At 35.9% G+C, this 72089-nt stretch overlaps 4 protein-coding genes across 5 annotated transcripts; 3 read left to right on the forward strand and 1 right to left on the reverse strand.

Annotated features, from left to right (window-relative positions):
* Positions 1–14058: 14058 nt before the first annotated feature.
* On the reverse strand, positions 14059–25448 carry LOC127851629 (fibroblast growth factor receptor substrate 3-like). 2 transcript variants are annotated; one of them, XR_008035859.1, is made up of 3 exons: positions 25325–25448; positions 16055–17885; positions 14059–15908 (listed from the first exon to the last, which is right to left on the reverse strand). XR_008035859.1 is itself a non-coding variant. In XM_052385453.1 (2 exons), the coding sequence occupies exon 2, from the start codon at positions 17872–17874 to the stop codon at positions 16480–16482; it is 1395 nt and encodes a 464-aa protein (XP_052241413.1). In that variant the 5' UTR covers positions 17875–17885; positions 25325–25448; the 3' UTR covers positions 14059–16479. The 2 variants fall into 2 exon arrangements, 1 of the variants encoding a protein (XP_052241413.1); XM_052385453.1 differs by having other exon boundaries at positions 14059–17885.
* A 5053-nt stretch (positions 25449–30501) lies between these two features.
* On the forward strand, positions 30502–37772 carry LOC127851632 (uncharacterized). Its single transcript, XM_052385456.1, has 10 exons — positions 30502–30667; positions 31397–31519; positions 32949–33140; positions 33306–33400; positions 34146–34262; positions 34771–34803; positions 35475–35586; positions 36813–36855; positions 37159–37310; positions 37650–37772. The coding sequence occupies exons 1-10, from the start codon at positions 30586–30588 to the stop codon at positions 37712–37714; spliced, it is 1014 nt and encodes a 337-aa protein (XP_052241416.1). The 5' UTR covers positions 30502–30585; the 3' UTR covers positions 37715–37772.
* Positions 37773–55703: 17931 nt separating this feature from the next.
* On the forward strand, positions 55704–57158 carry LOC127851630 (toll-like receptor 4). Its single transcript, XM_052385454.1, has one exon. It carries the CDS (start codon positions 55725–55727, stop codon positions 57012–57014), a length of 1290 nt encoding a protein of 429 aa, XP_052241414.1. The 5' UTR covers positions 55704–55724; the 3' UTR covers positions 57015–57158.
* LOC127851631 (toll-like receptor 4) lies at positions 57037–60964 on the forward strand. The gene has a single exon (XM_052385455.1). It carries the CDS (start codon positions 57186–57188, stop codon positions 58332–58334), a length of 1149 nt encoding a protein of 382 aa, XP_052241415.1. The 5' UTR covers positions 57037–57185; the 3' UTR covers positions 58335–60964.
* Positions 60965–72089: the final 11125 nt, after the last annotated feature.

Here is a 72089-nt window from a genome sequence, read left to right on the forward strand (position 1 = left end):
TATTGGCAACTGAAATTTCTGAAAATAGTGTTTTAAGCCGATTTTACACTTTCTTTTATCTTTTATCATCATGCTTGGATATCATGTGTTTATATTGGATATCAATAAACACCTTTGTACAAAATAGCTTGCTCATTTTGTGAATTGTATTTTTGTTTTTACTCAGAGCATTAATTTTGGCAAATTGTTTGAACTTTTGGAAAATATTTATTGATATGTTGTGTTTAACTATGGTTTCAGTCGTTAAAAGAAAAATTATTCATGAAAATAATAATTATTTCCTGGGGACCAATCCTGTAAAAAAGAGTAGAGCACCATAGAGTTGACAAACAAGATTTCTGATTTCTTATTTTCGATTTTAACCCATTTATGTGTAACGTCTAGAAAAAGGCCTTGGCAAACAGCATAGACCCAGATGAGACGATGCGCTGTTTGCTTAAAAAATATTCTAATTATAGAAATAACAAGGGCTGTTTGTAAAACATGCATGCCCCCCATATGGACTGTCAGTTGTAGTGGCTGCCATTGTGCGATTACGTTTTTTGTCACTGTGACCTTGACCTTTGACCTAAAAGTCAATAGGGGTCCTCTGCCAGTCATGATCTATGTACCTATGAAGTTTCATGATCCTAGGCGTAAGCATTCTTGAGTTATCATCCAGAAACCATTCTACTGTTGCGAGTCACTGTGACCTTGACCTTTGATCTAGTGACCTGAAAATCAATAGGGGTTATCTGCCAGTCATGATCAATGTACCTATGAAGTTTCATGATCCTAGGCCTAAGCGTTCTTGAGTCTTCATCCGGAAACCATCTGGTGGACGGACGGACCGACGGACATGTGCAAAACAATATACCCCCTCTTCTTCGAAGGGGGGCATAAATATACTAGACATCCCTAATTTTTTAATAAATTGATCCAACTTATAAGGATGGGAGAGTCCACAAGGCATAAATGGGTTAACTTACTATATACATTACCATACACTGACTCAACCCTTATCTAACTTGCTTGTTTAATGTTAATATTGCCAGGTCCCGAGGCTACAAGAGAAATGGCTATATGGTCATGTATAATCAAAGTGTTGTTTGATTCATTTCAAGTTTCAATTTGCTTGCTCTTATGGAGATTTGAATATTATATTGTTGAATCAAACGGTTTTTGACTAAAAAAAATTTAACTGTACAAAAAGAAATTTGCTCGCCCCTGAAAACCATGCTCTTTAGAGCACTTGAACCATTTTCAAACTAAATCAAAATATTATAGGAACATATGTTCTCAGCATGTTTCATTAAGATTGAAGTAAAATGTGACTTAAAGAGAGTTTACAATGTTTCACTATAGCAATAAAAAGAAATCTGCCACCCACCTCAGGACCTTGCTTTTAAACAAACTGGAACTATTTTCAGACTCACCTTGAAATGATATTTCCAATTAAAACAACAATCAACCCTATTTAAAACACAAATCTTCGATAATCACACCAACACTACCGACCTCATAAGTAAATGTGTGCCATAACAATTTGTATTCCACTCTTATCAGTCTTTAAGTCTTTGATGTGAGTTCCAAGCTGGGGCCTATTTCAGTGAATAAGGGCATTAATGCTCTGCAGCTGGAGCGTGGGCGTCGCGACTGAGGCGAAAGTCCACTGCAGAAGATTTTCTTATTTGAGGGGAACTTCTGTGGACGGCTCTGCTAATCCAGCAGTCCGCAACCCTCGAGCCCGACATACTCTATTCTGCTGAGATTGCTGTCTTCTCCAAGATGCTGCAGTCTTGTCAACCACTGTTTATCGTCCGCTGGCAGTGGTCCCGTCTGAAGAGGAACGGGAACAGCGGGATCACCAAGGTAGAGGAAATACGAGGCGGACCGGAGTGCTCAGGATCAGAAACATCGAAGGGGTGGCCTTATAGGGGAACCCCAGGACAGTGGTACTCAGTACGCTCAAAGCACTGAGGAAACTGTCTCGCGAATGAAGACAACGGCTGATGACAACGAGAGTGGCCATAAAAGCAGAGCTGTGTGCTGCAGTCCCTTGGAGAAGCTGCGTTCAGACATGAATTTGTCTTGAAATTGTCTATCTACCAGTGCACATTTAGGTCTCATTTGCCACCATGCACTGGTCTATTTGGATCTAAATTATATCTTTGGCGAATACCCGGGCAGCTGGGGTAAATTTGACCTACTTTGGCTCTAAATTAATCTTTCTCCCCTGAAAGGTCACAGGGGCAGGTCCAGCCAAAATGACCTCGTGAAGGGGCGTGCCCGGACCTGAAAATAAACTCTGAACAACAACAACAACATAAGCTCCTGTTTCAGAACAATCCAGGCACAGTCAATAGCGAATCTGTTGCTGATAAGCAGGTGGCTGAATGGGTTCAATTGGAGAGATAAGAGTGCATTCCTGACAAGCCATGCAGTCATGATTGGAGGTCAAACACAATTCAAGTTATATACAGTTGTTTCTCCCCTAAGTAATTGTCTTTGAAACTACATTTTTTACTTCATGAAATTTTAAGAATATTTAATAAAGGGTTTTCAGATGGCATAACTTTGTCTGTTACACTTCATCCCCAATCAATCATCATCATAATAATCCTCTTCAGAAAGGAACAAAATTAGTATAAACAAGGGCTGTTTGTAAAAAATGCATGCCCCCATATGGGCTCTCCGTTGTAGTGACAGCCATTGTGTGAATATGTTTTTTGTCACTTTGACCTTGACCTTTGACCTAGTGACCTGAAAATCAATAGGGGTCATCTGCCAGTCATGATCAATGTACCTATGAAGTTTCATGATCCTAGCCATAAGCGTTCTGAGTTATCATCCGGAAACCATTTTACTATTTCGGGTCACCATGACATTGACCTTTGACCTAGTGACCTGAAAATCAAAAGGGGTCGTTTGCGAGTCATGATCAATCTATCAAGTTTCATGATCCTAGGAATAAGCGTTCTTCAGTTATCATCCGGAAACCATTTTACTATTTCGGGTCACCATGAACTTGACCTTTGACCTAGTGACCTCAAAATCAATAGGGGTCATCTGCGAGTCATGATCAATGTACCTATGAAGTTTCATGATCCTTGGCATAAGTGTTCTTGAGTTATCATCCGGAAACCATTTTACTATTTCGGATACCATGACCTTGACCTTTGACCTAGTGACCTCAAAATCAATAGGGTTCATCTGCGAGTCATGATCAATGCACCTATGAAGTTTCATGATCGTAGCCATTAGCGTTCTTGAGTTATCATCTGGAAACCATTTTACTATTTTAGGTCACCGTGACCTTTGATATAGTGACCTGAAAATCAATAGGGGTCAACTGCGAGTCATGATCAATCTACCTATCAAGTTTCATGATCCTAGGCATAAGTGTTCTTGAGTTATCATCAGGAAACCATTTTACTATTTCGGGTCACCGTGACCTTGACCTTTGACCTAGTGACCTAAAAACCAATAGGGGTCATCTGCGAGTCATGATCAATGTACCTATGAAGTTTCATGATCCTAGGCATAAGTGTTCTTGAGTTATCATCCGGAAACCATTTTACTATTTCGGGTCACTGTGACCTTGACCTTTGACCTAGTGACCTGAAAATCAATAGGGGTCATCTGCAAGTCATGATCAACCTACCTATCAAGTTTCATGATCCTAGGCCTAAGCGTTTTTGAGTTATCATCCGGAAACCATTTTACTATTTCCGGTCACCGTGACCTTGACCTTTAACCTAGTGACCTCAAAATCAATAGGGGTCATCTGCGAGTCATGAATAATGTACCTATGAAGTTTCATTATCCTAGGCCCAAGCGTTCTTGAGTTATCATCCAGAAACCACCTGGTGGACGGACCGACAGACCGACCGACATATGCAAAGCAATATACCCACTTTTCTTCGAAAGGGGGCATAAAAATTGGCAATTTAACTGTATATCTTATCGGCAAAATTAATATTCAGATGACTGCATGGAGATCATGAATATCATAATACAGTCAGTCAACCAGTTTAGAATCACCGGCCAAAAAACGTCAATTCTTTTGACAACAATTATTTCTTGCGGGATTTAGTGTCCATGTGAGAAGAAAAATATTTATTATGATAACAGGTGAGGCCAGACGGCATATGCATTTTTTTGTCAAAAAAGCCAATTAAAGTTCACCTTTCAGATAATTATTAAAATTCATTCAACTTACAGAATTAGTACTTCAAAACATTGTCATGGCATTTGTTTTCAATCAGCAAAAAGTTAATTTGAAAATAATAAGGCCTTCTATATTCATTTGCACATTTCAAAACATAACTCATTCAATCAGTTCTGGTTAACTTTTTGCTGCATTTAACACCCCTGTAAGCTATTTACACAAACTTTCTTGTTAAACTTTGTTAATTTATTCCTTTACCTAATGTATACCTTAGACACTTATCATTTTGTTTTTATTGGGGCATTATGGAAAATTAAATACAAATTAATCGGAACTGCTGATTATCCAGAACTGGTTGACAAACTGTATGCATAAATTGCATTCACAGTGTACATTGGAAATTTCTAAGTAGAGTGTAAACAAAGTTACACTTTAAAGCCATTTAAGGAAAACGACCCCATCCTGAGGCAGCCTTGTTTGTCAACAGACGGTTTCCATAAAGATTCTCAGCCTACATATCATAAAAAACAAATGTTGTGACCAAGTTCATGAAGATTTGACTTCAAATATGACTTCTAGAGTGTAAACAAGGTTTTACTGTAGCCATAGAAGGAAAACTGCCCCGCCCCCTGCCGGTGAATGTCTTTTAACAAACCTGAACCATTTTGGAACTTAATGAGATATCATAAGAACAAATGTTCTGAATTTTTTAATGAGTATTGGACAATGAATATGATTTCTAGAGTGTAAACAAGGTTTTACTACAGCCATATAAGGAAAAAACCCCAACACTCTGGCGGTCATGTTAATCAACAGACCAACCATTTTTAAACCCAGCTGAGCTATCATAAGAACAAAATGTTCTTACCAAGTTTCATGTGGTTATAAATGTGACTTCTAGAGTTTTAACAAGGTTTCAATATAGCCATATAAGGAAAACTGCAGCGCCGCCTGGCCGCCATATTTTTCAATAGACCAAACCAATTTTGGAACCCAGCTGAGATATTATTGGGACAAATTATCTGACAACGTTTCATGAAGAATGGACTTTATATGTGACTTCTAGAGTGTTAACAGGGTTCCACTATAGCCATATTAGCAAAACTGCCCCGCCCCCTGGCAGACATGTTTTTCAATGGACCGGAACTATTTTCAAACTCAGCTGAGATATCATTGGGACAAATATTCTGACCAAGTTTCATGAAGATTGGACTATAAATGTTACTTCTAGAGGTTTCTCTATGGCCATATAAGGAAAACTGCCCCGCCCCCTGGCAGACATGTATTTCAACGGACCAGAACCATTTTCGAAGTCAACTGAGATATCATTGGGACAAATATTCTGACCAAGTTTCATGAAGATTGGACTATAAATGTGACTCCTAGAGTGTTAACAATGTTTTGTTATAGCCATATAAGGAAAACTGCCCCGCCCCCTTGCGGCCACGTTTTTTTAAGGACCAGAACCATTTTTGAACTCAGCCAAGCTATCATAAGAAAAAATGTTCTGACCAATTTAAATGAAGATTGGATCATAAATAAGACTTCTAGAGTTTAAACAAGGTTTTAATATAGCAATATAAGGAAAACTGCCCCGCCCCTGGTGGCAATGTTTTTCAACCAAGCGAAACCATTTTCGAACCCAGCTGAGAAAACATTAAGACAAATATTATGACCAAGTTTCATGAAGATTTGACAATAAATGTGACTTCTAGAGTGTTAACAAGCTTTTTCTTTAATTTGACCTAGTGACCTAGTTTTTGACCTGTGTATGTGTATTTCCTTTGACCTTGCGGTCAAGGATAACCCATGAAAGTGCAAGCACTTATTTCCAATGGGGTCCATTTTGTGTTCTTTTTGCTTTAGAGACAGCAAGCAGAAGAAACAGTATTGGGACACAAGGAATCCGGGTGCGATACCCTAGCTCTTTGCTTATAGATCCCTTGGTTCTTTTACGTGCTCAGTGTATAGCATCGATACACGCGAGAATTACCTGGGTTTCATAACAGTACTTTTCTAGTTGGGTGGGAAACACTTGAAGCATTTCTTAAATTTCCAGTGCCCCGGCCGGGAATTGAACCGAGGACCTCTGGAATGGTATACCAGAGTGTGACCTCACATGTTTGGAAGTCGACCAAGATATCATTGGGGCACATCTATGGACCAAGTTTCATGAAGATCAGACAAAAATGTGGCCTCAGTGTTTGTTAACAAGGCAAAATGTTGACAACGCACAACGGACAAAAGGTGATCACAAAAGCTCACCATGAGCACATTGTGCTCAGGTGAGCTAACAACAGCCATCAAAATTGCTTTAATACAGAACTTACCAGCACCTGTATTTGACATTTTCATTTAAAGCTGCGTATCTAAGATATGTGTCTTATTGTAATATCATAACAAGTTTTTAAAAATGTAACATAAAAAAGCATGACTGCGTGAACTCAACACATCATTTTCTAATAGATGTGACACTTCAACATTTTTTTATATAATTTATTTTTGCAACACTTACAAGGCACGTAAAAATATTAATTAACAAGATATGTGTTTGTCAGAAACACTATGTCCCCTTTTGCGCCGCTTTGAAGCTATATACACATGTATTTGACCTTTGACCTTGAAGGATGACCTTGACCTTTCACCACTCAAAATGTGCAGCTCCATGAGTTAGATACACATGCATGCCAAATATCAAGTTGCTATCTTCAATATTGCAAAAGTAATTGCAAATATTAAAGTTGGGGCAAACAAACAAACAAACACACAAACCAACAGATAGGGTAAACTAAAGTCGTGGGGGACATAAAAATGTTCAATATAAACCCATGGGTCAATAGGATGCAGATCCCCCAATTCCTTTTTTGTTTTAAATTAGACCTTTAAACTTGTATGTGTGACCTTGACCTTACAAGAAGGGAGATTGGCCTCAAAGAATGACCTTTACCTTCCAAATTGAGATCGGTATTACAGACGACATTTAGTCTTATGATGGAATATGTTCCCATCAATTTATTTTAATTTCCATTAAAATAGCAAAGCTATGGCTGAGTATGGTTTGTATGGCCACAATTGCCATTTTACCTCAAACTCTGACATTGATATTAGGATGGTTTTACGCATGACACATTATCTCATGATGGTTAATATTTGTTCGAAGTCTTTTTTTAAATCCATCAAAATTAAAGTTATGGCTGAGAAAGATTTTTTTCATAGACGTCTAAACAGAGGAATGTACGCAGAAATGGACAGTGCAACTGCTATTCGATATGCAATTCCACAACAATGAATGACAGCTACAGAGGCCAAATCAGCTGAGAACAAAATACTAAATGTGTAATATAATTTATAAGAAAAAACAGCAACGAAATACAAATTGATGCTAAAGTATCAAAAGTTTCCATTCGTATGATACTCCTTACTTGATATCTCACTATAGTCTTATGGAATACCCCATATGCTAACAGCTCTTTAATAATGTCAGCCTAGTTGTGGGAAAAGTGGGCGTAATGAACGTGCAAAGTGTCATCCCAGACTAGCCTTTACAGTCCTAACAGGCTAATCAGGGACAACACTTTCCCCCTTTATGGAATGTTTTGTTTAAATGAAGTCCCTTCTCTGAAAAAATCAAGTTAAGACTCAAGTGTTTTCTCCAATCTGGGATGACACTTTTCTCACATGCATTAAGCCCACTTCTTCCAAAGTGAGTCTTAGTTTGTGCCATCTTATCTGTCATCAATTTGACATGAATATTCAACATTATACTTAAAATGGTGTGCCTTTCAATAATAAATACTTTTTATGGAAAAATGGTGTATAAATAAAACGTTTGACTCAAATATTCACAAGGTCTAACGCAAGCCCATAAAAGCTGCCACCAAATAGGGTATAACAAAACAATCTTACACAAAATACTAAAGGAACAAATAGGCAAAAATGAAAATAACTAAAATTAGAAAACAATCATATATATCAGACTTTTATTTGCCAATGTCTTTGTAGTACACATATAACAAAACACAACATATGATTTATGTAATTCCAAATACTAACATTTATGTATAATACATGAACAAGTAAATACATACTTTGCAAACAATATGAGCCCTGCTCTGTGAAAAGAGCATGTGCGTAAAGTGTCATCCCAGTATAGCCTGTGCGTAAAGTGTCATCCCAGTATAGCATGTGCGTAAAGTGTCATCCCAGTATAGCCTGTGAAGTCTCCACAGGCTAACCAGGGACGACACTTTCCCCTTTTATGATGAGTTTTTGTTTAAAGAAAGTCTCTACTTAGCAAAAATCAAGTTAAGGCAGAAAGTGTCGTCCCTAAAAAGCCTGTGTTGACTGCATAGGCTAATCTGGCACAACACTTAACGCACATGCATTTAACCCCCTTTTCACAGAGCTCGGCCAATATGTGTTCTCGAGACATTGTACCTAATACTATCCTGTTAATATTATGTAATACTATAGGATTGGACACATGATTGCCTATTTTAAATGTATGTTCTACATTAACAATTGTATTTTAAGACATTTACAGATTTTCTATTAAATATGTCCAGGAGACTTGCTTAAGAACGTCTTTATGATATGAGCCTTGCTATGGGAAAACAGGGCTTAATTCAGCAAGAATTGGCTAATCAGGGACGAAATTTTAAGCCCTTATGGTATTTTTTGTTTAAATGAAGTCTCTTATTAATCAAAATCCTGTTTTTTGCATTAAGTGTTGATTCTTATTAGACTGCACAGGCCAATCTGGAACAACACTTTATGCATGTGCATTAAGCCTTGTTTTCCCACAACGCCGTAAAAAAACATGAGGATAATCCCAAATGGTATGCTGGCTGCTTGAAAATGGAAAGGGAAACATAAAGTGTTTGGGAGCATGACCCAAGAATAATTGTGAGCATGATACAAACAATAACCAATCCTGGTATAGTTTCATATGCATGTGGGAGTATTAAATCAAACACTCAAATCAAATGTACAAATAAATGTTTATACATTTTATACACCCATGGTACGGAACATCATTTTGGCACGTTCAATCCAACATTAAGCTGATTTTTACACGTAAACTCAATTTTATTGCTCAGAAAAATTGCAATACATGTTCATACATAAGCATGGCATCAATATATTCAACCTTATATTTACAAGTCCTAACTTTCAGAGTAAAAGAAAACAGATGTTTAAGCTAGGGAAAACCACAATTACAAGTAGTATCAAGAACTGTCTTGTGTAAAAGTTGGCATTGAAGTGTTCCAATTTCATTCAAATCATTGTTTCCTTTCAATTAGATTTTAGGAACTCTATTTTGATTTTTGTGTTTTCCTTCTTAGCCTGTCAAATTATTGCTACCCTACAATGGTTTAGATTTCATTTAAGTCCCAATGTACCTTTAAGTAATAAGTAGTTTGTATGTCTTAAATAAGAAAAAGATATCTAAGTGCAATAATTATCAACAGTTTGTGAAGTGTGTAAATGAAAATAAATTATGTTAACAGTGTTACATACATATGTATAATACTAAGTACTTGTACGTTGTGATTCCACACAGACCATTGAGGAAGAGTACCATTGTTCACCCAATAAATAAATATCACCAAAATAGCAACTTCCCTTCTCAGTTTAAAACAGAACTGAAAAATCTCTCATACTTGATAGAACTCGGAAAATATTAAAAACAAGAGATGTGTTTGCAGAAACAATGCCCCCTTCTGCGCCGCTTTGAAGCATTATATTTGACCTTTGACCTTGAAAGATGATCTTGACCTTTCACCACTCAAAATGTGCAGCTCCATGAGGTACACATGCTTGCCAAATATGAAGTTGCTATCTTCAATATTGCAAAAGTTATGACCAATATTAAAGTTTTTGGACGGACGGGTGGACAGACTGACTGACAGACAGACGGACTGACGGACAGTTCAAAAACTATATGCCACCCTTCAGGGGCATACAAATATTAATTCTGTAATTCTGTCCAACTTGGCTAACAAGGATGCATATTTTCCTAACATGACTTGTATTACTATTCCCAAAGCAGTAAGCAGAAAACTTAATAATTATTAAAACTTGTGGCATTTGACTTATATGCTTCAGGTCATTAACATAAAATTAAGTTTTAAATAAGTCATTTATCAAAACACCAGCACTGTTTAACAGTCGTAATCAAGAAAACAATATTGCAAAACATGTGATAATATCTGAACTTTGAACACAAGTACCGATGAAAGAAATAAACACAAACGAACAATGAAATAACTCATGCCTGAAATCTGGCACAAAAAAAACAATTAAGCTTATAAAAAATAGAATAAGTTTCAAGTCAGAAAGCATTTTGTTCAGCACATAGTATACACAAATGACAGCAAACATAAATACATAATACCAAAAATTTACAACAAAAACGTTAATTGCACGTGTTCTGCCAATGATCTCTACTTAAAAAATACATTTTTCTTCTAAGGTTACCATCAACAAGGTATTATAATTGCTAAAAGTCAATAGCAGAAATAAACATTTTATTTAAGTTCAATATACAATTAACACATAGACAATCAAATAGCAGTTGAAAGGAACAAAATAAACTAGAGCTTTGTCACAGACGTGACAAATACCCCCACGTGCCACATTGACACAGAATATTTTGCATGTTGTCTTCACATAAAACAGCGGACACCATGCTCAATGTTTAAAATGCAGTAAGTGACCCCGTGATCTAGTTTTTGACCCAGCATGGCCTATGTTCGAACTTGACCTACACATCATCTAGATACAACTTCTGACAAAGTGTGGTGAAGATCGGATGAAAACTACTTGAGTTAGAGAGCGGACACCAGGCCGAATGTTAAAAAACGCACAGTGACCCCATGACCTAGTTTTTGGCCCACAATGGCCCATGTTCAATCTTGGCGTAGAGATCATCTAGATATAACTTCTGACCAAGTTTGTGAAGATATTGGATGAAAACAACTTGAATTAGAGAGCTGACAACATGCTGAATGTTTAAAACACACTATGTGACCCAATGACCTAGTTTTTGACCCGACATGACCCATATTCAATCTTGTCCAAGACATCATCAAGATACAACTTCTGATCAAGTTTGGTGAAGATAGGATGAAAACTACTTGAATAAGAGAGCGGACACAATGCTCAATGTTTAAAATGCACTAAGTGACCCTGTGACCTAGGTTTTGACCTGCCATGACCCATGTTCGATCTTGGCCTAGACATCATCTAGATACAACTTCTGACCAGCTTTGGTAGAGCTCTGATGAAAACTACTTGAATAAGAGATCGGACACCATGCTCACTAATGTTTAAAATGCATTAAGTGACCCTGTGACCTAGTTTTTGACCCCGCATGGCCCATGTTCGCACTTGACCTACACATCATCTAGATACAACATCTGACCAAGTTTGGTGAAGATCGGATGAAAACAACTTGAACAAGAGCTGTCAGAGGACAGCGCGCTGGACTATTCGAGTGCTTGACAATATAACCTAAACCATCATGGGGAAATTGTTCATATTCAATAATTTATTAGACGATCTTTCAAATATAAAAAAAATGAAAAAAAATGGGGGGGGGTAGGGGGGGTGGGTGAGAAAGGGGTGTAATGTGTGGTGTGGTAATTTATTAGATGTTAAAAAAAAAAAATTTGGGGGGGGGGGGGGGGTTGGGGGGTAGGGGGGGGAGAGGGGGGTATAATGTGGGGTAATTTATTAGATGATGTTTAAAAAAAAAAATTGGGTTGGGGTGAGGTTTGAGGGGGGGGGAGGGATTCTGGGTAGGGGCGTGGGGTATTGTTTGGGTGGAATCCATTGTGGTATTCAGGTAAGCGTTGTTTTGTCAAAGTAATAATAAAATGTGATCATAAATAAAGAAGTTATGGCAATTTAAGCAAAATGTTCAATTATCCAAGTGTAAAAGGGGCCATAATTATGTCAAAATGCTTGATACAGTGGTCTGCTCTTGTTTATAGGTTGGGGTCATGTTGGTAAACAAGTATGCAACATATAAAAGCAATATGTCAAAGGATATAGGAAATATTTGGGGTAGTATGCAAACTTTTACATAGATTTATCAATAATATGCATATTCTAAGTATAAAAGGGGCAATAATTATGACAAAATGCTTGATAGAGTTGTCTGCGCTTGTTTATAGGTTGGGGTGATGTTGGTAAACAAGTATGCAAAATATAAAAGCAATATGTCAAGGGACAATGAAAATAAATGGGGTAGTACAAAACTTTAACATTTGCTGCATATTCTAAGTGGAAAAGGGGCCATAATTATGACAAAATGCTTGATAGAGTTGTCTGCTCTTGTTTATAGGTTGGGGTCATGAAGGTTAACAAGTATGCAAAATATGAAAGCAATATGTCAAGGGACATTGAAAATAGTTGGGGTAGTACGCAAACTTTAACATTTGCTGCATACTAGTATTCTAAGTGGAAAAGGGGCCATAATTATGACAAAATGCTTGATAGAGTTTTCTGCTCTTGTTTATAGGTTGGGGTCATGTTGGTTAACAAGTATGCAAAATATGAAAGCAATATGTCAAGAGACAAATAAATATTTGGGGTAGTACGAAAACTTTAACATTTGCACGCTAACGCAGACGCTAACGCCGACGCCGGGGTGAGTAGAATAGCTCCACTATATATATTTTATATATAATAGTCGAGCTAATAAGAGAGCGGACACTTAATAGGGACCGACAGATCATTCCTATATACCCCCCTAAACTTCGTTTGTGGGGCTATAAAAAGAAACAGATAAAATACTGACATTATGTTTTGTTAATATTGCATTCTTAAAATTTTCTCTTGGAAAGACAGGAACTACAAATCATAGTTGTTTCAGTTTTATGCGCATCAGCCAAGGACCACACAAGCATTTGTCAAAAAAGACAAAGGGTAAATTCAAACATTCTACTTAAAACAATTAATTGGCTATAACTGCATCAACATTTTTTTTAATATACACATTCCACAAAATGGGCAGATTTAATACAATCATAATCTAGAGGTTGTCCTGTTTAAAAATGACTTGAAGTAATTATGTCTTCAATTTGTACTGCCTCAGCACGCAAAAGTTAAACAAGAGCACCGCATAACAGGTGCCACGCTGGGCTACGGGTGCAGTTTTGAATAAATGAAAGCTTGTCAGAATTTTCTTTTATTATTATTTTTTTTAGAGGTCACAGTGACCTCGACCTTTGACCTAATGACCCCAAAATGGGTATGGCGTGTAGAACTCATCAAGGTGCATCTTCATATGAAGTTTTAAATTAGTAGGTTGAAGCATTTTGATTATAGATCCAATGTTAAGGTTTTAGAATGACGCGGACAACGGACGTCAGACGGCGGACGATGAGCTGGCTATGACAATACCCCGGGTTTTCTCTGAAAACGCCAAGCTAATTAAATGTATATAGCAGAAATTGGTGAAACAAGAGCACCGCATTACGGGTGCCAAGGCTCGGCTGCGGATGCATTTAAAAAAAAAAGAAAGCTTGTCAGAATGTTTCTTTTTTCTTTTTAGAGGTCACAGTGACCTTGTCCTTTGACCTAGAGACCCAAATATGGGTGAGGCATGTAGAACTCATCAAGGTGCATCTACATATGAAGTTTCAAAGTTGTAGGTGGAAGAACTTTGATTTTAGAGCCAATGTTAAGGTTTTAGCAAGACACGCACGGCGGACGTCAGACCGCGGACGACGGACGGCGAGCTGGCTATGACAATACTTCGGGTTTTCTCCGAAAACGCTGAGCTAATAAAATCTATATAGCAGAAATTGGTGAAATAAACAACCAATCTGCACATCACTGAAGATGCAAATGAATGAGTAGCGAAAGGATATTTTCCCCACAAACTTTAAAACTAAAGATACAGATAAATAAAATAAAATATATTGCATCTTAATTGAACAACATATGGCTGATACACAAATCAACATAAATAACACAACCATTAAAAGCAGAAAAACAAGCAATAAGTAGCAACCAAAAACAGTGTCAACATCAACCGTGTAAAATAAAAATAAAAATTGAGTCAAAGAAGTTGCCATTTTAATACTGCGCATATAATTAACTTTCACAACACATGTTCTTAAATATACCCCAATGTTATCACAAATCTGCCTCTGTCATGTAATTAACCAGAATATTGTACATGTCTAATGTACAACACTATACAAATAGTTTCAAAAGAACTGAACATCCGTACCTTAATTACTGATATACAGTAAGTCTTTGTAATAATTTTAGTACAAACTAGACACTGATGTCCCAGTGGACAAAAACAAAGGGTAATAATTCTGTCAATATTTGCAACAACCAAATTATCTTCCTTGATGATCATCCACACATAAGGTCATTCAGCATTCTAATTTTGAATTAACACCGTCAAGCACCAGTTGATAACACAAAATTTGGGATGATATCTTTCATAGCAGAGTAAAGGAGCAATAATTCTGCAACAAGTAGTTGCAGAAAGAATTCATGCTTTACTATCATCTACACATTAAGGTCAGAGAACTGAATGTATGAGCGAGATCCACCCACAAGATAAAGAGCACTGTCTTGACTTAACCCTTTACCACTTACATATTGTATTTTGATGCACTTGTCCTTTAAAAAGTTAAATTTAAAGACCTGTCTTACTAGATTCATGTTTTAAAGGCTTAATTTCTGACCCTTAGATACTGATGAGCAGCAAACAGCATAAAACCTGAACAGACTGCGAGTTACTCGCAGGCTGGTCTGGTTTTATGCTGTTTGCCCATAGCCAGTATCACTTTGCCTCCGAGTGGGAAAGAGTTAATGCCATTAACTGCTCCTTGATGCCTCCTTATTTGTAGGGGCATACAAAGTCCAGTAACCTGTGACATCTGTCCCATTACAATTATACATACATGTAAGAACAAATCTTGGGTACATCAGTATTTTCATCACAACTCACAACCTCACAAAACAATAATAACTTACAAAGCAGAAATCTGCTTGATTAATTACAGGAGAACATATTAAATCTCAGCTACAAACAAGTTTATTTCAAAACCATGTTTAAATATGCTTTGGAAACAACCACTTGGAAACATAATTATAAAGGCAATTACACATTCAAAAATATTTCATGTGGTCATATGGAGAGTTGTTTCTGTTGAAAATATAAATAAGTTTTGTTTTTTTTTAAACTAATTTGTCTTGCATAAACACCAACTGTGAAACAGTCGTTTAGAATATTGCATTAAAAATCAAATGTTAACACAGTTATCATAACAAACTTCAAGTTATCACAAGGAACCCGTTAATACATCTACAAAATAGATAACCTTCTCACAAACAACAACACACTAATACAATATCATTCAATGAACAAGAAAGACACAGAAATCATGTAAAATACATTTTCAGTTAATACATAGGGTCTCTTCACAAGTTGGCAAAATGGCAACTTTCGCAACTCTTATCAAAGATTCTTTAAAGAAAGTGCACTTTTATATTTACAAATAATTGAAACCACACTCGTGACTAAGGAATATATTAGACATGAGTTTGTTTGTTTTTGGATTAAACAAATAATTTTAATAAATAATAAAGGGTTTGCAATGCTTTTCGTCAGTAAATTGAAAATTAGATTTTAAGACAATAATAAACAAGATGCGTTTGTGAAACACAATGTCCCCCTATATGATGTTTGACCTTGAAGGATGACCTTGACCTTGTGAAGGATGACCTTGACCTTACACCACTCAAAATGTGCAGCTCCATGAGATACACATGCATGCCAAATATCAAGTTGCTATCTTCAATATTGCAAAAGAATTCATAAAATAAGCGATTTGGGCCACATATATTTGACCTCTGACCTTGAAGGATGACCTTGACCTTTCACCACTCAAAATGTGCAGCTCCATGAGATACACATGCATGCCAAATATCAAGTTGCTATCTTCAATATTGCAAAAGAATTCATAAAGTGAGCGATTTTGGCCACATATATTTGACCTCTGACCTTGACCTTTCACCACTCAAAATGTGCAGCTTCATGAGATACATATGCATGCCAAATATGAAGTTGCTATCTTCAATATAGCAAAAGTTATTGCAAAATGTTTAAGTTGGCGCAAACAGACCAACGGACCAACAGACAGACAGGGCAAAAACAATATGTCTCCCACTACTATAGTGGGGGACATAAAAACATGTAAATCTTAAGTCTCTTTTACAAATTTCCAGTTTTGTGTCAGTACAAAAACTATGATTGCACATTTAAATACAGATAAACTGTATACTCTGTAAGCATTTCAGTTTATCGTGCTGTTATGTCGAGTTTTACGCAAACCCTCTTCATGTTCACTGACTGGCTTAGCTGAGTTTGACAGCGCCACCGTACGATTGAAATCAATCATGGCATAACTAGCAGAACTCTTGCACGGTGAATCTGGAGTTGTAAAAGATGTTGTCATAATATTGGAAGAGGCACTACCCGCCATGTTATCACTTTCTGTTTTATTCACGTCAATCTCAATATAATTTAACTGGTCAGGAGCAGACAGTCTATTGGCAGCCCTATTCGGCACACTGTTCATAGCTGGACCATTGGGGTTCATGCTAATCCTAATGACTGGATTCGGCTCAGGGATATTAGTAAAGCTTGCAGCCCCCACATTTGCATAATTTTGCTCAATGCTAAGTTTTCTCTCCAAAAGTCGGCGATTCACAGCCGCGTCAGTTTGTCCAGCAGTGCCATTAGGTACCCTTGCAATAGGAGGTTCAACTTTTCCACAGCTAACTGTCTTATCTTTGATTTTACCCTCAGAGTCAAGGTTAATATAATTCGGATGCGAGTCCTCCACGTGGTCATGAAAAACGTCAATATCTGCATAATTAAGATTCACGTCGTCAACTTCGAGCCCTTCTTGTCCGCTCGACCCAGAACTCCCATGGCCTTGACCCATACTGCTGGAAACGCCAGTTGCACCCGCACAGGCCTCGAAAACATTTTCCATCGACCCAGGCAGGTCTAGGTCAGCATAATTCACACTCTCTGGTTTAGGAGGGGGAGGGGCAACTGCCATAGGGGGATCGTGAAGGAAATCGATCAATGCTGCAGCCTGATCAACTGCCTCCTCATTTCTTCCCTCTGCATTACTAGCTCCAGTGTTTACATAGTTAGGACCATTTTCGTCTGGAGTAAATGCGCCACTATTCAGATATAAGTGCTGATCCTGCGAGACTTCATTACCGCGCCTTAGGTCGGGGAGACGGTTTGCTGTCTGAGTGTCTACCAACGAAACAGGCCGGCTTTGCAGCTGAGTCATGGGCACTGAGATGCCATTCTGCAGGTGTAGACTTGATCGCAGATTACCCAGTGCACTGGCACCAACGTTTTGTATTGCTTCTTGGACTAGATTGAACAATTCCTCTGCTTGATGGCAGCGAAAAGCGTATATCCCCGAACCAGTGGGACACCTCCGTCCGCTTTCAAATGAGAACAGGTCCTCGTCAAAGCCATACCGCCTCAAGCATCTCAGTGGCCATGTGATAGGCTCCTTTCTTCTCTGATAAAAGATCAAGTCCAAGTCTGTGACTTCGATCTTGCCTGGACTGATGACTGCTCCCAGATTGTTGACATTGTACACCTTAAACAGACGTGGATTTCTTTCGCTGTGAAACTGTTTGGTAAACTTGCAGCCCATGGTTACCCAGTCTGAAATTAAACATGGTAACCATTGTGACAAAGTTTCATCCATAAAGAGTCATCAATGTGGCCTTGAAAGACTAACGTGGTAACAAGGCTGTTCAAAATTTGACCGGAAGACCCAGTTTTTTTTTAGGCACATTACAAATTAAAACTCGGCCTAGATATTGAGGGAAAGATAAAAATTATGATTAAGTTCCATCAAGATTGAGTCATAAATGTGGCCCTTTGAGTGGCTACATTTGTTTTTTCTACAATATGACCTGGTCCAACTGTTTATGGACACACATAGCCAATATTGAACTAAGCATAGCTATTGTCAAGATAAACATTTTGAGCAAGTTTCATCAAGATTGAGTAATAAATGTTGCTTCTTAAGTAGTAACATGGTTTAAATAAGTAAAGATATGACCTAATGACCTGGTTTTTTTATGTATGTTACCCTGTCCCAGAATCAAATTTGGCTTTTACATTGCTAAGATTATCATTATGACCAACCAACTTTCATCTAGATTGGTGACAAATGTGGCCAGTAGAATGTTAAGTTGATGACACACAACAGACTTTCCATGATGGTAGGGTGACTACAGTAGCCAGTGTTTTTTCTTTCTTTCAAATTTGGGTACGGTAGGGGGACCCATTCCCAATTGATGTTTATTTATTGATTACAATGTAAATAAAGCAATTCTGAATTGCAATCAGTGTTCAGCAGTGCTTTACTTCAAAGTTTAGTTGCTCAGCTTGTTTTGTAGTATACACCTTAAGCAGATTTAGATGCGGTGCATGTACATTTTTTAAACTCTCAAAATTGTTCCAATTTCATAAACATCACAAACTGAAAAGTGTAATTCATTAAAACTAATGAACAATTTTATTGCAGCTGTATTTACCCTTCATGAATATTTATTAGATTTACTTTTTGGACGTTGTAACTGTCTGATGCCAGTGTTCTGGATAGGTATCAAAAGAGGTGGGACAACAGTCACACTAAAAACTGGGGACATTTCCCTTATTTTTAGACATAAACATGTAATTAACTTTAAATTAATGTATGTCAACTAAAACAAGGGACAAAATTGTCACAAAACCAGGTTTTCAATTTGAAAAAAAGTCTGATAAAGGGAGACAATTCAAAATGTGCATCGTTACTGATTGTTCCTAGTTACCCCCTTGTGTAAAATTCAATCTATTTTTCTCAAGGTGTGACCTTGACCTTGGAGATATTGACGTAATTCTTTCGCATGACACAATGATTGTGAACAAATGTACCGAGTAATTTTAAAATCTCACAATCAATGAAATAGTGATGGCCCGGACAAGATCATTTACGGCCATATTTGACCTTTGAACTCAAAGTGTGACCTTGACGTTGCAGATATCGACGTAATTCTTTCGCATGACCCTCCGAAATATTTTAGTTCTCCTTGAATGCTTTGAACTTTAATGCCTACATACGTACAGAGTGTCTATTCTAAAAATCCAAAAGAAGGGGGGAAATTCTCCCCTCACATTGAAAAATAGGGGGGATTTTTCAGAAAAAGTGGGGCAATTATCAAATACCATTTTCATACATTTTACTTTTAATGTTTACTTGTTTTACCTTAAACATTATTACATTCTGTCAGGTCAGTGAAATACTATAGTAACTGCCGTTAAATAAAACAGGACTTTCTGTATTATTGTACAAACTACACATTTTTTATACATAAATCGATACATGCACGCCTTCCATGCGGTTTTCGCGACGTTGTACTTGCAGCATGATTTTTGTGTGCTTTTTATGGAGACAAAACATCAACATGAAATACATGAGCACTGTTTATTTGAAGCAAGAATTTGTTAACGTCGCGTAAACATTAAAATTCAGAAGTATGTTTCAGATTACAAATTTAATTATGCTCATTTGAGAAACGTTAACAGTTGCGTGTAATCAACTGAACGATAGTTGCTTAAAACGCTTTACATGTATAAATGTTTTGACAATAGTATGCATTAAATGCAAAATTTTCAGGAACATTACACCCCGATTGCCATCATTAGTTTTCTAAGTAACTCAGTGCCCCAGATAATTATTTGGGAAATAGGGTTTTCACCCATTGATTTTGAAAAATAGGGTGGTTTCATTCTTGAAATAGGGTGAAATGAGTTATAAAAATGCACACTGTAAAATCATTGCAGCTTTACTTCTGTTGAAGCTGCATACTTGTATTGATTCAATAAAATTGTAAACTATCATCATAAACTTTAATAAACTGATGTTTCATAACATCTTTAATCCTTAAAACTGTCCATAATATAAACTTTAAACTTAAAAACAAATGATAACACGAATGATTCGGCTCTTATTGGCTTTTGCTTTCTTGGTTTGAAAACGTTTGCGATCGAATGATATTTTGGCGCAACAATCGCAGACGTCTTTCGACCTCTCTGAGACATTTTATTTTGCATCGTAATAGAAGCTGAAAGTACAGACGCTTTACAAAGACATGCACAAAGAACGACGGTTTAAGTCAGATTTAAAACACATGTATGTCGTCGCAAATAATTTGGTCAGACGCTTTATTTAACAATGAAATCAAGTCCGCAAGCATTTGGATAACTTTAAATGTTTTCCTGATTTGTCATCCAGGTGCCTGCTGAATGAAAGCGTCGCCACATTACGATAATAATTCCAAAGAGAAAATACCGAAAATGAGCGAAGCATTTTCGATCGAAGCTATTGTATCGTACGCATCAAATTAGACGAATTTGCGTAAAAGCCAAATCGGTTGCGTTTTTAATATGCATGATATTGTATTTCTTTGCGTTTTTAAACATTTTAATAGGGTGAAAGACGCAGATATGCAGCTTATCTGGGGCACTGGTAACTGGCCACGATTTCATCTTGGAGGTGTTCACTGTAGGGTCAGATATGTGTGGTAGGTATAACAAAACAACAAATTGCCACAAAACCATGCAATAATGGCTATTACATAACACGTTGTCTGCATAATTTTAAACGTCACACGTTGTTTACATGATTTTAATGAAGGTGTTGACTACTAGTGACTGTGCTGTCGCTCATTCCAAGTGAGCGCTCTTATTGGCAACATCGACTTTCCAACACAAGGACATTCTGCGTTTATGCAGGCTTTAGTTTGGTAAAGAGATAATGTAACATGCAATTGACAAACGATCGTTCATCTGCTCTCATAAGTCGAAATCGTTTTGATCTTTAAAGAAATACTCATGGATATCAATTTCTCGCACATATGCTGAAAATATGCGCAATCTTTGGAAAAATAGAGCCAATCACGCAATTGCATGTTCTTCAATGGACTCGGCATACAGCTTGAAGTTCTTTTTGGTATAGGCAAAAAGTCCATGTAAAAAAAAGATGTCCTAAGTATGTCTATAAAATTTAGTACAATCAACCTATTACATAACAAAATACACAATACCTTTTTAAATCAACATTAAATTGTGGGGTTTTTTGGAGAAAAACTAAAAACACTGACTTTATAGAACTGTTTAAAAAACCGAAAGCAGGAAGTTTTGAATTGACGACTATAACAAAGGAAAGGAAAAAGATTGAGCTGCACAAATTTTGTTCAACTGAGTGTCTGATGGTTAGGTCTTAACTTCTTATGACATTTGGCGAACAACCGGGGACACAAGGTGTCACAAGGCGAGTGCTCTCTCGACTGAGCTAACCGGGCTGCCACAAAACTTCTCTCTAAACGTGACCAAGTTCAGACCGTGACATACACACCCAATTGAATATGTATTCCTTCTCGAATACAGGGATTCAGGGAGAAATATAAGTAACCATGGGCCTCTGTAGGAGTATACCCAGGTAACGTCACGAACCCCAAGTTGGGGCGCCAAATGTCAAAGGGTGAGAAAATTGTGCGGCCAGTCCGGGACTGAAACCTGGGGCACCTTGCTAACAGGGCGAGTGCTCTCCCAACTGAGCTAACCGGGCTGCCATACAACTTCTGCCCTTAAGCAAGTATAGGCCATGAAATACGCAGTATTGTGTATTATACCATCCAAGGTTAAAAAAAAACTGTCAAAAAAATCATTTTGTGTATCAATCAAATTGAGCAATGACCAATACACATTGATGTTTCACAAAATTTACTTTGGTTTTCAACTGATTTTAAGAATATAGTTTGTACATTTTGCATCAATTGCAATTTAGAGTTAATTGACGATTGATTGAATAAAAAAAGTGCTTGATGCGCACACATTGCGTTACAAGATTTACACCAGGGCTTTTTTCAGCCTTTTGGGAAGATAGCCCATGGGTTTAAAATTGGGAATTTTATCAGCATTTTCAAGAAATTGGGATCAATATAATAAATTGGGATTTAAAACTACATGAATGAGTTCAGCGTATTTAATCACAAACACCACAATCACCATCATGATCAACAGTTTTCCACATAATAAGCTCACACAAAGTCTTCAGTCACATCAGGAACCATTTTATTAGGAGGCGCTTCATCTTCTTCTGAATTACTACTGCTTTCAACATGTTGAATATCAGTCAGCACTTTGCTTTCGGAAATCAACGATGACGATGCAAAAGAGTCACTTGTTATTTAATTACTATCATTAACAATGGAAGGAGTTTCAATGGGAAGACTTGTACTTCTTGACAATGTTTGTTTATTTAATGACGCTTGCTTTAAAAAATCAACAGTTTTCGTTTACCAGGTTTTCACATAGGAATCTTTTTCACGTTATATTTCGAATTGTGTGACATCTTTGTTTTCCATTCAGCCGAATCTCAAAACGCTTGAATTTCATCGCAAATATAATAAGCGCCTGAACAACACGGAGAATATCATGCACACGAATAATGCCGACGTTATCCAAATCAAGGTATAGTCTAAAACCTGTACGAGACCGGATTGGACTACGCTTGGTTAAAAAGCGAAACAGCCGATGTCATTAGCGTTTTTTTTCCCAATTGGGAATTTTGTAGCAAATTTTGGGAAAAAAGTATACTTTTTGCAATTGGGAATATATCTGAATTTCGGCTATATCATCAGGCCAAAAAAAGCCCTGTGTAACACATTCTTTCTGAAAGGATGTTATGTTGATGGTTCATGATAATGTGCATGTTTTTCAAATGGACAATGCAGAGAATTCTTGAGACTATCTCCGGAATCATCTGCGAGATAGATTGAAAAGTAAATTAAAAACTTTTGGCAGCGTTTGACACCAACCGGAGTCCTGGAGTCCGAGACTCCTTAAAATGAGACTCGTACTCCGTGTTTTTGCGTCAGGGGAGTCCGTTGGACTCTTTTAAAATCATCTTTAAATTTAAAAAAAATCAGTATTTGTTTCGCAAGATCAGAATGTCCGAACTTTTGTGGATCTGAAAAATGTGCCACAAATCATTATGCTTTAACACATTGACAAGACAGGGCTCAGCCGTGAGGAAGAAGTGGGAGATAACTTCTCCATGGAAAAATTAACTTCTCCCTCTAATTGAATGAAAGAGAAGTGACTTCTCCTCCTTTAGGGATTTACTTTGAGCCAAATATTGAGCGATAATGTATTAATTAAATTTTGTTGTAATATTAATAACACAACATTAACACTTAAAGTGTGTTAGTATTTGTCAATGTTTTCACCCAAACTGCCAAGTGTGAGTTGTTTCTGATTAATGATGATGGGCATGGTGTAATGAGGGGATCACAATAAGTAAGAGTTGATTAAACGCTATACAGGAACCACTTCTCCTTTAAGTTGCCTCACTTCTTCCTAATTTCAGCTGAGGGAGAAGTCACTTCCCTCAAATTTGAACGTAGGCTGAGCCCTGCAAGAGATGTGTTTGTCGGAAACACAATGCCCCCTATTGCGCGGCTTTGAAGCCATATATTTGATCTTTGACCTTGAAGGATGACCTTGACCTTTCACCATTCAAAATGTGCAGCTCCATGAGATACACATGCATGCCAAATATCAAGTTGCTATCTTTAATAATGCAAAAGTTATAGCAAAACTTTAACCAAGGTTAAAGTTTTGGGACACACACAATGAATCAATGACAGACAGACAGACAGGCCAAAAACAATATGCCCCCGATCTTTCGATCCTTGGGCATAAAAACAAAAGAATCCGAAATTTTTTATTTTGGTTCCCTGTCACTGTCCGTGTAGTAATAGGGGAACATGCAAACTTTGAAACGATCGTGGCCATTTTTTCACTGATATTTTTGCTGTAGTAAATTAGCTTCGCCAAACAGTTTCTCATTACTATAAAAATCATCACAATACCCGATTTATTTACACATTGTACGTTTTATGGCCACAATTTAATGAAGATCGGAGTGTGAATGACCCGTGTCAGTATCAATCGATGATTTCAGTGGTTTATTGCAGTTTGTGGGCATTGTCATACCAACCACACTAATTGGTTCCTACCGTGTACTCCTCCACGATAAAAACGTGGCAAGTTACTTAAGAGACTGATGATGGCAACAGGGTGTAATCGTCGTGGAAATTGTGCTTTGCATGCAAAATATTGTCTAAACATGTTTTCATGGTGTAAAACCCAATGATGAAATTGCAATAAAATTAGAATTATATTACGTTTCCCAATTTCCACGTTCTTGGAAATACATGTATTATAAATAATATATATATAGCAATGAGAAATATAATAAGGGTTGTTTCACCGTTGCGGTGTGATTAAGTAACTAAGAAACTAACAAAACAGAAGGCTCTGATAAAGTTTTTAACCCTAATGTTGAGGTTAAACAATCAATCATAATGCATAATAGAAAATACTATATGTTGAAATCTTACGATGTTTAAAGTAAATTATTAACTTAAATATTACTGTAATCCTTTGAATATTTTGCAATGTGATAACTTACTTACAACTTTGATCTAAAAACAAACATACAATAAAAATTTAACATTTCATGGATTGACATGTGTTAATGGCGAAATAAAATATGATATAAAAAAAGTGTCTTAATTTTTGGACTCCTTGAAATCTGTCCGGACTCCTAAATTTCAAAAGTAAGGAGTCCTTGGACTCCTTACTCAGATAAGTTAGTGTCAACTACAGGTTTGGTTTGAGTATTTCACCACAAATGAAATGCAAATTATGTTTTTTTTCTATCAAGTGGGCGCCCTAAAAAGTTTTGTCGAGTATTTCTCCACCAATGAAATGCAAATAGATGTCGATGGTAACTGTTATTGTGTTTGTTACACGTATAAGGTCGATTGTACTCGATTTAAAAGACATACTTGAGACATTTTTGTAGGGAATTCGGTTTTAATATTATTATATGAAGAACTTTGAGCTGTACGTATGTATTCGTATATGCTCAAAGCTCTCAATAAGAACTGATACAAATACAAGTCAATATACGCATCCAAATTTAAATAAGGGGACAGCAAGAATACGTAAGAATATATAATAAGTATCATAAATTGTTATACTTTTTCAAACATTGTTTCGATGCAGGTAAGCTAAATCTTCAGCGGGTTTTGAAAAAAAGTAAAAATTTAGTGATGCTCGGTTTATTTTTAATACTTCCGGTTGACATTAGAACGTAACCCTACAGAAATACAAGGTTCCACTCAACTAAAAACTTGCAAACACCATTCATAATTTAACAAGTATGTATTTTTGTATTAATGAAGCAAATGGCAAAATAGTTGGAGCTAATATTTCATGATATTGTATATTCTATTGTTATTGAAACTAACTTTCAATGCATTGAATTAATTCTCGTACAACACACTCGAAATAATATGAATGAATCCTGTCAAAAGGAGGGTTGTCGGCTCTTTCGGCCCCAAGCTCTTTCGGCCCCGGTTTTTTTCAGGCTCTTTCGGCCCCAATTTCAGGCTCTTTCGGCCCAGGTACCAGGCTTTTTCGACCCCATTTTTAATTTGAATTAATCGTTGCAAATATGTTGGTCGAAACTCTTTAAAACTATAGAATATTGTTTATTACAGTAATATATTATCTTTATTGAGGATTAATGCATTTGAAAAAAGATTCTCTTTGTCTTTTGCTTCAGGTATATCGTCGTCGAAATGAGAAGAATAGATACAAGAATATGAGACGGCTTTGAAAATAAAACAAACTATAAAATAATTTATATTACATTTATTTGGATACTTTTAAAGTTATAACAATAAGTAATACATACGTCTTAACAACACAATACATTAATTTAACCTAATTACATACTACATAATTTACTGCACACAAGTTGTTTATTTTATCAATAATGCAATTAGATCATCATAATAATCATCATATAAATATTAATCATCATCATTCATCATCAGAGTCACAATCATCAGCATAATATTAATGATCATCAACATTATCATCATCATAATAACCAGCATAAGAAACATCAGCATTTAAATCATCATCATTATACTTATCAGCATAAATACACCATAGTCTGCAGTAGCATAATAATCTTCAGCATCAAAAGAATCACTATAATAACAATCATCATCATCATTATAATTGCATAATTTATTTGTAACTTAATGATTACAGCATATTCATATTTATAGCAATTATATCGGAGAAGTAACAAGTACCTCAAGCATAGTCGACTGCGCGACATTTTCTAAGTTTAGGCTGATGTCAGGCGTTGTAGGGCGGTTGCGGCAGTCATTGCAGATAAAGGTAAGAACAATATCCCCCCTCTTTGCACTAAAATATTCCGTCGCGGATATGCCTACAAAGTGTTTGCAAAATTCGTCATAAATTTACAACATAACATAATTGATTAATAACTAACTTGACGATGTTCACACATCGTTAATGCATTAAACAGATGTTGTTTTCTTTAATTACTCCGACGCCGTCAATCATTATCGAATGAAGCCATTGTCTAGCACACTCGCACCTATGCCGGGTTTTATGATCTTTATCAGGTTGTTAAAAACATGTGTGGTGTGTATTCGGGTTAACAGGTAACAAAAAATGTAGATTTAAGTTGATAAATCAGTAAACTTTGAACTGACAATAAAATAAATCAAAAAAATTGCAAATGATAACCATGACAATAAAATTAATAATAAATTAAATATTGTATATGGCGGTACAGTTTAAAAACAACAAATAAAGGCGAGTATCAATTTCATTATACAATATAATTTATTAAGAAAGAAATTACCAATCGAATAACAACATTAATATGTGACTTTATTTGTATATTAGTCATATACTTTTGAAAAGAAAGGAATTCTAAAATTTCAGTCAACGATTAAAGTTACTATAATTACATAATACATAATTTACTGCACACAAGTTGTTCATTTTATTAATAATTCAATTACATCAATAACTCTGTCGCGGATATGCCTGCAACGTGTTTGCAAATTTCGTCATAAATTACGTTACAACATAACCTATTAAATTGATTTATGAATTGACACTAATGAACGAAACCGTTATTGTTTCATTGACACTTATCAATTTATTTTCATAACCAATCAAACTATCATTTTTTATTCTTATTGAAGCAAACACTTGTTCACACATCGTTAATGCATTAAACAGATGTTGTTTTCTTTAATTACTCCGACCCCGTCATTCATTATCGAATGAAGCCATTGTCTAGCACACTCGCACCTATGCCGGGTTTTATGATCTTTATAAGGTTGTTAAATACATGTATAGAGTGTATTCGGATCAACAAGTAACAAAAAAGGTAGATTTATGTTGATAAATCCGTAAACTTTGAACTGACAATAAAATAAAAATTTGCAAATTATAACCATGACAATAAAATAAAACCCAGCTACTGACGCTGACCAATTAGCTCGTCCATTCCATGGCCCGCCATAAACAACATGACCTTGCTGTACTTGATTTCAGCAAGGCCTTCGATCGGGTCCCGCACAGTCGCCTGCTCACCAAACTCAACCACTATGGCATCAGGGGTAACACCTTGAAGTGGATTGAAGCCTTTCTGACAGATCGCATGCAGAGGGTAGTCGTTGATGGAGCAACATCCGAGCCAGCACCCGTCGTTAGCGGAGTCCCTCAGGGAAGCGTCCTCGGACCCATCTTATTTCTTGTCTTCATCAACGACTTGCCACTACATGTCACATTCAGAGTAAGGCTATTCACAGATGACTGTGTGGTTTATCGGGAAATCAACTCGGAAGAAGACTGCCTGATCCTACAAAACGACCTGATAAAGCTAGCCGAATGGGAGAAACAATGGGGTATGGACTTTCACCCAGAAAAGTGTAGCATTCTTCGTGTCCACAGAAAGCGGAACCCAATCATGTTCCGTTACACCCTGAAAGACCACATCCTCCAGACTGACTCGACTACCAAGTACCTGGGAGTGACCTTGTCCCAAAACCGTTCATGGAACCACCATATGGACATCACGGCGAAAAAGGGGAACAGTACGCTCGGCTTTCTCCAGCGCAACCTACGCGTCAGCAATGAGAAGGTCAAGACCACGGCATACACTTCCCTTGTCCGGCCAGGCCTTGAGTATTGCTCCACAGTGTGGAACCCTTTAACAAAGGACCTGGTTTACAAGCTTGAGATGGTACAGAGGAGGGCTGATAGATACGTGACCAACCGATACCACAACACCAGCAGCGTATCCTCCATGATCGAGTATTTGGGGTGGGAGACGCTCGAGTCACGACGGACCAAAGCGCAACTCACAATGCTGTACAAAATCATCAATGACCTGGTGGATATCCCAGCAAACCAATACCTTGTACAAGCCCCAAGTCGCCCTAAGGACCATAACAAGAAGTACCACCAGCCGTCTACATCCACATTTTACCACAAGAACTCATTCTTTCCACGAACCATATCCGTTTGGAACCACCTCCCTGCGTCAGTCGCAGAGGCCCCTGACTTGGTATCCTTCAAGCAGGGGATTTCCTCACTCACCTTCTAATCAATGTTAGGTGCCCAGCTTCAAGTAACCCCTAGTGATTCCCATTGCTGTGCCGGCCGCGGCCACCGTAATCGGAGAGGTCTGGGTTGAAGAGGAGAAAACGAAGCTGGCAAAACTTTTTACTATCTCTATACTTTTAACTATCAAATCTCTTCTATCTATCCTATCATTTCATACCTTTCTCTTGACCTAGCACCACCCGTCGCGTAATAATCAAGTGTGATTGCGCCGACGTATGATGTAGATGAGTAGATGTAGATGAAGAAATTATAGGTAGCACCTATGTGTCATAAATCACAATTACATGTACCTGTTTTTGTTTTACTATGCCTTTTTTCATCGGAATATGCAAAAACTATTTGCTTACTACAATTTATACATACAGGTACTTTAAATATGTATATATCCTGGAAAATGTCTTTATTTTGAAAATGTGCTTATTATAGTTTTTTATGCTTTCTATTCATCTGAATATGCAGATACTATTTGCTTGTTACAAGTTATACATACTTTAAATATGTATATATACTGGAACATCGAGTTTTCTACTTGTCTTCTCTAAAAATACTTTTTAATATTTTCCAATACAAAATTGCATGCAACTGTCTTAAAGTTACAGCATTCTTTTCAGTGTGTAAATTCTATTGACATGCAGCTGTATTTTTTCCTTGTAAATATTTGGTATGTAATTGCTTCCAAAGACATAATATGGTTTGTGATTTTGTTTACGAACAAAAGTAATATTTACACCCTTTAGAGTATAATGTATAGCGGAAATGATATGCTTTAGTAGGATTAAAAAAAATATCAAACATGGTCTAAGAAATTAAGCATTAGCTATAGATTCTGTGTATTATGTGTAAGTCATTATTTCTGGTAAAGGTAGGGATTGTTTTGACCTTCTATGCTAATTGCTTTTGGCTTTGTATGTCTGTCTACAATTATATAGATAACGTACGACATTATTGTGTTGCATATGTATTTCTTTGTATGTCTATTATTTTTTATAAGTATATGGTGTTTTGTATTGCATATGTATTTATATATGTATCTGTTTCCAGTCTTGTAATAAAACGTGTTGGAAAAAAATATTTTAACTAACTGTTCATTTGTATATAATATTTGACGGTACTATGCGAGTCCGGTCATCCACGGTACCCTATGTGTTAGTTAATGAACGGTACAGTCTGACCCGTTCATTCGCGATACAGCGTGGGTCCGTTAATATATAATATTGTGTGTGCCCGTTTGTTTTAAGATATTGTGCTTGGTATAGCGTGGAGTCGTTCGGGTCTATTCATGGTGGAATATAACGCTTATACATAGAAACACAACCTAACCGAATATCGGTATTTACATATTGCCATTAAGTTACAAAATGAAAGCATTCATTCATCTTTTATTCGATGTTCGTTTTCTACTAAGACACAAACAACGCGAAAAGTACTTATATTTTGTGTGTAAAAACATGTTTAAATCGTAACAATAGTATGTTTGGTTTATACTTATTAATGAATATTAATAATAAGAAAAAAACAAACAGCTAACATGTGGATTTCAACATATGCGTTCTGTGACACACTATTTGCTATCAACAATATTTCCATACTCATCTATGATGCCCTCAAAATATCTATTTACGTGACTGTCTACACGTATAGACGAGAGACGTTACACATCATTTTGTTAGTTGGTTATCTATGTTCTATATTAAGTAAGGCCTTAAAATTTCACTTATTATAACATTCTTGCTAGTGTACTGAAATCACATGTAATTGAGAATACCGCCTGACTATGAGGTCTGTCGTTGCGCTGGTCTGCTTGCTACTCCGCACTAGCGAGTGCTTTCTGTTCCTAAGCAGCGGAAAGGCTCTTGGTAGGTACATACCGCAACCAAAGACTGAATGAGCCTCGCTCTGAGAAAACTTGGTTTAATGAGTGTGCGTTAAGTAACGTCCCAGTTTAGCCTGTTCAATCGCACAGGCTAATCTGGGCCAGGACTTTAATTCAGCTTTTATCAAATTTTTGTTTAAAGGAAGTCCCATTTCCCCAGAGCGAGGCTGATATGTTTTAGCGACAAGTGTTTGTTTGTTTAGGATTGCATCCATTTGTTGGATTACTGGTTTGCTTAAATATATTTCTTATGCGCTTGTTTTTCTTTATTTCGTTGTGTCTGCGTTAAGAATTCTTTGCAACAAGGGAACGGATTGGAATTAATTGGGCTTGATAACGCCTTTTGGGAGTGGCGTTCCAATGGAAAAATATACAACTTGTAACATAAAACATTATACTTAACCGCCTTAGACCCACGGCGTCACTATTAAATGTGAATCACGGTTATTTTTTTTGCATAAACCATCACAATAAATTGCCGTACATTAGCTTTTGAACTGACTGTAAAGATTAAAATCAATAGATACAGGGTTAACGTCGCTATTTGTTTTAGCCGATTCTGACAATCTCAAGTTGATTTTGATTACATGTAATTTAATCATACCCAAAATGTCACTAAATGTGTTTAGACTGATTTTTTAACGACTGAATAGTATATCATAACACAAATTTGAACTTGTTTTCGGTGTTATAAATAGTTAAATTTTTACAGAATCCTACAATGTAGACCCGCAAAAAATCTCGGTTTCCGGCATTTCCTCAGGGGCTGCCATGGCGACGCAGATTCATGTGATTTTCTCGCGGGAAATTATGGGAGTTGGTCTTGTAGCAGGTGGTAGGTACACAGCTCGGCTTTATGCATGAGTGTAAAGTGTCGTCCCAGATTAGCCTCTGAAGTCCGCACAGGTAAACCAGGGACGACACTATCGCTTTCGCTTTTGTATATTTTTTCGATTAAAGGAAGACACTCCTAAACGAAAATCCCGTGAAGGTGGAAAGTGTCGTCCCTAATAAGCTTGTGTGGACTGCACAGGCTGATATGGGATGACACTTTACGCACACGCATTAAGCACATCTCTAAACAAACCACTTGGTAGCTTTAATGACTGATCTAAGTCCTTATCAGAGATCAAATACTAAGTAGCTAACATTAATGTTCATGGATAGATGTTTGTCCATTGAGAGTGTTAATAATGTCGTATGAAAACACTTTTAAATGATTTGTAGCGTGTGTAGACTGCTAATATTTTCAAAGAATTACACAGTTTGAAATACATGTAATTATAAAAAAATTGTTTTCTACGTAGGGAGTCGTCGATAAAATAACAAAAGACGTTTCATTGTAATATCGTTCAATTTTTAAATGAAAATCAAGGCTTACACTGCAACGGTTTTGTGTACGTGGAAACGTATACTAAAAGCACAACCTATTCATCACAGCAAACGTCACGCTTTGTGTGAAAATGAGAATACTGAAGAATATTGGATTTTCAATCACGTTTTTTACGCATGTACACACGTGCAGTTACCTTAATTAAGCACTATAAAAGTCCTCTTTTCTAATCCAATTACATGATTTATTACATATTAACAAAGCGAATTTTAATACTTGTACCAATACATATACATCGACAATAAAATCGGTATTTTTTAACAGTATTTTTGAAAATACTGTTTATTCCATTGGGAACGCTGTCAGTATATCAGAATCATTTTTAGTCCTCTTTATTGCCAAACAATGTTGGCTACTACTAAATTATCAATGCATACAAAAACACAATTTGCTACAACGTGTATATATTATAACTAAATCCGATACTCAATCAAATATTTATCATATTTATTATCAACAAATCCTACACAAATTAAACACTTTGCTTCTATTTAATATCAATAATTCCTATGCAAATAATACATTTTGCTATTTTCTTTATAAATAAATTCTATACCCATAAAGCTACTTGCTACTGTTTACAATCAATAATCATCTATACACACTTCTATATGCTACTATTAAAAATAAATGAATACTTACCAAATAATTTTTTTTGCGACTAATCATTATCATAAATCATGTTTTTATACCGCCATTTACTTTTTTTTATCGAATAATTCTTTTTGGCAGAAAGTGTAGACCCTGATTAGCCTGTGCGGACTGCACAGGCTAATCTGGTACGACACATTACGAACATGCATTAAACCCAGTGTATCAGAGAGAGGCTCATATATAATGTATAGCAACAACTCCAATATTCATTTCAAAGTGCCATTTGCATGCGCCGGCTCCGTGGGGTCCTTTGTAAGCTGCATGAGCGCCCCGGGCTTGGTGTCCGTCGCCGCCTTGGAGGCGACCACTACTGCAGGAGCCGCCGTGGGCAACATTGACGCCACATCGAACATCGCCAATGACAAGGTGTACATATACAACGGCAAACTGGACACCACCGTAAATCCAGGTCAGTTTTGTGGAAGGATTATTCAATATCTCTTAACGTTCCGTATTTGCTGAAGGTTTTTTTGATAAGCCGAGATGTTACATTATTTTTTGACTAATCTAGGTCATAATTCTTATTCCACTCAATGTCAAACCATAGCAAAATGTATACCGTTGTTTCTTGTAGCAATCGGTTCCAAGATCGAGGAGTTTTACAGGCACTTCATCCCCAACAGCAACAACATCAAGACCGTCTTCAATATCAGCTCCGTTCACGCTCACGTAAGGCAACACCATCGACGTTAGTTGGAATTTCTGTGCCTATAAGTAAAAACAATTTCGAGACGCGCTATAAATGATGCAAAAAAACCAGAAACGTTCAATGCCAATGCATTTCAGTTACAAAGTTGATTTCGTATACATACACACATTTAGTCTATTTTAGAGACCTTAATTGATCTTGCTGACGTATTTATTGAACTTCTTGGTTTACGTGCGACACAGCATATGTATGATGAATGTGTGGGCATCACGTGTCAGATTAAGGGTTTTGTCATACCGTGTTTTGGGTTTTATGGGGCGTTCGTCGCTGCACTTTTGATGTGACATTTTTGCATTTGGTGTTATATTTTTTAGATCTGGTATTTGCATGTCATGTATGCTTAATTCAAGCATAAGTTAAGGTGACTTTCCAGACATAAATTTATTTAAAGAGAAACTTTGTCATAACAATTTATTAGACATAAGGCAATATTTTCTTTTTACATTTGGGGGACTTGAATGTGTTGATTTCATGTTCATTTATACATGTATTTGGCTGGTTTGTTCACAAGATGTTTTGTAACATTAATACATTTTATAATTTGATAAAGGCTACTTCCCAGAGAAAATAGAGTTTTTGTTTGTCTTTTTTCCCTTTATTTAGATCTTGACGTACATTTATGACTATTGTTCTAGCTTTCCTTTCGATTTTAATTAATATTGACCCAATGCATATCATACACCATAGTCACGTGATTGCTTTCAGATAACGGACAACTATGGTGGGCCATGCGACCAACCGCACGAAGAGAACTACTTGAACAACTGCAATTACTCCGCGGCTTTCGACCTTCTCAATCACATATATGGCGGAAATCTCCAAGTAAGTTTAAGCAGCGTCAAAATGGCTCGTAAGCCATACGCGGCAAGGGGAGTCACCCTGTTCGCTAATGAGATAACGAAACGTTGCGAGACTTCATATCGGGCAAAAAAGCTCCTGACCGAACTGCGAGGACTGGTCTGCAGCTACGCTGGCCGCATATGGCATAAGGTCCATTTTTGCATTTCACGGCTCCGTTTTGAATCCAGACGGCGATGAAATAAGTTTAATTGCGACATGTATGCAGCAATATATTTCCTTTTTCTGCCAGCAACATTACGTTTTGCCCTTAAGCGAGTATATTTTACAGACAGAAGTCAATAGTTTCTAACGGGTTTGTCACTGTCACGAAAACATAAACAAAATAATAAGGATAGCTTATCAAACTTCCGTCATTGCTGCTAATTTTTTTGGGACGGATTTGATTTTATATTTAAAGACACTGATAGCAGAGCTTTGAAGAACACGTGCGTACAAACTGTTCGCTGAAAATTGTATCAATTATTTGCAGAAACCATCGGCCACCACGCAACAGAACGGACAGGTAAATATTTAACGCAGTGCCTTTGACCTCATTCTTTCGATTACATTTATTTTAAATAGTGAATTATTAGAAAAAAAAATATTTTACATACATCAAACGGGTCACGACCAAGGCTCTTACTGAAAGTCCATTTTCGGAACTTATGTGCTCTCCTTCTGAAACATTTTGATGTTTTTGACGTGACACACGGCTAAGTCACTAATAGCAAAAGTATTGAAACTGAGATTAAATTATTTTGATATAAAATGTTGCATTGAAATCCGATATTGCAATAACAGGACATTTTAGCCTATCCATCTAAGTTATCATTAATATGACAAACTAGTAAAATTAATTTTTGAATAAAGAATCGTTATAAAGTCATTCTATTGAACGACCAAAAAGAACAAAAATTGTTCAGTGTAATAACTTAATTGAAATTAACAAGAAACTATGATTTTGAGTAACGCCATTACTTTAATAATATAATATTTAACCTTGACCGCAGGCTTGAAATTAGATAAGTTCACAATATTCATAACAAGCAGTCTTTTGTTAAAATCTTAGTATTGATTTTATTTTACATACCACCCACATAGCCGTTGGGTTTCTTTCATTAAGTCGTATTAATCGTCGCGCGATTTTGTAGCTGATTTAATTAATTCATTCACGTATTTTTTGTTACTACGCAGTTGATGGCATTCAGCCAATCAGACTTCTTCTACGTTTCTACGCCTGGAATGTACAGCATGGACGACACAGGCTACATTTATGTTCCTTCCGGGTGCGTGAACAAAAGGACAGGTGTGAATCTTCACCTACACATTTACATTATATTGGTCGCCTACTAGTTAATTGAGTGATACTTCTTTCACAAATGACAAATGGCATCTGTGTAATATATTATTACAGGGGATACTATTATTTTTCCAGCGACGCAGATAACGTCTCTGAGATAACCGTTCTTGATTTTTAAAGTGTCGAAAGAAGATGATTTGAGTCGTGCTCTGTGAAAAGCACAGGCTAATTAGGGACGACACTTTCCGCCTAAACTGGATTTTTGCAAAGAAGAGACTTTCTGTAAACGAAAAATTTCCATAAAAGCGGAAAGTGTTGTCACTGATTAGACTGTTAAGACTGCACAGGCTAATCTGGGACGACACTTTACGCACATTCATTAAACTCCTTTTTCACAGAGCAAGGCCCATTTCATTACGTATTACATAAAACCAGAGAGATGTCAATATAAATAGAAGTGACCCACATATTGTAAATATTTAGGTGTTATTACTCGGTCTTTACTAATGTATTACAATGTGTGACTTCAAAGCACTAACCAAGTTGTACACACATAACGTGAGATCCTTTCGATACGACTTGCATTTCAAAAAATGTAAAGGCGAATATTTTGAGTTAATTATTGTTTTATTTTGAACATGCGCATTCATAGTCATGATTTAAAGTATATTGCAAATATGGGATTCAGTCTCTTTATGTTTTTGTACTTTTTTGTTAATATGCTTGGATGCCTTCCATATCAATTATAATTACAATACACTTCATAAACATTGTCAGGAAATCGATACCATCCGCTTATATAGATCTATGCATCAGGGTAAAATCTTCGTTATTGTGCGATCTCGGTTCTATTGTTTCAAAAGAAGTTCAATATAACAGCGTAATGTCGGATACTAAAGGAAAATACATTAAATGGTGATATTAGCCTTTGGGCAGATTTTGAACATTTAATTTGAATTTTTGATCTAAATACTAAACCCATTTATGCCTAGTGGACTCTCCCATCCTTCTAAATTGGATGAATTTATTTCCAAAATTAGGGATGTCTAGTAAATTTATTTCTGTATTAAGAATATTTTATACAGAATTCCTGTAAGCAAACAACGCAGACCCTGATGAGACGCCGCATCATGCGACGTCTCATCCGGGTCTACGCTGTTTGCCAATGCCTTTTTTCTAGACAACAGGCATAAATGGGTTGTTTTAATTATTTGTATTTATAAACCTTTCAGCGTGCAAACTACACGTGGCATTCCATGGATGCAAGATGTACCAGTAAGTAGTGATGCCTTATGTTCAGCAAGAACGTATGCATCATCAATGCATAGACTACTTCGTGTCTAGATCGTGTCTTCGTTATACAAGTGTACAATACAAAAATGCCGAATATTACAACATAAAGGGTAACTCGCCAAATGAGCAGATTTCGCCATTGAATCGAACATGTTGTTCTTGGTAGTTTGTAAAAATCGCTGATTTTTTAGATGTTCAAGAACGAAACTTTACGCAAAAACGTTTTTGTTTTCAAAGAAAATACTTCCTTTAAAAAGGGAAAAATATAAACATATATATGTTTAGCAAGCGGATCGGTGATGCCTATATCCGCCACGGAGGCTACAACGAAGTGGGCGAACTCAACAACATCATCATCCTCTACCCCCAGACCGTAACCTCGGCAACCAACCCCAACGGCTGCTGGGACTGGTGGGGTTACACGGGGGCACTGTTTGGTAAATCGACTCAAATAGTTATACAGCTTAAAGGCCGTTGAATACAACTACAGCTTTTATGATAATATGCCTTTTCATTAAAAAAAATAATCGAAAGTAAACTTTCAATTTGAAATTTGTACAAGAGGAAAGTGAAAACAAAAATCAACGACATATTTTGGTAAAAAAGGCTTTTAATATTAGTCTTGTAGTATATTTGCTAAAATAAAATGAATTGAAAATATAAATTTGTTTAGTAACTTCAGATTATCAACAATATTACCCAAGTTTGTTTATTCGTGAAATGCAGGTTTCAAAAATACAGGGTTCAATTCAGAAGTAGACCATTTGTCTTTTCAGCAACTCAGAGCGGCTTTCAACCAACAGCCCTTAGAAGAATGATCCACAAAGCTGCCGGGATATGAATTAAGAGTTAAATACATTTTGTATTCAAAAATATAATTCAATACATATTAACATGTTTTCAATGTGTTCTCGTTCTGTCTAAACGCAATACCTTGTATAGGCAGTTTAAACCAAAATGACATATAATAATTATATGTAATACATACTGACGGGTCCCCCATTTTGACCCCGCGCGAGACCAGCATATGCTGATCACTTTAAGCCACGATCATTAATACGTTTGTGTTATTTGTCTCAATGAGTTTTATTTTATTTCCTTATAATTTTATTTATTGGTGGTTTTTAGATGGGCGCTTTAGCGCCCGTCTAAAGTGCTTAGTGTGAAATTCAGGTCGATACGACTAGGTATGATTAACCCAATACCCGCTTGCGTATCCGCGCAAGAAAGAGTTGTATAATTTATGCAAGAGGTTTGAGTTTCCAATTATGTGTATTCACAAATGGCAACATTATATTAATATCGTGTTACATTCAATATTTTCGAACGGTGTTTTATAGAAAAGAATCAATAAACAATGATCGTATTGTACGTGTCGCGGAGGAGATTGTTTATGAATGATTAAAATAGTCCACTTTCTGCTGCGCATGAAATGTGTGTTAGCATTGTCAAACCACACATTAGTGTGAGTAAAATAAAAAATATACTACGGGAGAGCACTTCATATGTGTCCTCATATGCCTTGTTATGAGTATCTTTCTTCACTATCGAAATATATCGTATGTTTATATTTGATTTAAACGCAGTTTTCTTTCGACACATTTAAATCACACGTCAATAGCGCCGTCATGCGAAAATGGGTCTTATGCGTTTCGGCAAGCGTTTGTTAAACCCAACATGTGCTTTTGCGCAGTCAGGCCGTAGGCGACGCTGTTCGCTTTAAAATCACTCAATATGTTATGTTTCTCCTTACCAGAAGGAGTGATAGCTGAGTGGGCTATTTATATGATGGACGCATATGGAATAAGACCCATTTTCACATGACAAGGGTCATTACAAATCTCATTGCGAATTGAAAATGCCACATTTAAGAACAATGCTTTTTGATACAACATTGAATTGAAAATAGCAAACTTGTTAATAATGGCAGCCTATCCACACATTAAGGAATGATTTCCAGACGTGCTGACCAAGTACGGCAAACATTGTGATATGATAATTAAACGATTTTCTCTTATCGTGACACTATACTATTTCGATAATGATTGTTTTCTCATCTTGGAGGCGAAAGTGAAATTCTGCGAGATGGATTGTAACGCGTAATTGTAACAGGGCCACAATTTGTGTCGTTTGAGCATACAGAGAGTATTCCGGAATTCCTTACACTGAACAGTGCTACATCCTTTGAATTGAGCACATACGCAGTGATGTAGCAAAAATTCAGAGGTTGTATCTCGAATCAGCTTATTAAATATTCGAAAATATTCATGCGTGTCTGTTGGCGTTATGTAAAAGTCACTAAGATGAAAACTGAAACAGCTACGCCTAAAAGCGCATGAGTGCTCTATACCTATGTTTATGTTAGCGTTGTTGACACCGTGTGAACTGCTCGGGTAATAAGTAAAGCATAAACAGCAATGTTTATATACTTTTATTCCTCCATATACAAGATACGAAGATTGTTGTATATTTTGAATTTGTATATGGTGTCAAAAATCAAAAGTTTTGTACACGGAACTTTCATTATGAATTTATATTCTTGGTGAGATAGTCATTTGATATTAGAAAAAAATATTCCTTTAATATGATGGTGACTGCAAATTTTCTTTATATTAAGTTATCATAACCATTTTCATCATACTTTCTATGCTTTCAGAACTTCCAAAAAGCATGTTGTTTTTATTTTGTCTTAGTTATTTCTATGAAATAATAAGGATGATAAAAAATGCACACAAAACTCGACCCGTGCGCTATGACACACACTTTATAAAGTTGAATGGCGTGTGTTCATTTCAAACTTGCGATTGATTTTCAAAAATGAATTGCGTGTTAAATTATGCAATAGCGAACATCTTCAGTGCCTTCAGCGCTTTGATCTTGTTGTGTTATGTAGTATAGTTTGCTTCTGAAATGAAGCCGTGTACAATAATTTTTAATAATTAGAGATATATTAAACGGACGTATCGACGGTAAATATGGTATGTTATTTTAAAAAATAACAATATCTTTTTAAATGTATTTATAAATTATTATTTTAATGAGCGTTCAAAACAACATACTTGCTTGGCAGATTTTGAATACATTCAAAGAGCGAACAACTGCAGTACCTTCAGCGCTTTGATTGGATATCAGGCCGCTATTGGTCTGATGGAGAAGCCGTGCTAGTTTACTCCCGAGAATTTAAGATTTGCGCCCATTTGTATGAACCTTATATCTCGGGTATACTAAAGAGAATACAGAGTGCGTGATTGTAATCCACCTTGTCTGAGTGGGTACCGGTCTAGGAGGTTTGTGGATACCCCTTTTCGAACTGAGGCTCTCGAGATAAAGGTTGATTTAAGGTAGAAAGGGGAGTTTAAAACTCAACGTTATGAGCTTGCTTGGCCTCAGGGATCCCATGATGAGAATCAAGTAAGTTCGCCCTTTTTCGTTTAGAGGTTTCCTTGAAGGCGGCGACATACAACCTACTCATTTTACTACATCTTCACCCTATTTAATTGATTCGCTATACAGTCAGTGATACGCGTTAATTTGTGACTTACAACTTTCCCGAGCGCTCGCTCCTCATTCTAATTTAAATATCATTACTGAAGTATTAATTTATTATTCACGTAATTAATTATAATGTAACTTTGTATCCTTTTGAACACAAACATTTCATTATTAGACGATATAATCCTTCTCCCACGAGATAAATAACATTAAAATAGATGACACAGCCAGCCTGCAAATTATGCCTAAAGTATTATCTAGGTAGAACCAGATATCGATTTGCTTAGAATATATGAATATAAGAGTCTTCTCCGACCGAATGACGTTGATGCCTGAAAATCAACAACGGCACGATAATAATAATTTATATATTGTTGAAGTTAAGGAATGTTTAACGAACGAAAAATAAAAACTTGGGAAAATATGGATTCAACTACAACGCTTGCTAGTAATGTGACAGTGATGCTTGCTAGTAATGTGGCAGTGATGCTTGCTAGTAATGTGACAGTGATAAGTTATATAGAGACGTTCAACACGAAGTCTCAAAAGAGTTCCTGAATGGCTCTTGATGTCAGTCGGTAACTATAAAAACACCCAGGCTCTGCTATTCAGGATGATCCCACCCATTCTTATTTCCGTTGGAACGTTCGGAAACGCGATGACTATTTTTGTTTTGCTTCATCAGAAGAAGATGACGTCAACGGCGTTGTTCCTGATTGTTCTGGCGCTTTCAGATACGCTCATGTTGTTCAGCGGACTTCTTCCAGCCTGGGTGCGTTATACCTTGGTCATTGACATCCTGTGGCTTAGTAACACCGGGTGTAAAGCTCAACTCTAGCTGACCTACTACAGCATCCACATCTCCTCGTGGCCCACAGTGGCTGTCACGCTTGAGAGAACAGCATGCTTGCTCTTCCCGCATAAAGTGAGACTGGGCTGTTCCCCACGAAACGCTGGCTTGATCATCCTCGCCATTGTGTTAGTCGTTTTCGGAATAATATCATATTGCCCGTGATTTGCATGGAAACAACGACAGGAAGTGCGTTCCACTCACAGGAATCCACGATCTTAGGAACTACGTTTACCAATGGATCGACTTCACTTTGTCCTTCGGCGCGCCGTTCCCACTGTTACTCATTTGCAATGTCATCATCGAAGTGCAGATTGCGCGCTCCCGATCCAGACGTCAGCGGATGAGCATTTATGGTCCGTCGCGCGACACGCATGCAGTGTCGTTGCTCATGATTGCACTGTGCGTGCTGTTCTTCCTCACGATGACACCGGTGGCCGTTAGTGTGGTGTACTAGCCCTACCGAATGGAGAAGCTAGCGTCAAGGGATCCGATCACAGCCTCGAACGACTAACATTTCTTTCTGTTCCTGCACGACGTTGTTCAACTGATTGCCTACTTCAACGCCACCTTCAACTTCGCCATCTACGTGTTCAGCGGCTCGAAGGTCTGCGCAGAGCTGAAAAGCCTGTTTTGTTGTAAGGTAAAACAAGGCACCAGCCTGTTTGGAAGATAGGAGCCGAGGATGACCACCAGCAGCAAAACGCAGACGAAAAACTGTATATGCTGTGAACCCACATACCGGTGAGCTTGTTCTGACTCTGGATATTGGTCATATTGGCATTTTTCTGCACATTTAATAAATACTTGATTGTAAAAAATACTGTTACCCACTGCTGTACATATACATGCCTATTATAATTATGTAAGACATATTGGCTGTTTTGTAATATGACTCTGGTTCAGCATACGGTTTATTGCATTATTCTATCTATCTTACGATGAATGCGGAGATAGTTGATGTATCTGAATTACTCTGCAAACATAATGTCAAGCGTTTTGTTCGGATTATGTCCTCACTTGCTTTATGAGCATGTTTCTTAGACATGCAAAAAATTCAAATTGAATAAAAAATTCTCGCACGTGAAATGTTGAATTTTAATTCTTTTAAACCTATGCGAGCAAATTAAAATGTATTTCCAAATTCTTTCCGACGTCATTTTTATACGATACAATAAAGAAAAGAGCAGGTCATTTTACAACAGGTGTGTCTATTTGCTATGGGGGATGCTTACTAACTAGCAAATTGCATGCATATATTTACACTATCGAGCAATCGCAAACAACTTCTTAGATCTACAAAAGATCTATCGATAATTGATAGATCTGATAATTCATTTATTTTGGGGGACAAGGTGTCTTAAATACTGCATAAAAAGTGCAAATAATAAATTATAATGCTTAAAAATGTTGTAACATAAAATTTGTAACATTTTATAGGTTTTTGAGTTGTCTGATTAAACTGACAAATTAGAACAAGAAACATAACAGATTCAAGGTGAAGTTGTATGTTACCATGTAACTAGTTGTATCCATCAAAGCGTTGTCTTGTCAATTCATGATGGAAATTCCATTTTGAAAAAAGATTTGTTTTCTAATACCACATAAACATTGTAACATAGGCAAAAAGATAATTGCTGTAAAAAAATTAAATTTTTGAGCAAGACTTTTTACTCACAAATGAGGTAGTCATACAGACAGCGCTGTTGACTCGCACTTTGTTGTTAATTCATTACTTGTTACCCTAGCATTTCACACTGTGCCAACCTGGCTCGGACATTTACAGCGGAAGAAAACACTAATTTGTGTTTGATATTTAGTTGTTTCTGATATTCGGTCTTAAAGATTATTAAGTAGAAGTGGGTTGCAGGAATCAATTGTTCACTTTTTAGCCGTTGTCTATCGTGTAGTTTTTGTTGAATATAGTATATATAGTGATGATATATTGCAAACCATCCTATATCAATCGGAAAATCACAAATATGTATCAAGGGAGCTTGGTATTTTGCGAGCAAGTAAAAGCCCGGATGTAAATGTTATTTCTAATTAGCTAGACGTTAATTTATTCTATTGTTTTAATTAACATTACAACATTACTATTAACGAGACTGAACAACATTTTCATTCGGAAGGTAAGGTCAAAGTTATATTTTTGCTTTTCTTGTTTTGTTTTTGCTATGAATTATACTGTTTCGACCGCTTCATTTGCATTTAAGCAGAAAGGAACAATTCATTGTTGTTGGTGTGTTGTTGTTTTATTTACCGACTTTGTTACATACGCAAATTATAACATGCACATGTTCTGAAGTTCATAATCCTTATTCAAAGTATTCAAACAATTTCAAATAATATGCAACATAATTTGCAGATGAATATAAAAATACTGTAATTGAATTATCTTGTTGCCCAAAATCGTAAAGGTAAATGTTTGCCGTCACAAAGTTTAACGATATTACAGCCCTAATAACACTCGCAAGTCTTCTGCAAGAAACAAGACAAGTATTTATCCGTTCAAAGTATTTAAAGTAACGTATAATAAATACATTGAAAAAATATGCTATCTCAAAATCAAATACGACAAGATTCATTTTTGTTAAAAACACTTCACTGAGTATGCACACATTTAGTTAGAAAATAATGTTAGGAACATATAAATGTCATTAGATATGATTACTTACAAAACTTGAATGTGTTTTATAGACATAACTTATTTTTATAGAAAGAAAAAAAGTTTAACAAGAACTGCATTCGCTGATATTCAAACTCGTGTCGTCATGATTAGTAAGCGGATGCGCTACCACTGCGCCACGCTACCACTGCGCCACGCTACCACTGCGCCACGCCAACTTTAATGGAATGTGAAGGATAATACCTATTATACATGTTATCGATCTTTTGCCAATAACCGCACTGTATTACGAACGATTTTCATTTTTTATTTTCTAAGAACGTTTTTACACAGACAAAAAATACTTAAATGGAATTTTTTTTATAAGAAAATCTTCGAAAAAAAAGTTTCTAAGTAAACAATTTTTAGTATAAGAAATGTCCTAATTAAATATCTTATCAATTTCGTATGCCAACACCCCACATACTGGCATTTTTAATCCCTTGAGAAACAAGCAGCTGGCTGCGAGACGTTTTTCTGATTTTCGGTTTACAAAAGTCTATTAGCTGAAGCCAATGCCTATAAAAGTGCGTTACCAGGGTGCAGGATCATGTGACGTTGTGGGGTTCATGATAAAACGTAAATGGATGTAAACACACCGGTAAATGGTGCTTTTTTCCAAATACCTTTTTAAAACATTTTTTTCTTGAGAAATTTAACTAGTGAATTTAAAAAGGTATATATAGTTTCAAATTTAACTGAATAGCGGACTTTCTTACATTAACAGGTTCAAATATTACTTTAGTTTTCGGTCGCTGCTCTTATATGTCCACACATGGATAAGATCGTTACCTTCCAAATGGCTTGTACGGAGTGCAAAGGCTTATCATGGATACACGGACATGCATTAAGGTCTGTTTTCACAGAACAAGGCTCATTTCATGTAATGTATGGATCAATACCACGGCGTAGGCAATGTATTACGTTGTTTCTTGTAGCAATTGGTTCACATATCTGGAGTTCTACAAGCACTTCATCCCCATCAGCAACGACATCAAGACAGTCTTCAATATCAGCACCGTTCACGCTCACGTAAGGAAACATCATCGACGCTAGTTGGAATGTCTGTGCATATAAGTAAAAACAATTTAGAGACGCACTATAAAGGATGCAAGTTAACAGAAACGTTCAATACCAACGCAGTTCAGTTACAAAGTTTATTTTGTATACATACACCCATAGAGTCTATTTTAGAGACCTTAATTGATCTTACTGACATATTTGTAGAACTTATGGGTTAACGTGCGACACAGCATGTGTATGATGAATGTATGTGCCTTACGTGTCAGATTTGGGGGTTTTCCATGTCGTTTCTTGTATCGTGAGGTGCGTTGGTCGCTGCAATATTTGATTTGATGACATTTTTGCATTCGGTATTGTAAAATCTGGAAATTGCATGTAATGTATGATTGATTCAAGCATAAGTTTTAGGTGACTTTTCAGTCTTTAATTAATAAAGTTGTAACATTTTTTGTAACATTAACATATTTCATAATTTGATAAAGGCTACATTCCAGAGATTATAGATTTTACGTTTGTCCTTTGATTATGGCTTATTCAGATGTTGATGCACACTTATGAGTATTAATCTAGACTTCTTTTCAAGTTTAGTGAATATTGATCCCATGCAAATCATACACCAACGTCCTGTGATTGCTTTCAGATAAAGGACAATTATGGTGGGCCATGAGACCAACCACACGAAAACAAAACTACTTGAACAACTGACACTTCTCCGAGGCTTTCGACCTTCTCATAGCGGTTACACATTTACAGAACGCGAGAGTACGATGACGAGAATGAGACGATACGATGACGACAGTGCGACAATACAAAGGCGAGAATGCAAGAACGCGATGGCGAGAATTCGAGAACGCGATAGTACGATGATTACAATGCGACAGTGCGACAATACGACGGCGACAGTGCGACAGTACGATGGCGACACTGCGATAGTCATATCGTACTGTCGCCATCGTATCATCGCATTCTCGCCATCGCGTTCTCGCATTCTCGCCACCGTATTATCGCATTGTCGTCATCGTATTTTCGCATTTTCGTCATCGTACTCTCGCGTTCTCGCATTCTCGCCATCGTATTATCGAACTGTCGTCATCGTATTGTCGCATTCTCGTCATCGTACTCTCGCGTTCTCGCATTGTCACCATCGTTCTATCGCACTGTCGCCATCGTATTGTCGCACTGTCGTCATCGCATTGTCGTCATCGAATAATCGCGTTCTCGCATTCTCGCCATCGCGTTCTCGCATTCTCGCCATCATATGTCGCACTGTCGTCATTGTATTGTCGCATTGTCGTCATCGTACTCTCGCGTTCTTGCATTCTCGCCCTCTGGATTTTAATGTGTTACTGCGATGGCCCTATCGGTATTCCGTACCAACGCGTCATGCCCTAGGACATTCTCTTATTGAAACCATATTGCTCGGAATTTGTTTGCTCTCCTTCTGAAATAGGTTCCTGTTTTGGTGTGACGAAAGGCTTATTTTGATAATAGCAAAATAATCGAAACTGAGATTTGTTTGTAATAAAATGCTATCTGGAAATCTAATATTGCCATTAACATTTTAACTCCACCATTTAATTTAAAGATTTTGAATGACATTTCTTTAATATAACGTTTGACTGTATCAACAGGCTAATTATTAAATTTGCTTTATTCATCACAATATTCACAAAACGTTGTCCAATTATTTTTGTATTCTAAGTTCTAATTATAGATTACATTTGACCGATACCGGTTCTATTTTGTTTTTCTTGTTTAAATTCACATTATTCTCGCGCGGTTTTTGGAGCTGATGCACTTACGTCATTTATAATTTGTGTTTTTATGCAGCTAATGGCATTAAGCCAATCAGATTTCTTCTATGTTTCTACGCTTGGGAAGTATATTATGGACGACACAGGCTACATTTATGTTCGTTCCTGATACGCGAACAAAAGGACAGGTGGGAAACGTTACCTACGCATTCAAGTATAATCATTGGAGTGTACTGGTCGCTTACTGGTTGATGGACTGATACATCTGCCACGAATGAAAACATCGTATCTGTGTTATATATAATATGTGGTAATACTTTTTGGGGGGCTTAGATAACCTTTCAGACTATAATATTGATCTTTGGCAAGAAGATGATTTTATCATTTATCGGAGAAATGTGATGTCAATAGTAATGTAATACAAATGCCCATCTAGTGTGTTCTCATATTGAAGAGGCATTTCTGAGTTACTACTAAACGAGCAACATCGTGCAAAAATGGGTCATATGCCGTATGCGGCTATCGTAATTCCCGACCAGCCGGCGACATTGCGCGGTCTGGTCAGGAGGTTATTTTCTTCACGCAAGGTTTCGTGTTTCAGTAGCGGACAAGGCAGCTGCAGGCCAGTCTGTGTGGATACGCAGGCTGGTTTGGAGCTACTCGGGACGCAAATGGCATAAGATCCATATTCGAGCGACGCGGGTAAATTAATATTTTCATTTTACTTCAAAGAACTTACCCAGTTGTATACATAGTCATGATACTTTTTAATATAAGATACGTTCGATGCGATTCCCATTTTAAACATTTTTAGATGACTATTTTGAGTTTTTTCCCCATGTGTTATGCTTTAAATTTATTGTAAATGTTTTATGTGGTCTCTTAGGGCGGTCAAATTCGTTACTATTAACGTGTACCTTACATATGATTATAATAATAATGAAACTTCTTGAACATTTTCAGGAAAGAAGTTATTGATACATGCGCTTATGTAGCTGAATGTATCACATATAATTAAATATAATATAAAATTATATTGATTTACAATTTAATCAATATAACATCATAATGTCGGACACTTAATCAAATAAATTTTATGGCTATTATTGCATTAGGACAGACTTTGAATTGGTTGATCTAAATACTAAAATAAATTATTTGTATACGATATTTATACAACTTTCAGCTAATGTTTAGACGGGACTTAATTATCAGAGCACAAACTATTTGAGCCGCGTTCTGATAAAACTGGACTTAAATCATGTGCGTTGATTGTCGTCCATGATCAGCCTGTGCGGTTATGCTTATCAGGGATGACACTTTCCACTCTGCTAATCAGGGATGACACTTTCCACTGTTAAGGATTTGCTTGTTAAAGTGGTCTATTTAGTAAAGAAAATCCAGTGTACACGGAAGTCTGCATATAGTGAAGTCTGATTGCTAAAACGTTTTCTGTGTTCCGTCATGGGTAACTAAGTCTTGTATATTATTTTCAATGTTCACATTAGAGATTAGCATTTATGTCTGGACAAGTTTTTATTTCTTTCGAAACGTGTTACTTCATTACATTAGGGACATTTCATTGGGAGAGACCTTTTGTTCATCCTTTTATATGTTAATTGGTATTGACAATGTGCAAATAAGGCCTATTTCTTTGTTGATAAATGTACGTTCCTTCATGGAAGCTTTTAGAATAAATAGATACAGTGTAATAAATAGTTTCATATTTTTTAAATTTTATTTACCCTAACATGTAATTATTGATCCAACTGATTAAACACTGTTGTGTTATTTCGTGTCTGTTAAGATTTCCTTTCTTTCAGTTGCAATATAGTTGAGTTAGGTTGCATATGACTTTATCGTTCATAAAAATCGAAGCTACATCTTTTCAATCACAAGTGAAGTTTGTGTGAATGCAGCATAAAATCAAAAGACATTGTAAATCATTGCCATTTGCCTCCCATGCTGGTTTGCCAAAGCTCACCCCTGTAGAAGCAATTTTTTTCACCACTCTTGACAATAAAAGTTTAATATTTGCAGTTTTAGTGGCCGTTCGATTGGCCTTCTTTAAAAAGTCGAACTTCTTTTCTTTTTACTGTTAAATTATATACATGTAAAGCATTGAAAGAGCGAACAACTATCGTGCCGTCAGCGCTTTGATACTATTTTGCGGTTGCCTATCGACTTAACGCCTCACAGTTCATTTACATAATTCTTACATTTGCAGCATCTGTACGGTAAAACGCATTTATCATAAAATACAACATATACGAGCACAAATGTGATACATATTGATTGAAATTCATTTTGCCTTCACTATTTGCCATTATTTCCGCAATATCATTTTATTTATTATTTTATTGAAACTTCGTCATTGAAGTTTGAAATATAGTGTCATCATTTATTGAGAGGTCAGGATCTCGTGCAAAGCAAATCGTTACAATGTGTCGATTGGATTGTATGTTATTGCTATCTTTCCGTCTACTGTAACTATGCACAGAATTTGTGAAAAACGTGTTAAAATCTAATTTTCAAACTTATTTTTCACTGCCGGATGTGACAGTTCAGCATGTCAGCACTAAAAATAGTTTTCTTCATTTTATTCGCATCTTCTCATAGGGAATGAGCTTGCTGAAGACTTCGACCACGTTTTGGCAATGTGCTATTATGCTTGTTTTAGGCACGATTTTATGGGGCATATTTTACACGGCTTATCCATACATTTCTACGACGCCTCGAAAGTTTATCAAAGGTCAGTAACGCACATTTTGATATTTGGCTAGTGTTCATTACTGGCATTAACGTCAATGCGAGTGGTATTTTTATATACTACCGCTAAAGAATAATGTTGTGTGAAAAAAGTTCATAGTTAATTTGCATATTTGAATTTATTAATACGTATATATTATAAACGTATCAATTAATACCATTGATTTTTTTATATATACATGTAAACAATCAATTTCAGTATTCATCCAAAGAAACGAGTCATTTCTTGACAGAGTTCAAACAAAGACTTTGCAAAACCTTTCTCATTCTCACAAGATACCGGATATGCTCAACATAGAAAATTCATCAAATGTGTCAGAGACGAACGTACAAAATTTCTCCGAAAACGACAAGTGTCGTGTGCTGAGCAACAGATCAATACTCCTGGTTATAGCGTATATGCGCAGCGGTTCCACGTTGACGGCTTCAATTCTACGGGAAAGCGAGCGGTCTTTTTATGTCTTTGAGCCGCTGCATAATCTTCTTAAAGCGTTCAAGGACGCCGAACAGAGGAATCTGGACACTATTCCATTGAAATACATATGGGGATCAAGGTAAAACCGATAAAATACCTTACAAATACAAGGGCTCTGTATGTACCATTGATATATATCAGCCATTGTTACTCTAGGTCAAATAGTTTAATTGTATCCAACGTCATAGTATCAATATTAATATTACTAAATAGCAAAATAATCATAGACAAGTTTAATGCGATAACTGTTAGATTTAACACTGCATACGTACGAGTTTATTTTAAATATATTGTTACTCATACTAGGCGAATTAAGATCGGGGTCGGGGGAGTTTCACCCCCCTTAAATATTTTCAAGGTTCGAAATAGTTTTAATCAAGCTTACTTACACTCTAAAAACTTTGTGATTCGATGGTTTTGTTAATTTCAATAAAGATAGTTTTAGTAAGCACTTTTCTTAAGAATGTCGCTTTCGCTAAATTGCTCTTTGTCGTTGATTTGATAACATTTAAGTATTTTAATATACAGTAACACATGAGTTTGTACCTACGTCATGCTATTAAATGGTAATTTTTGTTATTGAACGATTGGTAATAGTAAAATAGTCATCCCGCCTACCGACTCCTAAACCAAAGTATTGCAGCCGCGCTTGATTACGTGCAATATTATTGGCGGTCTAACTGTTATTATATGATCATGAAACTAATTTATTGTTTTAGGATATACTTTTTTCACGAAAGATCCGCACTTTTCATGGAGGAAATCAAGAATTGGCTGACATGTAATCTGCAACGATTGAGTCTAACGTCCCTAACGGATGACTTTCATTCGTATGACTCAGACATCATGCAGTCATTTCTGAATTGTTCCAAGAGGGATCTTTCACAATATGGACATAATTCCACCATACCTCCTGCTACTCAGCTGTGTTTACGCAGAGCTCATGAGCAATGTTTAGCATCGAACATTATTATTCTTAAGTTAATTCGTCTGCGCATGCGCCAGGCTATCAGCCTTTTGCCATTCTTTCCCAACATGAAGATTGTTCATCTAGTGCGAGATCCAAGGGCGATAGTCAGTTCAAGGCAAGTGGTCGGTTTGAATAATTCGATAGGTTTTACTGAGAAAGACCTAATAGTGGAGTTATGTTCTCAGATACATATAGATCTATCTGATACCAAATTCTTAATGAGATTAAATCCGAAAATGATAAAGCTGGTGCAGTATGAAGACTTGGCGGAAGACCCATCTAAAGTTACTAAAGATTTGTATGAATTTGCAGGACTCAAATTTGATGACAAAATCGAACGTTTTGTGAAAAATCAAACACAAGCCAATATAGACGGTTGTAGCTTCTGCACACAGAGGAAGAATTCTACCGTAGCATCTCTACGATGGAGGTTCAGAATCAGTTTTAATGATTCTCAGCATATATTTAATTCCTGCAGGGAAATCATGAGTATTTTAGGATATGTTCAATTTCCTGATAATGAAACTTTACGGAATGTGTCCATTCCCTGTCGTCGTGGACACAATGTAACAGCAACAATGATGGGCGATGACAGATTATAACTAGATTGGGGAATGAAAATCATCCATAAACCTCTATAACACATAAACTTGCCGAACTTATATTTCTGTATTCTGTAAGTGATATGCATGTTTTGGTTTTAGGGATTTATGACTTAAATATTTAATGAACTGTTACTCATACATGTGTTTGGTCCTCTTCGAGTTTGTTTAATGTCATAGGTTAATTGTACCCATTCTATATATTGTTGAATGCCCGAGTGTTATATTAATCAGCGTTTTAAAAAGGCCTTGTTTTAGCACTGCGGTTGATATAAATATTGCACAAAGCATATGGAGAGAAATGTAGCTTCATGTATTTAAACTCAATACATGACAAAATCTACCGAATATAAAACGGCAACATTATTCACCAACAAAAAGGACAACTTTATTGCAAATCTGTATTTCGATAGCAAATTAATATTTGAAGCAAGTTTGTAGAAATCATAATTCAGTTGATATTTTTTTTAAATATATAAGTCGTGTTCTGAGAAAACTGGGCGTAATGCATGTGCGTAAAGTGTCGTCCCAGATTAGCCTGTGCAGTCCACACAGGCTATGTGCAGTTCACAGGCTAATCAGGGAAGACACTTTACGCTTTTATGACGTTTTTCGTTTAAAGAAGTCTCTTCTTAGCAAAACTCCAATTTAGGCGGAAAGTGTCGTCCTTGATTAGCCTTTGCGGACTGCACAAGCTAATCTGGGACGACACTTTACGCACATGCATTATGCCCAGTTTTCTCAGAACACGTCTCATATAAATGCAATATTAAATACTTGTCACGCCTTTTATCCGTTTAGTTTTACCTTTGCTTAGTGTGTATGCGTCTTAATTTGTTTAATCTGATAGATCAAACCTAAATTATAAATTGATTTACGAATTGTATAATGTTGTTGTGTATATTATTGCCTAAAATGTGATCCAAATGATGATACACTTGACTGACATCGAATTAAATCATGTAAGTGATTTCATAGATGATGTATGTATGCTTGGATGTTGCTAGCGCAGATTGTAATAGTTCGAAGTTTCTATCATCTTCTGTCAAAATGACGCCTACAAGATTGTGTATGAACAAAAAAGAGAACTAAGTGGAAGATATGCATAGTGCAGATGATAATTTATTACGGTCTGTTCCATTATAGCGATGTGACTTATACCTTTGTGTGTGTGCAAATAGATCAACGCTACCCCTCAATGAAGATCTCATGCAGAACAATGTCGATATTAATTAGAATGGCGTATTGCGCAAGTATCAAAATAGATTTACGACACAGTGTTTATATGTGCTTTGGATATCAGTATGTAAGATTATTAGGCCACAACTTTTTTTATTATTGGTTTACAAAAATTATTTTGAAAATGGTCCATCGGGCGGTCGAAAAAAAAAAAAAAAACATCATTGGAAAATTTAGTTAATACTAATAACATCAGAACAAAGACATCATATCTTTTATAACCTTAACACAGAGACGAAAAATCAAAATATGCAATGAAAGCCATCTATATCTTCAAATGAAATGAGTCACCTAAAAGCACCTTTTGTAACATCAGGATATTTTAAACACTCCATTAAATGACATGCGTTCTTCTCCCATTAAAACGAAAAACTGCGCTTCATTTCCGTAATTCGATGCGCACCATTACGCAATGCGATGCCCGTTGCATAAATCTCATATAAGATAAACTACTCATACACAAAGTATGTGTTTGCTCTTATTCGACTGATGACATCGTCCATGCAGAAAATCGAGGTAGATCGATCCCCGCGTCGTCGCGGTAATGTTTGTTTAAGTTGTTGTTGTCATGAAAACTCGTTGATTTACAACGCAAAACGTCTTAATTGAACTGACGCGAATTAATACAATCATATTTGTCAACTTGGCTTTTGCTTTATTTTGATAATTTAATCCGAAGTTTAATGTTAGCAAGTGTTTTTACTGGAATTGTAAACAAGGAGCCAGTTAAAGTCTTCCGAAAATGTGCAGTCAGTGTGAATTGACAGTTTGACGTCATCAAAGGAAAGCCGCTTGCTGTCTCAAGCAATAAAGCGACAAATTTCGCGCCGGCAAAATTGGCTTCCTTTGTCTAGCAATCAACATGCCGAACCAATCGTGCGATTGTTTCTCAATTGCAATCCTCCAATTTAATAATAGCACGTGCATAGCTCCGCCTTCGAATCTTTTGCAGAGAACGGAGGCGGAGTTTAACGGTTAATTGAGCTAGTATTTTACGCAAGTTGAGTTCCGATTTGCCGAAATTACTCGGCTCTAAGCATTAAAACGACAAATACATTTATCAATGATTTTCCGAGATATACCGATTTGTTCCGATTTCCAAACTTTCTGTACAGTTCCTATAAACTATGGCGGACGTGTTTACAAAATTCCTAAACATATATATCGTAAATACGGCAGTGTTTTATTGGATTATTTATACTAATTATCAAATTGCACGGTAATACTTTTTTATCTACTATAATATCGGGTTTGTTTAATATAATAAACATGTTAAACAATATAGTTGCGTCACAGACTCGGAAATAAATTTTGATGCGGTCGACATTTTACTGACGCTGATTTTCCTATTGTCTGTAAATAAATAAATTTTGAGAAGTGCCCATAAAAGGACTGGTACATACTGTGTCGCATTGAAAAATATCCCGATCCCCTCAATATATGTGAACCAATCGTTGATTGTACTTACTTGATTTTATTCGCAACCGTTCTCAAACCGGATCGTTTTTTTTTCTCGTTTCGCTCGTTTTTCAGTGCGGTCGGGAATAAAATATATAAAAAAAGACGATTTTCCGATTTTATTTTTTTTCCCATTTTCCAAAAATTAGGGTCGGCGGTTTTGTAAACCAAGAAATATAAAAGTCGTGGCCTTAAGTAATTAATGTAATATATGTAAAAGAAAAACGCACCGGTAGGGTAGTAAATACACTCAGTGTTGATGTGAAGTCATAATTCGAATGCTGTAAAACGAGAAACTCATTTTCAATCGGAATATCATAATTGGCTCCACTTGACATCATACTGCAAATGGTACAAAGACGATTTGCGAACTTATTATTTATTTAACATGAACCCGTAAGGATGTTTGACAAAAAGGTAAGATTTGGTGTCTCCAAAACATTGAAGGAGTTTTTATTCTGAATTTATCACTTTATTCACATTTAGCAAAACGCAAGATAGCAATAATAATCAAATATTACATCAGCTTTATTTCAATGTGTATTCTTCAGTTAATTAGACTATATGGTTGACAATGTGTTTCCATTTCATCGATGCCTTTTTATTAAACTGTTGTTGTTGTTTTTTTTAAATATTTTTAACTGGTTTGTTACTTCACATAAAATCTGTCACTCGGGCAACGACATAATTTGTGTAATTTGATGAATGAAAATAAGCGTACGGATAGCGGATTTAAAAAAATAGTGAAAACAATAGAATAAGCATCATAAACAATTACCTACGACCAAACTAGACCGGAATTCTATAACCGGTCATAGGTTCTAGGCCGTTATATTTGCAGCGGGACGATTTATGGACGACCTGACCGGCTCTGTCGTATGTTTTCGTTTAAAACTACAAAGTTACAGCATTGAAACAATAAATACACAGATAACTGTTCTTCCGGTTTCGTTTTCAATTGGCTTTAAATATTTAATACGCTTTTAATTACGTGTTGTTTCTAATTTAACTGCAGAACGGATTGTATTTCTTTAACATGTTCAAATATTAATCTAGTTATCGGTCGCTACTCTTATATGTCCACACTTTGATAAGATCGTTATCCTCAAAATAACCTAGATCGCTGTTCGTTTTTAAAGGCTTTACCTTAATTCTCTTGTATTCGTGTGCTGCATATTTGAAAATAAACAAAAATATGCACGCGCAGTATATACCGGTATGAAGAAATTTAGTACTAAATGAAATATTGAAACAATTTGCTAAGTTGTAACGAATAAATTAGTTTTTTTATGTATAAAATGTGATGCATATTGAAAGCTTAATTTCGAAAGCATGTTGTTACGTGATTTTGCTTTTGTACAATTTCATTTAGAATGTGTAATTTATTTTAATTCCGGTGCATCAACCAATTTGATAAGCGATTTATTTTGTAATCAATCATTCAATTCACCTTTTAAACACTTTAAAACCATATCTAACATGCATTTATGACTCTTATCTCCAAACATGTCATTTAAAGCGCAAACAAGGTTAGTAGTTTAAAAGAAAAATATGGAAAGACTTCACATAGCGGTCGTGTGCTTGTTATTATTTGGAATATACGAAGCAGTGTCTGAAACATATGTATGTGGGCCACAGAATAAATGTGATTGTTTTACGGATATACAAGGTCTGGTTATGAATTGTGAAGGAAGAGAAATTTCAAAAATTACAGAACTATGTTCTGTCATAGGCAATACTTCTACAAAAATAAATGTCACCCTGAAAGCCGGTAGGAATAATTTTGGGAATTTTAACGCCACAGAACTAAAAGGATGTGAACGTTTGTATGAACTTGATCTGAACTTCAATCAAATTAGCGAAATTAAAAAACACAGTTTTCAGAACTTCACCAATTTAGAGATATTAGATTTATCTAGAAATGATCTGAACGCCTCCCAAACTGAGTGGCCTGCTGCATTTTTGCCAAAATCTCTTAGAACATTGATTTTTAATGGACTTCCAGTCGGAGAAACGGTTATACCTAGGTATCCGAATCTTTCTGACCTAAGTAAACTACAAACGTTAAAACTAGATGGTCTGAGCGACGACTTTGACATTGGTAAACACACAAATAGGTTGAAAGAATTGAGTGTGTCAGGATTGTCTTTCTACAGTCACTGTAACATATCCCATATATCAAACTCGACATTTAAACAGTTGTTATCAATCATGAAACTGAACATCTCAGCTTCTTCCGTAAGAAGTATTTCAGCAGGGGCTTTCGAACATCTTCATCATTTAGAAGTATTAGATTTATCGTGCAACCGAAAGCTTGGATTTATTTCAATGGAAAATATATCCTACGGACTTCAATTAACAAATATCCGAAGTGTTAATATTTCATATCTCTATAACACGTTTGGGCTTGGAACTGAACTATTTAAGCAAGATCTTTGTTACCTTTGGAATACCAGTATAGAGGAAAGAGTCCTTGCAGGCAATAGACTAACGGTATTCGAGACAAATGCGTTTATCTTGCTTCCTAAATCGTTAACTACCATCGATGTGTCTGAAAATAAATTCACATTCGCACCCTACTTATTACAGACATCATGTGTTGTAAATGTCCGAAGACTGTTTGCCGGATCGCTGCATTGCGCTTACAACCCTTCAAGATATGTTGCTGAAGACACTGACGAGGGAAATCAAGCGTGTGAAGCGAGAATGAATTCTAGATGTCCCTATATGCAAGAAACATTTCTCATGGAACTAGCCTCGAATAAATCATGTAATTATATACATGCTTATGGGAGGATCATATCCCTTGAAACTATTTTCCCACTACATTTAGAGTTTTAAGATTTTCATGAGGGAAATTTCATTTACGATTTAGAGATCCATTATAATATCACGCCAAATGCGAATGCAGTTAAGTTTTTTGATTTATCGAACAACGTCTTTAACATATTTACCGGTTATTATGGACCATTTCCGAACATTGAAGTGTTCAATATTTCTCGTTGTTACATTATGCAAGTGGGTGACAAATCTTTAAACTATTCTTCGTTACAAATCCTGCGACTCGACCAAAACTACCTTGGAGACCAGTTATCGGACAGTGTGAGATCAAATATATTTGCATATTTAATATCATTAAAAAGTCTTAATTTATCTGCGAACGGCATTACAAATTTGCATACTTCGACGTTTGCGCCATTAACAAATTTAACAAATCTAGATCTTAGCTACAATAATATCGGCACTCTGGATATTATGCAATCCTCGTTAACAAACTTGTTAAACATAGATCTACACGTTAATTCTATTCACACTATTGCCGGAAATCTCCGAATAGGACTGGAAATAAAGGCCAAAAAAAGAAATTCTACTTTCGGAATTGATCTACGAAACAACACGCTCGATTATTCGTGCGAAAACCTAGACTTTCTAAACTGGCTATATGGACATCAGAGAAACATGAAAGGTTTTGAATTGTATGTTTTTCAATTGTCAGATGGTAAGATTATGGATTGTGCATGGTTCAGGAATAACATCAGCCACCTAGATGCTAACTGCAGATCGTACACACTGATAATCGTCATGTGCTGTATCGGGATATCTTCAGCACTGGCTACAGTTATGGGAGGTGTGATATACCGACATCGCTGGAAACTCCGATACCTGCTTTTTATGTCTAGGAAAAGGTTCTTCGGTTACCGTAGATTGCCGGACTACACGGTTATAGAAAACTACAGATTTAATGCGTTTATTTCATACGCAGAGGACAATATCAGATTTATTTTAGATGAAATTATTCCAAAACTTGAGACGGAAAATGTTTCTTTGTGTCTTCATCAGCGACACTTTCTGCCGGGCAATGCCATATCGGATAACATAATTCAAGCTATCCAAAGCAGCAGAAAGACAATCGTCATTTTATCAGAAGCCTTCTTGAGAAGCAAGTGTTGCATGTACGAATTCAACATGGCGCGAATGGAAAGCATATACTCAAGACAGGACCGGGTGTGTTTAGTGATTGTTATGCTTGAACACGTCCCACACAACAAGATGCCGTTGGAAATGCTTCGATGGATTCAAGAAAACAGTTACAGTGAATATACACATGAAAGAGATGGACAGGTAATGTTTTGGGAAAGGTTAGTGTCAGCAATACGGTAACACTGTTAGAGTCGAAATTGCCGTTAACATGTTTATGAACTTTGACAATAAGAATATGCCTGATTGAAAACATATTAATGACCACATAAAACATCATGTGAGTTCTACTACTACTTCTACCACTACTAGGCCGCATTCGAATATATGCCATGTATGTAATAAAAAATAGGTAACAAGATTAAAACTTAGAAATATCAAAAAATATATTATACCCATTAAAGCCAAATTTTTTACACATCTTGATTTTATAATCAGTTTTTTTTGTAAATAAATATGTTTATTATGCACAATATTTAGTTGTAATACTATTAATGTTCGTATATCACTTGTAGCATTAGGTTGATCTATAATAAAGTGTATTGATTGTTTACATGTATGACTTGACGAAAGCATTTGAAAAGTAATGTCGAATATTGATAAGTGGGTCTCCTTTCTGAAAATAAAAAAAAACTACAACAATATAGTACTTTAAAAGATTATCAACCATTGGGTACGGGTATAAACAAGAAAAAAGCCAATAACTATAACAAGACGGTACGTCAGCAGTCAGTCCTCTAATATCGCTAAGTTTCTGAATGATTTACTATTTTATCACCTCTACTCTGACAGTGATCCCAAGCGGAAGACTATTTTAGTAAACTATGTAAACAGCAAAACAAAATATTTTTTAATATTTCTTATTACGTTTGTTTAAATATTGCCATTTATATCTTGTTTATGGTTTATCTGTTCTTGTATATTTTATGTGGGGTTTTATTCCTTGTTATTTAATGCTTCTAGTGTCATTTGTATCTTTTTAAAAGTTTTTTTTTAGTGTTGCCGTAGTGCTTGAAAGACATAAGAGTTTACTTAAACCATTGATTTTTTACATGTGTGTGTGTGTGTGATGTAACTGGGAAATTCTATTAATAAGACAGGTGACTAGTTGCAAAATGTAAACGTCTTATCAGTTCAATTGTTTGTCATCCGCATTTGTATTTGTTTTTAAAGTATACAGCTCTCTGGGTTTATCGTCATAAAACTTATCATCAGTTTCAAGCCATTGTTTATGCACAGTCAGATTAAGAAATTGTGCCCAACCAGCTTAATAATGTGTATATTTACTACGTTAGCCCAAAATGCCGCTATTTTCCTGTAGATCAAAAGAATATAAAACATGGGCCTACATTCTACCATGTCTCTCGACTTGTTTCTACAGACAAAGAAGGAAAATAAGTGGGTATATTATGCAACCAACAATTGTCGGAACCTTATTTGGTGAACGTTGTTCCGGAAATTTCCAGATTTTTTTTAGTAAAATTCACGTGTTTAAACGCGTGATCAAGCAAGTTTGGCAAATAAATAATGCCTGAATTATGCATAGCTTGAATACTGTTACAGGTATTCACTTTGAAGTTCACAATAGATACACAATAGATACCACTGAGGGTTTGTGCAGCACACTGTTACCTTAATGTATCCTTTAATATTTTACTGTTATGAAAAAAAATTGCCAATAGCACATCTTATACGTGTACATAATAGTAGGTATAAACATAAAACTTCATAGATACTATATAGAAGATAGCAAACATTGAGTGAAATAACAGCTTATTTATATGCATATCTGGAGAACTATAAAAAAGGTATAAACTTAAAACTTTATATGTAAAAAGGTTTCATATATATGAAGTGCAGTATAATAACCATAACTCTCATTTCCACATTTTGAGAGTCGTTGCCCTTATTGTTATATGTAATATTTGGGCATATTTCTTTTGTAAGTAATCAACATAAGTCTGCATAGGTAAATATATCCATTTAAAATGAAGTGCTGCGCTTAAGAGGATAACTCTTGCTTAAAAACTTGTGTGTGTGTTCGTCTCATGGTAATATTTACCTTTATAGTTTGTATGGAACATATCACGAAAACTGTACAAGGTAAAGAGATTTCCAAAATTCACAATAGTCATTACTTTTACCTCCCTATTTTTAGATCTGTTCTCTGGTAAATGTTATGCTTATTGTTTGTCCGAGACATATCTTATGAACTATGAACGATGTCAACTTCCGAATTCACAGGTACAACGATCTCGTGAAAGGGATGTGCAGTTCACAAGAAATAATAAATTCTGCATTTATTATTGTCCAGTTATAACTTTTTTTTTTAATTTTTATGTTCAAATTTGTCCGGGGCATATCTCGAAAATTATATTAGACTAACATTAAACTAAAATGAAGCTCGCATTTAAGGTCATTGTTTTGAATATGTATCGTAATTGTTGCCTTCATGAATGTACGGTTATTTCTTTTTTATTTCAAATTCATTTTTTTCTTCCTGGATAGACTATTTCTCACATGAAGGATATGCTCCATACATTTCTCTTCTAAATTTGATAAATTACACCAATTATTTTAATCCATACACGCAGTTCTCTCTGACAAGGTGCCATGTGGGAAATATTTCAGGTATTTCAGTAAGATGTTAGTACATTATTAACAATTATTCATGTGTTATATGATTTACGAGTGAAAGTATTGTATTTTGATAAATTGTGTTACCCCATCTGTAAGTAAGTTTGAATTGGGAGAAGTTTTCAATGACATGTGTATGCTTGCCTTTTTTTAATGTGCTATATGTAATAAATGAGATGAGAAAAAATAAATATCTTCTTTGTTACAATGGAACAATGAGTAAATGAAAAGCACAATCAAAATCAATTCTACAATCACAATATAAAGTATATAAGTCTTGTAAATATAAAAAAGGTATTTCAACAAAAACCGCGAACTTGTGTTTAGTTTTGCTTACTAGATGACGCATATAACAAAATCTTTGTAGAATAATATTAATACATTAATAATATAGAAACAAAATATGTGAATTGTAGCCATAGGGCTCATATTGTGTTCCCTGTCATGATCATAATGAGTTCAGGCATGCAATTCAAAGTTGTCATGATCATAATGAGTTCAGGCATGCAATTCAAAGTTGTCATGATCATAATGAGTTCAGGCATGCAATCCAAAGTTGTAAATACCGAACATTCCAAAATGTTATACAGCTATTACAAAATGCATTTATTAATAATTGAATTATAATAGATAGAATTATTGCAGATGAGTTAGTGTGTAATACGGAACAATTATTTTGGAAGATAGATTTAATGCAGCATAGGCAGGGGCGTAGTTAGCATTTTTGACGATGCTGGAACAGCATCGTCCAAGGTATGATAACCATCAAAAAAAAAATTCACAATGGCGACCTATGTAAAAGACCGAGCCAGTCCGATTGAGATAACTCGATTTTTCAGTTACTTCCCTTTTGCATTCGCCACTGCGTAGGAGATTGCTCGTCATTGATTACATTCTCCTAGCAGAGTTGTCGTTCGTGTTTCATCATTCAACAATGGCCGCCCCAATGAGAGTCTCGATTCAAAACTTTCTTACTGCATAAATTGGCTTGTTTCGCTATTTAGAAGCTGTCATTTAGGATATATGAATTATTTATTCACTAAATCTCCGCTTATGACAACAATAGTTGGAATTCGAAGGATATATACTCGATGTTAATGAAGGACTTTCTGGATCGTAACTGCTTGACACGGCAAGACTGGCATACTGGTATTTTTAGTTATCAATATAAGTCACATTCTGCTTAATAAATTGTATTCGAGCATTTTGCGACTTATTGAATGACTATGATACCCGATATCAACATTTCATCGGGGATTTGCAGATCACCAAGCTGTCCTGAAATTCAACATTGATTTCAAACTCTTTACTGGTTTGTACTCTTTCTTAGTGTTAGTACTTTTTATCATTTTCAAGTTAAATGAACTGTGTCACAGTAAAAGAGACATTAAGGCGATTGTGGCCAGTTTGGATCTAGATCAGCCTGCAATCGCTTGAAAGCTGTTTGCTTAAAAGCGTTTTTCTGACAATAACAAATAATTTAATTGGATACTGATTTGACTGCGCTTTTCCTGTGACCTGGCTCAAATAATAGAATTGTCATTAATCAAATTATTAATTTCGAACATTAATCAATTGTTTTTCTGTCCCTTGGGATGAATGACTCCAGCACTTTCCTGTTGAGAATTGAATACTGCCAAAGGCGATGCTAGGGGGCGTGAGAGATGTTGCACCTTCCAGTATCGCTCGATTGTTCATTGTCGGCTCGGGTACTACGTACATGTACCCCGGGTACTCTTAAGTATACTTACATGTATCCCGGGTGCGGTAAATATACTAAAATGTACCCGGGAAATTTAACCCTAAATCAGTCGTTGTCGACTATTTTTTGTAATAATTATATATACACATTTAGGTCAATTTTCTGTGGAATGGCCTCTATATTATCGATACACATACTCAAAAAGCATGTTGATGCAGTGTTTTTTGAAGAGAATTGTGTTTAAGATAATCGGTTGCGCGTTTTTAACGACATCGGATTTTGGGCGCGAATACAACTCGGGTACAGTCTAATATGAACCGAGTACAATTACGTTTATTTACCGTACCTGGGGTACATGTAAGTATACTTAGAGTACCCAGGGTACATGTAAGTATACTTAAGAGTACCCGGGGTACATGTAAGTAGTACCAGAGCCGACAATGATCACGCTCCATTATCCCTCATGAACCGACTCAAAAAACCGAGTCGGCAATATTTGACTTAATTTTTGGTTTGGTTGCTCTCGAGGGATCGAACATTTCAGAATCTTCCTAAAAGCCCTACGGGTTTGATCCCCAGAAGCGACATTGAAAACTAGCATACTTTGTTATCTAAAAGGCTGCTAACCCTGATATACAATGATAATGTGAATTTTCTCTCACATGATGTCCATCGGTCATATTATATAAAAACTTACAGCAGTAGTAAACAACTGGACAATAATTAATGAACGCATCTTTCATTTGTCTTTGACACTTTGATTTTGACATGGCCTAGATTTAAATATGTGACTGGACTTTACCAACACTCTTGTAACAGAGCTAAAGTTTAAATGTACCATTGAAGATCACCTTAATCCATATTTGCTATTATAGACGTGTGGAAAGTTTTAAGGCTGTGACAAGTAAGCAAAAATTGGTCATTACCCAGAGGCCACAACTGATCTATGACTGTATTAAAACAAGAAAAATCAGTGCGTGATTTAGATTTCCTTAGATAGTTCAATAAAACTAATTTCATAAGCCTCGTAACAGTTTAACGGTAATGCTACCAATGTGTCACACCAGGGCCTTTAATTTGAAATCTAGGACATGCATGGTCATTTCTTCATGAAATCAGGACACAAAATTGTATTTTAAGTCCTTAATTGACCTGGCTATAGTTCTCAGATTATTATAAGCTCAATCAGTAAATTTATATCATTATTTATGCTTTGTGTATTGTAAACGTATACACAATCATGCAGTTACATGATAGCAATAAATAATATCAAAGCTACCCATACTATAAAGGTCATTGACAAAGCCTATGGTCAAAATGTGAACACATTGAGTGTAATCGCCCTCTCGTGCCAGCAAAAACAACACGTTGACAGGTTGTCATTTTTGACAGTTCTACTTTCACTTTCATTTTGTGATATAAAACTATTAACAATTATGTGGCTGAGAAAAATATCGCCATTGCTTTTTATGCCCCCGGTAGGGTGGCCTATATCAGTTGAACTGTCAGTCAGTCAGTGTGTCAGTCCGTCCGTCCGTCCGAAAACTTTAATGGCCATAACTTTTTTAATGTTAAACATAGCAACTTCATATTTGGCATACATGTGCATCTCATGGAGCTGCTCATTTTCAGTTGTGAAAGGTGAAGGTGAAGGTCATCTTTCAAGGTCAAATTTCAAATATAAAGCGTCTGTCTGTCTGTCCGAAAAATTTAACATTGGCCATAACTTTTTCAATATTGGCGTGCATGCGTATCTCATAGAGCTGCACATATTGATTGGTGAAAGGTCAAGGTCGTCCTTCAAGATCAAGGTCAAAGGTCAAATTTTGCAATATTGAAGATAGCAACTCCATATTCAGCATGCATGTGTATGTCATGGAGCTTCACATTTTGAGTGGTGAAAGGTCAAGGTCATCCTTCAAGGTCAAAGGTAAAATATATGGCTTCAAAGCTTCAAAGCTGCGCAACAGGGGGCATTGTGTTTCACAAACACAGCTCTTGTTTAATATATTTTCTGCACATTTCTTCAAACAACTTACATGAATACACGATTTTCTTCTTTAATTCAATCAATCCTGACAGACTTGTGTACATATTTCGCTTACAGTTTGAAGAGCGTAGGTAGGACCGCATTACCGCTTCCGAAATGTGTATTCATACTATTGCCTTCGAGGAACTTATCTGATGTTTGACGGAAAGGGCCGAAAATGCGCGAGTGTGGGTCAAGTTCCCCACAGGTACTACTTTCCCGTTCCCCCAATTTTTTTTCCGTACCTTAAATTTTTCATACCCAATTTTTTTTCGTACCCAATTATTTTTTCGTACGCAATTTTTTTTCATCTCCAATTTTTTGTTCGTACCCAAATTTTTTTCGGTCCCAATTTTTTTGTTCCAAAATATTTTTTTCGTACCCAAATTTGTTTTCATACCCAATTTTTTTTCCGCAAAATTTGTGTACCAAATTTTTTTTCGTACCAACATACACAATTGTGGTGATTGTGGTGATGTAGATAAACTTAACTTGATGCTTTTATATCCATCCTCTCAAAAGCATCGTCACACCAGTACTGTCAGTACTTTGATTTTAGCTGTATGCCCGGATATGATACATAAATATATCCCCCTGGAATTTTTTTGAAATCCTATAACGCCTGTGGTGAGATCTAAAGCTTATCTAGACAAATAATAAGATAAGAAAACTTGTAACAACAAGTCACGTGAAAAGAAGCGAGCTAGAATCTATGCACATAGAAAAAAGTAGAGTTGATAATTGGAATATATGTCCTTTGAAAACGACCAGAATCGATTGTCTGAGGATTATGTCTATATGAAATGCAGATTTCTAACAGCTCACCCCTACTCAGGGTAAACATTTCAATGCGTTTTTCGAAGTTGAAGCTTTTTTTTTTCATGTTTCAAAAAACAATTGTAAGCCCGGGCCCGCTGTGCCTACTAGCAGCTACGCCACTGATTATTAGTTAAGGGTATGGATCACATTTACTATGCCGGTAACAAACATAGTTAATGCTATTTTTAAAATTAACTATGGCGGTAACAAACTACTGACGCAAAATGTCTTTATATTCATAATGTAGAAAACAAACTTGGGCGGGAAAAGTAAATTCATAAGGTGAATTGAAATCGTTTTCGAATATTTGCTGAAGTATTCGAATGATAACGTTAATTACTTCTACAGTTTACACATAACTCAAAAGGAGCGTATATCTTTATGGCGGATAAAACAAAACGATTATTATCAAAAAATTGTGAAATCGAAGTTACCGTTAATTGTAACCTTCATTTAGTCTTATTTCTCAGTCTTATTTCTTGTCAACAGCTTTTCTATGTTATCCGTATGATTAACGCAGTGTATGCAGTTAAAATCGTGGACTACCGTTACACTGTTTGGTACAGAGAAACCCACTTCGGGCTCATTAGCACAATAATACATGTAGTCACTTTTATGGCATAGAGCCCTTATATTTTATATTTCTTAGATTTAATGTTTTACGAAAAGATACTTATCTTGATGTACATATTTAGTTTTCACGGGCTGTTTATACAATATCGGCCTAAACTGGTTTTTCGTTTAGAAGAGACTTTTTTAAACGAACATTTTTATAAAACAGGCCAAGATGGAACGACATTTTACGTGCATTCAATAAGCCAAGTTCCCCAAGTACGCGGCTCATATGCTCATAGTGACTCCACCATTATTTCCCGCCTTTTCCAATCAGTATAAGTGGAATTAATGCACGAAAAAGACCCACGTTTTGGCTTGAATGTTCCGCCGTGAATGTGTATGCTAAGTGTCTACGCGATACTGATCATACTGATCAGATAAGAGACATCATCGGAGGGTTTGTAATGTCTCGAAACATATCTGCCCCCCCCCAATTCCTATTGTTCACAGTGCGGCACTACTAAGCGTCTTTAATATTGTCCAGTCATCTGGGCCGTAGTACTTCAAAACCACGATTTATTTTTGCTAAAACACTAACTAACTTACCATAACATGTATAAGTCATAATCCATTATATTAATGTATTAATGGAAAGTAAGCATACACCAAACACGATAATTCGTTCTCACAGACAATTGTTCCTACGCTAATTTTGACATTAGGACATTCGTTCCTACGCTGTTTCGACAACTCGCACATTTGTTCCTACGTTATTTGACAGTTTGGACATTCGTTCCTTTATTATATTGAGACGTAATTGTATGTATACTATGCTGCCATAAAGAACTTTTGGGTAGGCTGACAATCAACAGATCTTTACAATAACAGCAATCGTCTTAAAGGGGTCTGATTTATAGACAAGGGCAAATGACTACGTTTTTATCGACGAATGCAATACCAGCGTCTTGTGTTAATATTAAACCGATTCAAAATCAGTCGACCAATGTGATTTTTAGTTCATTGGCTTTAGCAAATGAACTATATTACCGCAAATCAGAAAGACATCTCGCAGTTGGTTGCATGTTTTTGAAGGGGTAAAAATGCCCGGGTGCAGTAGGATGTTGGCAGACGAAAGATGTTTCACATAGAGTTGTCTAACTGTTACAATGTTTCACTTAGATTTTTTTTCAAAGATTTTGTTCTCAGAATTGTTCTAAGACCATTTTAGTTAATTTTCCTAAGTCTATTTCTAGTGCAAAAAACGTTCTTACAATAAAACAAATTTCGTTCGAAAAACAATTCTTTTCTTGGCAAAAGCTATACTATATGTTTCGCAACAGGTCATGAAAGTTAGCGTGGCGCAGTGGTAACGCATACGGTTACGAATCCTGACGACACTGGTACAAATACCGACGACGTCAGATGTTTTTTGTTCAACTGTTTTTCATACTTAAAAAATAATTAAGTATTTTAAAAACATTCTTAAGATTTTTAAGTAGTTACATATATTGACATTTGAAAAAAAGCCAAAGAATGTAAACAATAAGCTTAAAAACGTAGATCGGACTAAGTTATCGTAGTTCCACTTGTTTCATTTATGCCATCATTTCAATAAGTTCTAAAAAATATTTTCCTTACATTTGTTGCTATATTTGTACACTCAGTTATGTGTTATTTTACAAAGTGAATCTCGTCGTATTTGATTTTGAGATAACATACTTTTCAATATATTATTCAATGGGGTTTCATTATTTAAAAGAGTTTTGAAGTTTAAATTATTGTCTTGTTTTTTGCAGAAGACTGTCGAGTGTTTTCAGGGTTTTAATATCGTTAAAATTTGTGACGGCAAACATTTACCATGAGATTTTGGGCGGCTAGAGAGGGGTTCAAATTACAGTATTTTGATATTAATCGGCAAATTATTTTGCATATTATTTAAAAGTATTTTAATAATTTGAATAAGATTTAAAAACTTCAGAACGTGTGCTTAAACAATATAGCGTGGATGTAATATTTTGCGTATGTAACAAAGTCGGTAAAATATAACAAGAAAACAACAACAACACAACAAAAACAACGACATTAAATATAAAGCTTCAATTTCTAGCTTGTTAGGTATTACTGAAAGGATTTTCAGTTTTGTAGATGTCTTTTGATTTATGGTGGGCCGGAGTATCCGGAGGAAATCCCACCTGTCCGGTATGGTTACCACCAACCAAACTCACATATTTCAGAGAACGGGGATTGAACCAGGGTCTCCCAGGTGAGAAGCGTGTACCAACCACTTAAGGAACATTCGAGCCTGGCGTGTTTTCGCTTGCTTGCGATTGAAACGAGTTGATCGGAAAATATTCGAGTAAATTGAAATACGGATATCGTATTTTTTTTAAGTTACAACGTATTGACAATGCCAGTGAGAGTCTAAGGATTAATTTCTTGTCATCGGTAATCCAGGGACCTATGCCAATAAATTTCTATGGTATAGAGACTTATTCAAAACCAGAACTTGAATCATTTCCTTGCCTGCGACGAACCCTAAAAAAAAATTCGCCCCAAAAAGCAAACTCTTGAAGTTCAAAATCATTAAATTGACACCGTGAATGTTTTTGTCCATAAGAAGGAACAGAAAAGAGTGAAACCTCATGAGATAAAGAGCGCTACTACGGAAAATAATCCTGAAAAAAAACACCATCTAAAACATCATAAATAATAGTACTTATTTCTTATATGAAGACATGCGATGTTTTTAGGCGTGTTTTGCTTATAAGTCTGGTTATTTTTGTTTTGTGTTTAATTGTACCAAACGAATTGTGTGAGCATTTAACGAATAGTTATGTTATATCGTTTACGATGCTTTTTATGTTATTTTGGTCTATGATGTTGTTCAAGATAGACTGGTCTATTCTGTTTTCTATTTGGAAAGCGGTTGTAGTATCAAAGTTTTCATGAAGCGTATCTGCTTTGGAGTGGTCCATAGTTTGGTTTTTGGTTTGGTGTTTATATTTTGCGTGTTATTGCAGTTTTTTATTAGAAAGGTTTTCGTTTTAATTTCGAGTGTTATTGGTGAGTGAACATCTGAGTACAATTCAAAAACGTCTTGGAGTTCAAAATCAATGATATCCTTTAATACGCTGGCTGTGCATAATGCATAATCAACGGTGCTAGAGTTTCTACAGATTAATCGTGGGGTTTTACTAACACTACCAAGTCTACCATTAAGCATAAAGAAGTTACTACGCAAAACCAGGCCTAGTCACAAAGGAGCTGTATTTACAGAAAATCATCATTTTTTTAGTGGGATATGACGCATTTTGGCAAATTTCACGGAATAAATGCGTCTGTTTCACGAATTTAAGGAGCATCGTGAGTTTTTAAGAAGAAAATACGTTTTCAGAGGAAAATAAGAAAAAAAAAACGTACAAAAACTCGTCTTGAGCATCTCAAATCGCAACAATTTGTGCTGAAAGCGCTCATGAACACGTTTTAATAGTTGTTTACTTCTTTTTCTACATAGCTTGTAACAATATTCCAGTATTTTGACCGATTGTAATTATTTAGGGTAAACGTTTTCTCGCCTGAACGCCCGTTATAAATCAAAGCTCCGAACGCGAAAGCCACATGGCTTATCAGGCGTTATAATAAAATGCATTTTCAAGCATTTCTACGTGAAAGATCGGTCTGAAAATTGGCATGCACATAGAAAATAGGTTTATAAGTATCGAGAAGTGCTTATTTTTCGCGATGTTAACAGTTAACGTTGTCTTATAGGTTACAATACACTAAATGATCGCTTCATGTAGGGCTGTACTCTCTAAAAAAATATCATAGTTGACAGGAAGGCATGTTTTACACTTTTTACCATTATTCGGGTGTTATCTTGCAGAGATAATGGTAGGGCATGAATAGGTGTTCACTACTGAATCCCTGAAATATGATACACGTGAAGACTATAGTAAACCATTGCACTAGAAAAGGTTACATTCCACTAAGAAACGGCCGAAAAAAAAGTTGCAAAAACAGTCGATTTTGATTTGTGTCAAGTTCTTTCTTGCTTTGTACATGACATATCTTTTTTATTGCATAAATCGATTCCGCTTAGAATGGCCTTTAAGGAAAGGTATGGTTATGGGGGTCTCTATGTGCAAAATGTTGCATTTATTTTCGCTCAAAGTTGTCGCTTTTACATTACGCTATTTAGTGTATTATGACCTACTATTTTTACAGAATTAAATCATTTTAGTACTGTTATTTTTTTTTCGGGCAAGTTGTTTAATAGTGTTCAGAGGTCTTCAATTTCTCAGATTATGCATTTTCCATATCTTCTTGTTCAAATAGATCAGTTATCAGTTGGTGAGTAGTCACTCAGTCTACAGCTTCTAGAGTTTAAATCTCATAGGAGCAAAACATCTTTGCAATCAAGATTGTATCTAAAAATTCGTTTTAGATGGAAAAGTACGAGTCTTCGACAGCAAATCTTGTGCCAGTTGGTGGAATGTAGACTATTTCACATTTTAGGCCATTGCTATTTTGTGGGTCGCCGTATAATTTGATCAGGTTAGAATCGCTTTTGTCGTCAAATTTTATTAAGGGACTGAACGATTATTTAACTAGGATAACTATTCCATCCGATGCATATCTTGATAAATCATTTCTATGTAATATGTTTACTTTGAATCCTTGTACATTTATAGTATCGGAAATATCAGATTTTGTCTCATGAAGGCCAATTATGTCAAATGTGTTGATAAATGATACAAATTCAGGGCATAAAAGACGAGATGTTTAACCACAGACATCCAATTACAAAACGTCTGGAGAAGTATAACTAGTATTACAACAAATAGACTTTTGTAAATATGTTGCTCATTGTTAGTTATATTTTCTAGAATCTCATTTGCGTTGCTTCCTGTGTTTTCCTATTCTTGACTGTTCTGATTGTCTCAGTTTCATTTCTGCGCCACTGTTCGCGACTTCAATCGGGCTTTTGTTGGTGATTGCTGGAGTATGATCAGGGGTTTGGTTTGGGAACTGCATCGTTTTTGTCGGGGGGGGGGGGGCTTGACATTGGTTCTTGAGATTGGTTTATATTACTGTTTTCTGCATCGTGATTGTCAATTTCACTGTCACTCGAGACAGTATAGATTGTTTTTTATTGGACTTTGTTGTCGAGTTTCGAATTTCCTTCTTTTTCCCCCACATGTTTAAAGAAACGTTTTGAGGTCTCAGTGCTAGCTGGTGTGCTTAGTGCGGTGTACTTATTCGAGGAATTTTCTTCTTTTTCCCCGCATGTTTAAAAAAACGTGTTGAGATCTCAGTGTTAGCTGGTGTGCTTTGTGCACTGTACTTATTTTGTATTGTAATGTCTTGATTTTCTATTCGTTTTGTTGCATTTTTCTATCAAAGTGTGTCAAATTACAAACACGGTCTCATTTAGTTGTCGCATAAATGTTCATTTCTCTGTCACATACTGTGAAGTAGACTCAAGTAGTTCCATATTTAGTTCCTTCGTAATCTAAACAATTAAAATAATGCTCCATTTTTACTGTTAAAGTCGTCTGAAATAACACGGTAGACGGTGTTTTGATTATCTTAGTTCTTTTGCAAGACGTTTCATTGGTCAGTTTGATTAAGTTCTCATCAAACACTTTGGCTCAGGCAAAGTATCACCGCAATTACAAATATATCACCGCAGTGATAAATTTATTACCGCAGTGACAAAAATGTCGCCGCGGTGACAATTTTGTCATCGCGGTGAAATCTATTTTTAGCTGTTGGCGTATATGTATTTTTGACTCAAAGGGTACGTCATACAAGATAAGCATAGGAATAACACTTTCAGTTCATCACGTGGCCTCAGTGTTACGGATTATTCACTAATGCAGAAAGACTATGCAGCTCTATATTTTAGTTGAGAATATGCGAAATCACACCAAAAAGACACCATTTAATACTTATGAATCTAATACAACAAAAACTAAAAAAATAGTGTTTGACGAAACCAAAATAAATGAATTTAATACGTAAATAAAAGAAAGAAACCAATACTTAAATACAGTGTTTGATGTAAATAAAACAGTAGATGAGAAAATAAGTATTTTGACTAAATATCTTCAGGAAAACAGTGCATGTATATTCGGAAAAGTAATACAAATAAATCCGCACAACAGACACCATGAAAAACTAGAATGGCTCGATT

This window comes from Dreissena polymorpha, chromosome 11 (assembly GCF_020536995.1).
Source record: "Dreissena polymorpha isolate Duluth1 chromosome 11, UMN_Dpol_1.0, whole genome shotgun sequence".
NCBI lineage: Eukaryota > Metazoa > Mollusca > Bivalvia > Myida > Dreissenidae > Dreissena > Dreissena polymorpha.

Bases quoted from the DNA above. Each gene is read 5' to 3' on its own strand.
- LOC127851629 (XM_052385453.1), bottom strand. From the start codon at position 17,874: ATGGGCTGCAAGTTTACCAAACAGTTTCACAGCGAAAGAAATCCACGT.
- LOC127851632 (XM_052385456.1), top strand. From the start codon at position 30,586: ATGAGGTCTGTCGTTGCGCTGGTCTGCTTGCTACTCCGCACTAGCGAG. The intron at 36,856-37,158 runs GTAAGTAGTGAT...ATATATGTTTAG, and splicing joins CATGGATGCAAGATGTACCA to CAAGCGGATCGGTGATGCCT. The intron at 37,311-37,649 runs GTAAATCGACTC...TTGTCTTTTCAG, and splicing joins TTACACGGGGGCACTGTTTG to CAACTCAGAGCGGCTTTCAA.
- LOC127851630 (XM_052385454.1), top strand. From the start codon at position 55,725: ATGGAAAGACTTCACATAGCGGTCGTGTGCTTGTTATTATTTGGAATA.
- LOC127851631 (XM_052385455.1), top strand. From the start codon at position 57,186: ATGCAAGTGGGTGACAAATCTTTAAACTATTCTTCGTTACAAATCCTG.